This window comes from Bos grunniens, chromosome 19 (genome assembly GCF_055505025.1).
Source record: "Bos grunniens cultivar Pamir isolate PY7600 chromosome 19, Bosgru_T2T1.0, whole genome shotgun sequence".
Lineage (NCBI taxonomy): Eukaryota > Metazoa > Chordata > Mammalia > Artiodactyla > Bovidae > Bos > Bos grunniens.
In genome coordinates, this window is record NC_141183.1 from 49,078,663 (window position 1) to 49,148,444 (window position 69,782).

The 69,782-nt window shown below is 44.4% G+C and overlaps 4 protein-coding genes and 1 long non-coding RNA gene across 6 annotated transcripts; 3 read left to right on the forward strand and 2 right to left on the reverse strand.

The window, feature by feature from the left end:
* Nucleotides 1-1,100: 1,100 nt before the first annotated feature.
* Nucleotides 1,101-12,206, reverse strand: LOC147352587 (C-C motif chemokine 3-like). 2 transcript variants are annotated; one of them, XM_086360343.1, is made up of 4 exons: nt 12,124-12,206; nt 2,805-2,988; nt 1,967-2,081; nt 1,101-1,570 (listed from the first exon to the last, which is right to left on the reverse strand). In XM_086360343.1, exons 2-4 carry the CDS (start codon nt 2,866-2,868, stop codon nt 1,480-1,482), a joined length of 270 nt encoding a protein of 89 aa, XP_086216469.1. In that variant the 5' UTR covers nt 2,869-2,988; nt 12,124-12,206; the 3' UTR covers nt 1,101-1,479. The 2 variants fall into 2 exon arrangements, with proteins under 2 accessions (XP_086216469.1, XP_086216470.1); XM_086360344.1 differs by lacking the exon at nt 12,124-12,206 and adding an exon at nt 3,082-3,164.
* A 611-nt stretch (nt 12,207-12,817) lies between these two features.
* Nucleotides 12,818-14,571, forward strand: LOC147352588 (C-C motif chemokine 3-like). Its single transcript, XM_086360342.1, has 3 exons — nt 12,818-13,119; nt 13,574-13,688; nt 14,090-14,571. Exons 1-3 carry the CDS (start codon nt 13,044-13,046, stop codon nt 14,178-14,180), a joined length of 282 nt encoding a protein of 93 aa, XP_086216468.1. The 5' UTR covers nt 12,818-13,043; the 3' UTR covers nt 14,181-14,571.
* Nucleotides 14,572-28,981: 14,410 nt separating this feature from the next.
* Nucleotides 28,982-40,880, forward strand: LOC147352589 (uncharacterized). The gene is made up of 2 exons (XR_015146946.1): nt 28,982-29,153; nt 40,552-40,880. It is a non-coding gene; the product is annotated as an uncharacterized LOC147352589 (long non-coding RNA).
* Nucleotides 40,609-47,867, reverse strand: LOC147352590 (C-C motif chemokine 3). The gene is made up of 4 exons (XM_086355618.1): nt 47,729-47,867; nt 42,408-42,627; nt 41,438-41,552; nt 40,609-41,135 (listed from the first exon to the last, which is right to left on the reverse strand). Exons 2-4 carry the CDS (start codon nt 42,577-42,579, stop codon nt 41,045-41,047), a joined length of 378 nt encoding a protein of 125 aa, XP_086211744.1. The 5' UTR covers nt 42,580-42,627; nt 47,729-47,867; the 3' UTR covers nt 40,609-41,044.
* Nucleotides 47,868-58,659: 10,792 nt separating this feature from the next.
* LOC147352591 (C-C motif chemokine 4) lies at nt 58,660-60,415 on the forward strand. Its single transcript, XM_086360345.1, has 3 exons — nt 58,660-58,997; nt 59,499-59,613; nt 60,012-60,415. The coding sequence occupies exons 1-3, from the start codon at nt 58,922-58,924 to the stop codon at nt 60,097-60,099; spliced, it is 279 nt and encodes a 92-aa protein (XP_086216471.1). The 5' UTR covers nt 58,660-58,921; the 3' UTR covers nt 60,100-60,415.
* The last annotated feature ends 9,367 nt before the right edge of the window (nt 60,416-69,782 follow it).

Genomic DNA, 69,782 nt, shown 5'->3' on the forward strand with positions numbered 1-69,782 from the left:
TGTCTTCTATTGATTTTAACCTGTTCTGAGGTTTTATTTCAGTTTTTGCATTTTTTCGGTTATGGAATTTATTTTACTCTTACAAATCTGCAAGGATACTCATGATAACCTCCAGTTCCTCACCAAAAAGCTCAAGCTTCCTTGTCAGGCATTTGTGGCATCAGCATCTGGGATCGTATTTAAAAATACTCAATGAGTTTGAGATTTTCTAAACTCCCCAAATGATGGGAGCTGGCCTCCTCTTGTTCAAGGGATGGTTTCCTTCTCATTTATTTTTCCTTCTAAGGCATCAGCCCAGACAAAGGATGGTTTCTTGTTGTCCCTTCATTTGGGCAGCCCTGGACTTTGTTCTCCACCAGTCCAGCAAGGCTGAGAAAGGTTCAGCTCACCTTCTTAGCCACCTCTTCTGAATTGCCAATATCCTCAGTCTAGAAGAGGTCTCAGTGCCAGGCTATCTCTGGATTTCTATCCTTTCTTTAACCAGCAACTCACTTCTGGCTCACTGAGGTAGTCTGTCTCTTGGCAGGGAATTGTGCATTCCTGGTAAATCTGCTTCAAGTGATTTACACACTAAGAGACAATGTCTTAGTGTTAAGTTGAGAGTGTGGGTCTTGCTCTCATCTGCAGGTTTGACCATGGCGTTACTAGCTGTATGACCTTGGATAAGCTCACTGAAACTGTTTTCTCATTTGTCAAAGGGAGATACTCAGAGTACACACAGCACAGTGATTTTGAAGAACAGACTATGCATGTAAATCCCTTAGTATAGACCGTGGTTCATAGTAAGTCCTCAAAAGCTGTTAGTCCTTATTCTTAAGAAAGCTTAAATACACATGATCAAATGCTTTGCTTTGGTGTTATTTAAGTGATGAATTTCCTTGCTGCACATTAGTTTACATTTGTTTTCAATCCTTTGCTTTTTTTCTGAACTACAAGAAGTATTTCTCTGGTATAAAGCTGGTGTGGTTGAAATGACACTTATCCTCATTCTCTTGACTTCCCTTTCTGCTCAGATGCCTCTATGCATTCTTTCTTATTCTTTCCAACCAATGAAACTGATTTGTCAAGGGGGAAAAAAAAGTGAAGCCATAAGTCTAAAATATATTTAAGAAATAAAAATAATCTTTATTATTCTGACATTTTTAACAGAGGAAAAGTCTCAGAAAAACTCAATAAGCATCTGTTGATGGATGTGTAGCCAGAGACAGAGTATAAATCATTACTCATCAGCCTCCGCGTGATTGACTGGGAAGGGGCTTGGGAATGAGAGGGCATCATAGGATGTCTCAGAGAAAGCATCAAATGAATAAAACAATTTACATTTCAGTAGTTTAACTAAAGTAAAGAAAGTTTCCAGAATGTGGTGAGTGGAGGGGAGAGGGACTCATGGGAGAGGAAACTTCCGGGCTTGCAGTCCCCTTGCTCAGGTCCCTGAGGCCCAGTCTCTGCCCACATTTCAATAGGTTCCTTCTGGACCACTCAGGGGCTCTTCTCCAGGTCCCTGATGTATTCCTGGACCCAGCTATCAGCAGGATCGACACAGACAGATAGGCCCCTTCTGGTGAGGAAGCTGTGGAGAGGGCAGACGTATAGTACAGAGAATGAGTAGGGATGGTTTTGACCACCTGTGGCCTCTGCATCTTCATCCCTATGGGATTTATGGAGATAACCTCAGGCCACCTCCTTTCTGCTGCCACCTTCCTTTCCTCTTTTCCCTCCACTTCTGGCCACATCCTCCCTGGCTCCCTGCAAGCCTCGTCCCATGTCAGGAGACAGCCCATTGACCTCTCCCTGTGTCCAGTATGGACAAAAGGCCCAAGAGTGCTGAGCACCTTCCCAGGATGACCCTTTACCATGAACTGGTGCTCTTGAGATCTACTCCCTGCTCTGACCCCTATGGATACCCCTCACCCTTGCCTCCATGTCCTGAGTCTCCCCAGGGTTGAACAGGAGGACTGACACTTACATGATACCAGATTTGGGGCAGTTGCTGCTGGTCTTAAAATAGTTAACCACATTTCCACGGGGGATTTTCCCAGAGGTGTAGGTGAAGCAGCAAGTGGGTGGGGTGTGAACCCTTTCTGTACAGGAATAAGAATAACAGTTACGCAGGAGCAAAGTCAGGAACACATGGTGGGCAAAGGAAACTGGAAATCATTTGATTCTTTCATTTGCTAGTTTCTCATTAATATCCCTAGTCTTGTCTTTGGATTTGTCTCTTCATTTGATCTCTATCTTTCTCTACAGGGAACTAAACCCTAGAACATCTACTCCCTACTCCCAGCTTCCTTTGTGGAAATGTTTTCCTGATCAATTAAAGCATTAAGTGCATGCTAAGTCACTTCTGTCATGTCTGACTCTTTGTGACCCCATGGACTGTAGCCCAGCAGGATCCTTTGTCTGTGGGATTCTCCAGGCAAAACTAATGAAGTGGATTGCTATGCCCTCCTCCAGGGGATCTTTCCAACCCAGGGATCAAACCAGCATCTCAAGCATCTCCTGTATTGCAGTCAAGATTCTTTACCACGGAGCCACCGAGGAAGCCCCCTCTACCTCATGCTAACAAGCAAACATGTTAGACTTCAAGTTTCTCACCTAAAAAGTAGGATAAAACTTCTCCTAACTCCAACCTGCAGCCCAAATCAATGCACTCCTTTTGAAGCTTCTTGAAAAAAGCAACCATGTCATTTTTGAAACCCCATTCAATGTTCTTTAATTTCACACAAGGGTTCTTAAGCCACAGCACTCGGGCTGGACTTTGGACTACAGTATGAGTAGCAACTGACAATGGATAGCAGACTTACCTCGTGCACAGGAGCAGAGGGCCACAGTGCAGAGGACAAAGACAGCAGCCACGAGGACCTTCATGATGCTGGACAGGCAGGCAGAAGAGTGTGGGCAGAGCTGAGAAGGGGCTTGGGAACTCACTTCTGCTTGTCTCCTTCTTGGATGTGAGCTGTCTTCTCTTCTTTTTCTGGATGCCCTGGGCTGTGGGAATATAAAAGTCAGAGGTGTCTATGGTGGAATTTTAAGTGTAGTCATGTCCTGTGAGTTGCACCACGCAGGGCTGCCTTTGATTACCAGAGGAGCTCAGGGAGCACATAACACATAGTTCAGTTACTAATTTGCTTGGTGCTTATGAGAAAGTTGTTTCTCCAGATGGTGGACTAGAAGTTGGCACCGCCCAGGGATCAGCCTTAGCTGTTTCCTTTCCATGTGACAGATTTCTCTCTGAAGTGAGTGATCACAGCCTTCTTTCATAGAGCAGGGTGCCTTGATGCTGCTGCTGCTGCTGCTAAGTCGCTTCAGTCGTGTCCGACTCTGTGCGACCCCATAGACAGCAGCCCACCAGGCTCCCCTGTCCCCGGGATTCTCCAGGCAAGAATACTGGAGTGAGTTGCCATTTCCTTCTCCAATGCATGAAAGTGAAAAAATAAAGTGAAGTCGCTCAGTCGTGTCCGACTCCTAGCGACCCCATGGACTGCAGCCTACCAGGCTCCTGCATCCATGGGATTTTCCAGGCAAGAGTACTGGAGTGGGGTGCCATCACCTTCTCCGAGGGTGCCTTGATAGACTCCCATAATTGTCCTAAGTGTCTAAATGTGACGTGTAAAAACTCCACTGAACCTCAAGAAGGATACGCTGAGCTTAACCACTTCCTAGATGGAAAGAACAGAATTGGAAAGCCTGGAGGTGCAAGGGTGGTGAAAGTCAGGATTAGCTTTCCAGTAACTGGACTATTTGCCAAATAATCATTGCAGCCCTACAATAAAGTCTGGATTTAATGCTGGATGAGGGTCAGCAGATGTAAAAATGTCTATACTCTGAACCAGAAATTCTATTTTTCAGAATCTATTTTATGGAAATGCACTCATAAATGGGGAAAATTTTAAAGACAGTGTTATTTGGGGTAGCTAATCTATGATAAAATAATTGACACTAAACTACATACTCTACAATGTTGGAATAATAGAATAAATCCACTGATAGACATAAAGGCTAATGTATAGGATCCTAAAGCCAGCCTCTTAAACAAATAGAATGACAAGAACAGACTTAATTTTTTTAGCATTAATTTTTATGGGAGATCAATCCTGGGTGTTCATTGGAAGGACTGATGCTGAAGCTGAAACTCCAATACTTTGGCCACCTCATGCGAAGAGTTAACTCATTGGAAAAGACCCTGATGCTCAGAGGGATTGGAGGCAGGAGGAGAAGGGGACGACAGAGGATGAGATGGCTGGATGGCATCACTGACTCGATGGACATGAGTTTGAGTGAACTCCAGGAGTTGGTGATGGACAGGGAAGCCTGGTGTGCTGTGATTCATGGGGTTGTAAAGGGTTGGACACGACTGAGAGACTGAACTGAACTGATAGTTTCTTTACAATGTTGTGTTAGCTTCTGCTGTATAGCAAAGTGAATCTCCTATGTGTTTACATATGTCCCCTCTATTTTAATTTCCTTCCCATTTAGGTCACCACAGAGCATCAAGTAGATTTCCCTGTGCTATAGTAGATATGCAATAGTTATCTATTTTATACATAGTAGTGTACATATGTCCATCCCAATCTCCCAATTCATCCCATTCCCCTTTCCTCTATGGTACCATATGTTTGTTCCCTATGCCCATGACAGACTTGATTTTTAATATTAAATATTAAAAAGCAAGATGCAGAAAACATCCTGGGAAGAGGAAAAAACAGAAAGAAATAAATCTACTATCTGTGCTTATCTGCTTTTCATCCCATGTCCCATGGGTTGTCTTCCTCCACAAGCCTTGCCTGTCTCTAGGAAGCAGGAATGATCCTGATATGATACCAGGGTAGGAGCACGGGCTGGGGGTACTACCATGATCATCAACAAAGTTGTGGTGAGTCTGGATAGAAATAAGAGAAACAGCAGGCACTGAGGTGTCTGCCCTAACCATGAGGAAGTGGCAATCAAGAGCCACTTCAAAAGAGCTACAATCAAAAGCCAGGTCAATTTCTTCCCCCGTTGGAGGGCGGCCGGCCAGAAGTTGGTGGAGATGTTAATGCTCAGGGCCTGCAGAGTAGGGCACAAAAAGAACCAAGTAAATTAAGCATTTCTTCTTGACCGTGAATTACTGTTTTGAATCTCTTCCTGTCTTGTTCTCAGTCTCTGGCTCCCTCTTCAGGGAATATAGCTATTGGAGCAGGGAGCCCCTGTTTGTCTCTTTCGGGGGAACTTCATCTGGTCCATAGAGACATTTGCTAGCAAGATGCCACCTTCTGTACATCACCCGAAGAGTGGAGCTCCTTGGGAGAGTTGAGGGGCTCTGTCATTTGGCTCATCCTAGGAACCAATCAAACCTGGCATTTGCATCTTGTTAATGAATGCTGAAACTCCAATATTTTGGCCACCTGATGCAAAGAACTGACTCCTTGGAAAAGACCCTGATGCTGGGAAAGATTGAAGGCAGAAGAAGGGGACGACAGAGGTTGAGATGGTTGGATAGCATCATCAACTCAATGGACATGAGTTTGAGCAAGCTTTGGGAGTTAGTGATGGACAGGGAAGCCTGGCGTGCTGCAGTCCATGGAGTCACAAAGAGTCAGACATGCCTGAGTGACTGCACTCAACTGAATGAATGCATTAGACCTCAATTTTCCCCACTAAAAGTGGGTCCTAGTCCTCTTCTGCCTATCTAAGAGAGCTACAAGTTTTGGGGAAGTTTGGGAAACAGCTTGGAGCATTTTGAAAGCTTCTGTGAAGTTTTTTGCTTTCATGTGGGGAATCTCAACCCATAGGCTTAAGTGATGTGGTTTAGACATCTGTCCAGAGCAGTGAGAAGCAATTTTAAAAGGAAGAAAGGGTGAGAGTTGAGTCTTGTGATACAGACAAGACTCGTGAACTGAGGCTTGTGGTGAGGAGATGGTTGACTAGGGCAGCATGGGGACTTGCGTGGGGAAATCATTGATGATGGGCAGGAAGAGGGCAAAGTCAAGATAGAATGGGGCAAGTGCTGCTGCCTCCATCCTTCGGGAGTCCATCCTGTATCCTTGTCCCTTTATAGGCAACTCTAGAGCATGAGAAGCTGGAGGCTGGGCGTGATCAGAGGGGAAGTTGCTGCATGGTGTCTTGTTATGAGTTGCACATGTTGGGGTCCCTGGGGTCACACAGAGGTTCAGAGCATCCAAGAAGAGCCCAGTTGCTCATTTTTGGGGGCTGATTGGCTGGAAAGTTTTTTGCCAGTGACAGGAGGTGAGATGATGCTAGTGTCAGAGCCGTAAGGACATGGAAAGATCTACAGATTAATAGTTCCTCCCACAGAGCAGATCTGATGCTCTGCTGCAGCTGTTCTGATCATAGAGGGTGACACCTACGGGTAATGTCACAGCACCCTGAGCACACAAGTCCCACTGGAAACCGCATCCTGGGTGAAAAGGACCATGACATCATGTTGCTCGGACCGCTTCAGAGGAAATGATTCACAAACAAGGAGGTGGGGGAGCCAGGAGTTGCCGTCATTAAGGGACCAAGCTTAGCTGGTCTTCTACCACGAACAGAGCTTTATGGATCATACCATTCCCTTTTGCTTTTCTCAGAGCAGACATTTCTAATGTTCTTCAAGGTGTTTTGACTATGACATATCTACTGATGCCATCGAGTCTTCAGTAGCCTGAGCCGTGTTTGATCCAGACTCAGATGGACAGAATGGAATTGGGGAAGTCTGGGCTACAGACACGACCATGGTAGATGAAGTCAGCTTTTAAATCCACTTTTCCCATTCATCAAACGTTCACCAGTCCCCACAATATGCCGTCATCTTGTTTAACAGTTGGGTATAGAAATGAACACACATTAGACATAGGGTGTCTCTATAGATCAGGAGCCCTAAATGTCTTTATTTTCTGGCCCAGAAAGTCTACAACTAGAAAAATATCCTATGGGAAAACACGTCATTTGTCGAAAAGTTTTATGCATATAGATATTTGGTGCAGTGTATTTATAGCAAATAAAAATCAAAAACAGTCCAAATGAGCTACAGTAGCACATGATAATATTAATGCACTATGTTGATGGATGAGTAAATTAAGCAGCTCTTAAAAATACTGGAATGATTTGGGAAAGTCTTGTAATGTTAAGTATAAATAAGAAAACTACAAATTGCATCTGTTAGGTAGGTAGAATAGGGAAAAGGAGTCCAAAATGGCAGTGGCTAAAAGACAAGAAAGGGAAAAGCCGGTGAAAATAGACAAAGGAAGGTCAGAGGACCCGAGTGAGGACCTCAGGTAAAACAAACACCACTCCTGGCTGACCCAATTTACATAGGACAGGCCCAGGGAGGGAAACATATAAAAAGAGGAGCCAAAGCTAGCTCTCTCTCTCTCTCTCTCTCTTTCTCCCCCGCACGCTGGGGCGCTCTTCTCTTCATGTCTTTGGGTCGATGTGCCCTCACACCTCGAAGATGGATTTTCCTGCTATCTTCTAAATAAAATAGAGCGGTAACACTGATTTGTCTAAGAGCTATAACACGGTCCGCTCAAGACCTGAGAGCTATAATACCATCTGTCCAAGACCCAAGAGCTATGACACGCCGAGGGGGGCCTTAATGTCCGTCACTCCAAATCTTTGTTGTGACGAGACAAAAACCGAGGAACATACACTCCCTTGACACATCCATATCATGACTACAGTTATGTCCCTTCCCCTGGTAAAAAGTAAGTAACTGAAATATCAAAAGCCTAGGGAAAACTGCACTTGAAAGAAATAAACCAAGTTAATAGTGGTTAAGTTTGGGTAATAGAACTTTCCCTACCTTTAAGCAAAGACATTGTATTTAGATGAGCCTCAGAATTCATTTAGGCCACAATAAGACAGGAAGAATGTAGATGAAAACTCCTCACATTCTTACTTACAATTGCCATGCTGCCTACCCAACTTTCAGAAATTAAACAATATTTTTCTATTTTCTATATACTTAAAATCAATTTTTACTACTTTTGAGGGTAATCTATAGTTAGCATCACAAATTATGTTAAAAAATTAAATTAAAAGCAGTAGTAACACTGCTTTTTCTCTGCCTCTCTGAGACTCCCTCCTATACCTGTGGATGAGGCTTTTTGTGAAGACCTGATGCCTGAGCAACACAAGAGAAGACTCTGCACATGGACACCACCAGATGGTCAACACTGAAATCAGACTGGTTATATTCTTTGCAGCCAAAGATGGAGAAGCTCTATACAGTCAGCAGAAACAAGACTGGAAGCTGACTGTGTGGCTCAGATCATGATCTCCTTATTGCCAAATTCAGACTTAAATTGAAGAAAGTAGGGAAAACCACTAGACCACTGAGGTATGACCTAAATCAAATCCCTTACAATTATATACTGAAAGTGAGAAATAGATTCAAGGGCTTAGATCTGATAGACAAAGTGCCTGATGAACTACGGACAGAGGTTCATGACATTGAACAGGAGGCAGGAATCAAGAACATCCTCAAGAAAAAGCAATGCGAAAAGACAAAATGGTTGTCTGATGAGGCCTTACAAATAGCTGAGAAAAGAAGAGAAGTGAAAGGCAAAGGAGAAAAGGAAAGATACACCCATGTAAATACAGAGTTCCAAAGAATAGCAAGGAGAGATAAGAAAGCCTTCCTCAGGAATCAGTGCAAAGAAATAGAGGAAAACAACAGAATGGGAAAGACTAAAGATCTCTTCAAAAGAATTAGAGATACCAAGGGAACATTTCATGCAAAGATGGGCATAATAAAGAACAGAAATGGTATGGACCTAACAGAAGCAGAAGATATTAAGAAGAGGTGGCAAGAATACACAGAAGAACTATACAAAACAGATCTTAACGACCTCCAAAAAAGATAATCACGATGGTATGATCACTCAGAGCCAGCCATCCTGGAATGTGAACTCAAGTGGGCCATAGGAAGCATCACTACGAACAAAGCTAATGGAGGTGATGGAATTCCAGTTGAGTTATTTCAAATTTTAAAAGATGATGCTGTAAAAGTGCTGCACTCAATATGCCAGCAAATTTGAAAAACTCAGCAGTGGCCACAGGACTGGAAAAGGTCAGTTTTCATTCTATTCCCCAAAAAAGGGAATACCAAAGAATGCTCAAAGTACCCCACAGTTGCGCTCATCTCACACGCTAGTAAAGTAATGCTCAAAATTCTCCAAGCCAGGTTTCAACAGTATGTGAACTGTGAACTTCAGATGTTCAAGCTGGATTTAGAAAAGGCAGAGGAACTTGAGATCAAATTGGCAACATCTGTTGGATCATCGAAAAAGCAAGAGAGTTCAAGAAAAACATCTACTTCTGCTTTATTGACTATGCCAAAGCCTTTGGCTATGTCAGTTCAATTCAGTTCAGTCGCTCAGTCGTGTCCAACTCTTGGCGACCCCATGAATCGCAGCACGCCAGGCCCCCCTGTCCATCACCAACTCCCGGAGTTTACCCAAACTCATGTCCATTGAATCGGTGATGCCATCCAACCATCTCATCCTCTGTCGTCCCCTTCTCCTCCTGCCTTCAGTCTTTCCCAACATCAGGGTCTTTTCAGATGAGTCAGCTCTTTGCATCAGGTAGCCAAAATATTGCAGTTTCAGCTTCAACATCAGTCCTTCCAATGAACATCCAGGACTGATCTCCTTTAGGATGGACTGGTTGGATCTCCCTGTAGTCCAAGGGACTCTCAAGAGTCTTCTCCAACACCACAGTTCAAAAGCATCAATTCTTCTGCACTCAGCTTTCTTTATAGTCCAACTCTCACATCCATACATGACTACTGGAAAAACCATAGCCTTGAGTAGACAGACCTTTGTTGACAAAGTAATGTCTCTGCTTTTTAATATGCTGTCTAGGGTGGTCATAATTTTCCTTTCAAGGAGTAAGCGTCTTTTAATTTCATGGCTGCAGTCACATCTGCAGTGATTTTGGAGCCCCCAAAATAAAGCCAAATACTGTTTCCACTGCTTCCCCATCTATTTGCCCTGAAGTGATGGGACCACATGCCATGATCTTTGTTTTCTGAATGTTGAGCTTTAAGCCAACTTTTCACTCTCTTCTTTCACTTTCATCAAGAGGCTTTTTAGTGCTTGTTCCTTTTCTGCCATAAGGGTGGTGTCATCTGCATATCTGAGGTTATTGATATTTCTCCCAGCAATCTTGATTCCAGCTTGTGCTTCTTCCAGCCCAGTGTTTCTCATGATGTACTCTGCACATAAGTTAAATAAGCAGGGTGACAATATACAGCCTTGACGTACTCCTTTTCCTATTTGGAACCAGTCTGTTGTTCCATGTCCAGTTTCAACTGTATGGATCAGAACAAAGTCTGGAAAATTTAAGAGATAGGAATACCAGACCACCTGACCTGCCTCTTGAGAAATCTGTATGCAGGTCAGCAAGCAGCAGTTATAACTGGACATGGAACAACAGACTGGTTCCAAATAGGAAAAGGAATACATCAAGGCTATATATTGTCACCCTGCTTATTTAACTTATATGCAGAGTACATCGTGAGAAATGCTGGGCTGGATGAAGCACAAGCTGGAATCAAGATTGCCGGGAGAAATATCAACCTCAGATATGCAGATGACACCACCCTTATGGCAGAAAGTGAAGAAGCACTAAAGAGCCTCTTGATGAAGTGAAAGAGGAGAGTGAAAAAGTTGGCTTAAAACTCAGCATTCAAATAACTAAGATCATGGCATCTGGTCACATCACTTCAGGGCAAATAGATGGGGAAGCAGTGGAAACAGTGACTTTATTTTTTTGGGGTCCAAAATCACTGCAGATGGTGACTGCAGCCATGATATAAAAAGATGCTTACTCCTTGGAAGAAAAGTTATGACCAACCTAGACAGCATTATTAAAAAGCAGAGATATTACTTTGTCAACAAAGGTCCATCTAGTCAGAGCTATGGTTTTTCCAGTAGTCATATATGGATGTGAGAGTTGGACTATAAAGAAAGTTGAGAACCAAAGAATTGATGCTTTCGAACTGTGGTGTTTGAGAAGACTCTTGAGAGTCCGTTGGACTTCAAGGAGATCCAACCAGTCCATCCTAAAGGAAATCAGTCCTGAATATTCATTGGAAGCACTGATGCTGAAGCTGAAACTCTAATACTTTGGCCACCTGATGCAAAGAACTGACTCCTTGGAAAAGATTCCGATGCTGGGAAAGATTGAAGGCAAGGGGAGAAGGGGATGACAGAGGATGAGGTGGTTGGATGGCATCACCGACATGATGGACATGAGTTTGAGCAAGCTTTGGGAGTTGATGACAGACAGGGAAGCCTGGCATGTTGTAGTTCATGGGGTCGCAAACAGTCAGACACAACTGAGCAACTGAACTGAACTGAACTGATGCCTGAACAGCAGCAGCCATGAGATGAAAGCCCAAAGAAGAAAAGCCAACAAAATGATGTGGGAAGGGGAGATGTTAAAGAGTTTTTAATGATGCCACTGAGCTACCAGACAAACCCTGGAGTTTTCTCCTTGATTTTACAATAAGGAAATAGGAAATGTCATTGTTACTTAAAGAAAGTAAAATTTCTTTACTTTCACAGTTTCTAATGGTGAATTATTATTACAAGAGGTGAATATACCTCATGTAATTGTAGGCCACTTTTAACTATTATAAATAAGCTGTAACAAACACTATTATGCATACAATCTCATCATTGTGTTTATGTTCATAGGATAGGTCCCTGGCAGCTGCTGCTGAGTCACTTCAGTCGTGTCTGACTCTGTGCGACCCCATAGATGGCAGCCCACCAGGCTCCCCTGTCCCTGGGATTCTCCAGGCAAGAACACTGGAGTGGGTTGCCATTTCCTTCTCCAATGCATGGCAGAGACCTTTGCTATCCAAAGAGTAACAACATTTTAAAGCTCCTCATATTAGCTCCCAGTTAGTCCAGCTAACCCAGAGACCAGCGGTCTTGTGTCAGCCTCAGTCTGTTGATGGTGATGCCTGCAGGCACTCACCTGGGCTATATTTTTTGTGGGAGCCCCACTGACATTTCCCAACTGGAGCCAAAGTTGAAGCTGCATCAGCCATTGTGGTTCTTACTGTGATTGCAACACACACCTCAGCAACAACCATCGGGGGAGTTTGAAAAGACAAGGTTTGTTACTCACCGTCCTGGAGGGTACCTGGAACTGCTGAGGCCACACAGCAAGGTCTCACAGAGGGAGAGAGCTCAGACCTGGGCTCTGCTTTTATTGGGGTGAGGGTGGGGTGCCCAGGGTATTGCATGTTCACTCTTTATTGGTGAATTTAAAAGATAAGACAGAAAGTGTGGAAGGGAAAAGGGAAGCCACTCAAATGGTCAGTTATCTAGGTCATCCAGAACTTTCTAAAAGGGGAACTCCATGGGTAGGGCAGCCTGGCCCATCATCTAGTTCTGTAACGGGGGATGTGCTTATTCAAGATGGATATCTTTGAAATGGATGCCTCGCAATCAAAAGCTTAAGGTAGAATGTTTGAGGAATGAGCCAAAGTCTGAAAGGCCAGCCTCACTCCGGCCCCTTCTGCAGCTGAGTATTCCCCAGATCTGTCCCCACCCAGGGTGTGCTTTTAGCTTGGGTTGGGGGGCTTCTCAAGACTCCGTGGTATTATCGTCTAGGTCAGAGCTGTGTTGTCGGGACAGCTGGGGGTGGGTCCCAGAAGGTTCAGCTCTGTGGGGAGATGCTTGGTGTATAGACCTGCCCTTGTGAGAAAGCACCACATAACCTTGTCACAGGGTCACACCAGCCTCTCACCTCCTCTCACTGGGGAAACCATTTCCCCATCAAGTAAGCAACACGAGCGTTCCTGCAAATACGCTGAGCCCTTGTGGTGACCCGAAGCTTTGCTGGCTTCTGCCACTCACAGCATGATACCAACGCTGCGACAAAAAACACACCCCCCGCCTTGGTCTCCACAAGTTTCCGTCCTCTAGTGTCCCAAGGCTGCCTATAAAGAGAGGACACAGCCCAGACCCCAGCAGGAGGCTGCAGCTTCAAGTCTCGAGTCCAGCTCCACTGGGCCCACCTGACTCTCTCACCCACCCAGCATCATGGAGGTCCCCGTGGCCGCCCTGGCTGTCTTGCTGCTCACCGCGGCCCTCTCTGCCCACACCTGCTCTGCCAGCCGTGAGTCCGCCTTCCCTTCCTTCTGGCCTGTCCCCAACACTTGGCTGGGGCTTGGGCCACAGTGCCGAAGTCTTTCACCTGAGCCCTTAAGTAGAGAGCTTTAGAGAGACTTCAGACACTATTTCCTGAGCAGAATTTTCCTTCCCAAGGGGGATTTTAGCAGTTCTATTCTCTGGCTCTGAGAGAGTGGTGGGGAGGCCCATTTTATGGATTCCTGGGAAAATGAGGCCCAGGTGGGATTCTGACAAAAGCTGGAATCTGTGTCCAGTGGGCTCCCAGTGTAGCCTTTGGTCTCCTCTGGAATCCAGTTGAAATAACACCACTTCCTCCTGGATTCCCCCGCCCCCACCCCCACCCCCCGCACTGCGTCCTGCAGGTCTCCTGACCCTCGAGGGGCTGCTGGCTGCCTTTCCCCATGAACAAGGACTTACCACGGTCTGTCCCTCTCTCACAGTTGGTGCCAACACCCCGACCGCCTGCTGCTTCTCCTTCGTCTCCCGGCAGATCCCGCGCAAATTCGTGGACGACTATTATGAGACCAGCAGCCAGTGCTCCAAGCCCGGCATCATGTAAGGGCCAGCCTTCCTGCCCCCCCTGGGGAAGAAGCCTGGGGGTCTGAGGCACCTCCTCGGAGCTCAGGACACCAGGGGGGCCCCTGCCATCTTTTCTCACCTGGTTTGGGGCCTGCAGAGGGTCCTGAGGGTCTGCCCCTGGGCAGAGGAAGGAGAGGGAAGGGGTGACAGCAGGAAGCTGTCCTCTCTCATTTGCCAAACAACGATGCTGGCTTTCCGAGGGGATCCCCATAGGAGACCCAGGAAGGTCTGTGAACCCCAGAGTTAAGGGGACATGATTTGAGCATGTGGACAGGCCCTGAGATGTCCGGGGCAGAAGGAGGGAGAGGTCCCTGGGGGCTCAGGATCCCCCCAATGCTGCACTCACCAGTGTGTAACCCTTCTGCTGCTCTCCACAGCTTCAAGACCAAAAGAGGCCGGCAGGTCTGTGCCGACCCCAGTGAGGACTGGGTCCAGGAATACATCACCGACCTGGAGCTGAATCCCTGAGTTGCCTGGGAGCTGCAGGGAAGATGTTCCCTCTATGGACAGTCGGGGAAGCAGGGCGATGACCCTGGGACTCCAAAAGGCACCTCTTCTGTGGGTCACACCCCATCCCCAGCCACTCACTGGGGCCCTCCTTCACTTTAATGTCTCCTATTTAACTTTTGTCATTTATTTCCGCCGTCGAAGTGTGTGATGTCATGAATATCTGCTCTGACCCCCTCTTCCCCTTCCTCCGTAACTGTCCTCACTCTCAGTACTTGGATCAATCAGTGTGATTGGCGCTCTCCTGGCACCACTCGTATCATACATGCCAAACAACAAATGCTGGTTGAGTGGTTTTGCCCAGGACTGTGACTCAAAATATTGAAGGCTCTTCCATAAAAGGTAAACCAGGCTTTTCCTTGTGGTGACTCTTGATTTTGTCTTCCCAGCAGCCAGAATCACAGATTGAGACTAATATTGGGGGGAAAGTAGGGGAATATGAAAAGAGGCAGAAACCACGAGAAAGAAAAAGCATCCTAGAACAAGAACACCAGACATTCCCCTGGAGATGCTGTCCTGGAAAGTTGAAACTGACACTTTTTTTTAATTAAAAAATAATTTTAAGTAAAAAGATTTTCATTTATCTATATTAAAAATTGTTTATATTTTTAACTGTGTTGGGTCTTAGTTACAGCACAAGGGCTCTTTAGTTGAGGTACCAGGGCTTAGTTAACCCCTGGCAGGTGCCATCTTAGTCCCCTGACTAGGGAAGGAACTCGAGGCCCCTGCATTGGAAGGCAGATTGTTAACTACTGAACCACCAGGGAAGCCCTAACACATTATTTTACAACCAAATCATAATTGATACAGTCTAGGAAGTTTTCCTACTTAAATGAATACCAAGGTGATGTGTATTTGTACACACAAATGTGTTTTCATGAATGATTTCCTCAAAATGATGGCTAACTCTTATTGAGGGTTTACTGGGTGCTGGGTTTGATGCTAAGTGCTTACAGTAGTGCTGTGCTGAGTGTTTGCCTTGGTGACAGTCTAGCCAACCCTGCCTGCAGTCTAGCAAGGATCTCCTACCCGCCAGTTGACTGAGAGCTTTGCTCACCTTCTCCATTGTTCTGCACTCTGCTTTGTGGGGGAATGTCCTTCAAGCCACATCTGAGCTGAGGTTTGGGAGCTAGAGTGGTCAGTTACATATAATTATAGGGGGAAGAATTCTTTAATATAAGCATGTCCCATGCAATTGCTGAGACATGCTTATACAAAAATTATTTGTTGTGTATCTGAAATTCAGTTTTAACTGGCATTCCTGTCTTTCACCTGGTAACACTACTCGGGGTGCACATCTCTCATAAAGGCTGCCTATTTCCTGTTAGAGTTGAGTAACCCAGGGTTGGTTTGAAGGCAGAGTAGTGCTTTTCAACCTCGAATTCACATTAGAATCATTTGGGGGAGCTTTATACTTTTTAATTAATTAATTTTAGCTGCACTGGGTCTTTGTTGCAGTGCACAGGCTTCTCACCGAGGTGCCTGCCTCCTGCTAAGTCACTTCAGTCGCGTCCGACTCTTTGCAACCCCATGGACTGTAGCCCACCGGGCTCCTCTGTCCATGGGATTCTCCAGGCAAGAATACTGGAGTGGGTTGCCACGCCCTCCTCCAGGGGATCTTCCTGACCCAGGGATTGAACCCTCGTCTCTTATGTGTCCTGCATTGGCAGGAGGGTTCTTTACCACTAGCGCCACTGGGAAGCTCCTCTCACTGAGGTGGTTCCTCTCACTTTCGTGCACGGGCTTCACTAGCTGTGGCATGTAGACTCTAGACCTTGTGCTCAATAGTTGTGGCAAACGGGCTTAGTTGCTCCTTAGCAAGTGGACTCTTTCTGAACCAGGGATCAAGCCTGTGTTCCCTGCATTGGTAGGTGGATTCTAAACCACCGGACTACCAGACAAGTCCACGGGGAGCTTTCTAAAAACTTCATTGCCAGGAGCTCGCCTCCAAAGTTAAGGATTTAGTGAGGTCTAGGTGAAACCTGGGCGTCAGTAATTTTAAAATGTTAATGTACAGCTAGTTTGAGAGCCGATGTTGGAGTGTAGTCATAACCTGTTTTTGGCTGGTCTTGGGGTTTCAGAGGAAATACAACTCCCTTCCAGTTTTTCAAGGCTTCTGATCTGTTTTTTTGGTCAAGTCCGTTGGATGGTTAATTAGCAGAAAATCTGTCAGCTACTGTTACTTTTAGAACAGGGATTTAAGACTCCTCCTCTCTCACAGTGCTGGGAGCTCTGGGCCTCCGTTTTCGCCACCACAGCCCCCATGTAACTGGCTCTGGGCTCCACACTGCCCTCTGCTGATGAAACGATGCCACAGGCGGGGAGGTTGCCCTGATAAGCTCCCTGCCTGCAAACGCATCCCACAAGCCCACCTCCTCACAGGGAACACGAGGGTTGGTTTTGTTCACAGGATGAATTTCTTAGAGGAGGGGTCTGAGAACAGGATGAACCGGGCTGTTTATGGATTCCACTTTTTGTCCTTTCTAGTCTCCCATCCTGTCATTTCTGCTCATATTAACCTTAGCTTGGAGGGGAGAATTCTGCTTTTCCAGATGACTGATTTCTCAACCAGCAAGCAGAAAGGGTTTCTCTTAAGCAAACTAATTTTTTTTTCCTTCTCTGCTATCGGAGGAGGGGCCAGTTTCAAGGTGAATTAGTCTCTTTCTTAGAGGGCTTTGCTGATGTAACATGAAGCAATCAGTCTTCAACATTCTGCATTTTCCTTTTTGATGCAAACTTGGTAGGCAGATTCTCATCTTGACCAGCTGTCGTGCTGGTTAGAGATGTCCTCCCTGACTTTGACCTCAGCTACTGCCCTCAGCCAAGGTCACTTTTGCGATCTGCTGCTTGCAGCACTGCCGTCTATGTCATGTATACCTGTGGCGGATTCATTTTGATATTTGGCAAAACTAATACAATTATGTAAAGTTTAAAAATAAAATAAAATTAAAAAATAAAAATAAAAAACAAAAAACAAACAAAAAAAACACCTCATAAATATGTCAGCTCGGGATGACAGAGGATGAGATGGTTGGGTTGCATCACCAACTCAACGGGTTGGTGCAAGTTTGAGCAAGCTCCGGGAGATAATGAAGGACAGGGAAGTCTGGGGTGCTGCAGTCCATGGGTTTGCAAAAAGTCGAACATGACTGAGGGACTGAACAACAGCAAATCAGAAAAGCTGGCTCCATCTGACTTAACTGATGATACTCGAAACTTGTTATTAATAGTTTGCATAACTAAAGTTACAAGAAGTAGATTACCTTCAGGCAAAACTTGATCCAGAAAAAAAAAAAAAAAAGGAAAAAAAGCCAACTTGATCCAGTGGTCCTTAAAGTATCACCACAAACCATGTTCCTTTCTGAACTTCTGATCTCCCTTCAATTTGAGAGCTTCCTCCTAGGACATCAACTGTAGCCAGCTTGCTTGCAGTCCCCACCAGCCCGCCTTGAAACGCCTTCGTGTGGTTTCAAGGAAAGAGGTAACGATCTCTCCTCACAAAGGGTGGAACCCAGCAGGTGGGCCACTCTTGCTTCTTCCTGTGGATGCAGAATGAACTTGTCCCCTTCCTGAGCCAGACTGAGTGGGAGAAAAGAAACTGACATAAGAGACAGGGCAGAGAAAGGAGTGTGGGGGCAGCCATGCTCCCATCACATGGAGTGAATTTCCTCTTTGTCAAACCAACTTGTGGAAGGTTCTGGAGCTTTTTTTTTCCCCTCAAAAAAAGCTTTGAATTTTGTATCGGGCTATATATTGGGCTATAGCTGATTAAAAGTGTTGTGATGGTTTCAGGTGGACAGCAAAAGGATTCAGCCATACATATATTACATGTATCCATTCTGCCCCAAACCACCCTCCCATCTTGCCTGCCATATAACATTGAGCAGAATTCCCTGTGCCATGCAGTAGGTCCTTGTTGGTTATCTGTTTTAAATATGGCAGTGCGTATGGAAGGTTCTGGAGCTTGAGCATTCTTCTCATTGACACTACACAGATTGGGGAATTATATATCCCACCTCATCTGAAGAAGACCCCATTTTTGCTGGTTATGCTAGAATATTACTAACAGTATCCTCTTTGTCTCTCAAAATCGTCATCCTAACAATAGTAGGTCTACGGCTTGAAGGGTCTCCAGTGACATGTGCCGGTGAGATGGTCTCAGAGTTGATATCCATAAAGGTCCCTGACTGTGTGGGCAACGGATGCTGAAATCCAGTCTGCATGCCGCCTAGACAGTCTTACATCCAACACAGGGCCAGGTGTGCTCCAAGAGGGAGCCTTTTTTTAATGTCCTTAGGCTAGCAACGGCCCGGGTGTGCTGCCAATGGTGTGGGTGGAGGGAGAGGTGAAGGATGCAGGCAAAAGTGGGGTGCTGACATCAGGGAACTAGGCAAAGAAAGGACCCACAGAACCCCCTCCATGCAAAGAAATGCATGTGCTGCCCAAGAGAGCATCAGTGGCTTGTTGGCATTAAAAAGAGAGGCAGAGAAGACAAGCAGAAGGGAACAGGGACTACATCTGTGTACATTTACAAGAACTTCTCTTTACTCCATTATCACCCCACATAGACGCCTTCTCCCCAACACACCAGAAGAATTAGGCCTTTAAAAGAGAGGAGGGGAAGGGGTCCAGGACCACCTAAAGCCTCATCTTGCTCCAAAAACCTCTAAGCCTGATTTGCACCAGTGGGAGGAGTGGAGGGGGTGAGAAGTGGAAATGAGATCAAATTTGAATTGGAGCTTTAAACTAAAAGAATTTTAATTACTGAATGTGGCCAGAAGGTTATGGAATCTGCCCAAATGATGTTAAGGTTGCTGGAAGAAAAGTTCAGCATTTTATGTTTATTTTCTGTAACCGTTAGGATCAGTTCAGTTCCGTTCAGTTCAGTCGCTCAGTCATGTCCAACTCTTTGTGACCCCATGAACCGCAGCACGCCAGGCCTCCCTGTCCATCACCAACTCCCAAAGACTGCTCAAACTCATATCAATCAGGTTGGTGATGCCATCCAGCCATCTCATCCTCTGTCATCCCCTTCTCCTCCTGCCTTTAATCTTTCCCAACACCAGGGTCTTTTCCAATGAGTCAGTTCTTTGCATCAGGTGGCCAAAGTATAGGATAAGGCAGTTAGGATAGGACAGGCTATAGCTGACTAACAACCCCTCAATGGATTAACAAAATAAAAGTTTCTCACTAGCACCAGATCTGACGTAGGTCAGGTTGCTGGTTCTCAAAACTGAGTGTGCGCCAGAGCCACCTGGAAGGCCTGTCTAAGCACAGAGTCCTGGTCCCCACGTGAGAGACTCTGATGCTGCATGTCTGGGGTCCGGCTCAGCTCTGCTTTTCTCATGGGCTTTCCGGTGATGCTGATGGTGCTGGTGCATGAACCACACTTGGAGTAGTACTGACCCCAGAGCAGCTTGCCTCTAGGTGGTGACACAGGAATCCAGGCTGCTACCATCCTGTAGCTATCGATTCTGGAATGAGGAAGGAGACAGAAAAGCCATACTGCTTTTAACTGTCCTGGCCCAGAAGGGACGCACATCACCTCTGCTTATAGTCCATTGACCAGAAATAGTCACAAGAGACCAATTCGTCTGCAATGCAGGGAAACACATAGGCTATTAATGTTTAGGGAGTGCTAACGTCTCTGCCAGTTACTCTCAACAAGAGGTTAACCAATGAAAGGGGGCCTTCCAAGGTGAATTTTTTCTGGATACACCAGGTGGCTAGTGGGATCTTAGTTCCCCAGAGACTGAACCTATGTTCTTGGCAGTAAGAGCCGAGTCCTAACCACTGGGCCACCAAGGAACTCCTGACCAGTGTGAACTTGCAGTCTACGCAGGTACTTACAGCTGCCCAAATGAAAGGTATATTCCATATTCAGAGTTTTAAATTAATACCATTGATATCTTTTCATCTCAGCACATTCATAGCAATACTTCTTCCTTTTCAAGGGTTTCATATGTATTATGTGGGTGTACTATGGTATTTTTAACATTTAGAACGCTTGTGCACTGGTTTTTTGTTAGTTTGTTTTTGGCTGCGCTGGGTCTTTGTTGCTGAGAGCAGGCTTTCTCTAGTTGGAGCCGTCGGGGGCTTCTCTTCATCGTGGTGCACAGGCTTCTCACTGCCGTGGTTTCTCTGGTTGTGGAGCGTGGGCTCTAGGCTTATGGGTGAAGCGTATGGGCTTCAGTAGGTGCAGCACACAGGCTCTCAGGAGTTGTGGCTCGCAGGCTTAGTCGCTCCTTGGCATGTGGGGTCCTCCCAGACCAGGATCGAACCCTTGTCCCCTGCATTGGCAGTCAGATTCTTAGCCACTGTGCCACTAGGGAAGTCCATGTACTATGATGTTTTAGACTATTGTCTCTCTCTCTTTTTTTTGATGAATTTGTTTCTCTTTCATTGCTTTCACTAACAGGTCTGCAAAGAACTGTGTGCCGACACCTTTATATCTTTACGTGGTGTTTCTTGAAATAGATTTCTCGAAATAAGATAGATTGAAGGGTTTGTACATTTTAAAATCTGCTAGAAACTGTCATTATGCTTCAAAAACCCTGACCATCAAAATTCCACTTTTTAATACTAAAAAAATAAAGTGCTAGTGTTAAGTTGCTTCAGTCGTGTCTGACTCTGTGACCCTGAGGACTGTAGCCTCAGGCTTGTCTGTCCACGAGATTCTCCAGGCAAGAATACTGGAGTGGGTTTGCCACGCCCTCCTCCAGAGGATCTTCCTGACCCAGGAACTGAACCCTCGTCTCTTGTGTCTCCTGCATTGGCAGGTGGGTTTTTTTTTTTTTAAACCACTCATGCCACCTGGGAAAACAGAGATTTTAAAACAAAACAAAGTGAGTAGGGCTTAACAAAAAGTAATATACATTTGTATTTCTCATAAGCATGTAGAATTTCTCCCTCTTGAATTTTACAACAGAGACTCTGATTTAGTCTAACTTTCTTATTCTTAAAAACATAATCTAGGCCAGGACTCAGGAAAGTTTTCCATGAAGGGTCAGATAGTAAATGTTTTGGGCTTTGCAGGCATACAGTCTCAGTGGCAATTATTCCGCTCTGCCATAGTAGTGGGAAAGCACCCACAGACTCTATGGAATGGAATGGATATGGTTGTGTTCCTCTGAAATGTTATTTGTTAAGACAGATATCGTGTTGGATTTCTTTTTTTTGGCCATGACACATGGCATATAGGGATCTTGGTTCCCCAACCAGGGATCAAGCTGGTGGCCTCTGCAGTGGAAGCTTGGAGTCTTAACCACTGGACCACCAGAGAAATGGCTTTGTGCTGGATTTGTTCTGAGGACTGTAGTCTGCTAAACCTGATCTTGGAGAAGGCAATGGCGCCCCACTCCAGTACTCTTGCCTGGAAAATCCCATGGATGGAGGAGCCTGGTAGGCTGCAGTCCTTGGGGTCGCTAAGAGTCGGACACGACTGAGCGACTTCACTTTCACTTTTCACTTTCATGCCTTGGAGAAGGAAATGGCAACCCACTCCAGTGTTCTTGCCTGGAGAATCCCAGGGACGGGGGAGCCTGGTGGGCTGCCGTCTATGGGGTCGCACAGAGTCCGACACGACTGAAGCAACTTAACAGCAGCAGCAGCAAACCTGATCTAGATAATTGATCTAATAAATCATTTGTCTGGAAGTCTTGTTGCCTATATCAGCTGATTATTTTTTTCTTCTCTGATGTTAGCCATTGATTTTGTGGCTCCATGGATTCTAAGAAAATCATATTCAGGTAACATGTCTATTGCCACATGCATCTTATTAAGAAGAGTGGTAAATTCTATTGACTAATTCTGTGGTTTTTGGTTTTTTGGCTTCATGTAAATCACTTGGGAATTTGGGGGAAAAAATCTAGATTCCTTGGTCCAAATTCAAGAAATTCTGATTGTGACTATTTTAAACAATCTTGCCAGATGGTTCTGAGCTGCTTGGAGAAATGCTGATATTGGTTTGTATTTCAGTTATACTATTTATTAGCTACATGACAGTGGGTGAATTGTTTCAATTCTCTGATCCAACAACATGTTTACTTCTATCAAACGGGGATACTTAGCTCTTGGTGGAATTGTTAGGATTTAAAGAACGATATATAATTCTTGGGCTTCCCTGGTGACTCAGATGGTAAAGAATCTGCCTGCAATGCAGGAGACCTGGGTTTGATCCCTGGGTCAGGAAGATCCCCTGGAGAAGGGAATGGCAATCCACTCCAGTATCCTTGCCTGGAGAATCCCGTGGACAGAGGAGCCTGGTGGGCTACCGACCACAGGGTCACAGAGAGTCAGACTCGACTGAGCGACTAAGCACAGCACACAGCACAGACTTCAGTGCATGAATATATAACAAGAATGAATTTACCTGAATCATATAGATGATGCACTAAGTGCTAGCATTTTATAAAAGAATCATTATTTTGCAAAATCGTCTTCCAGTTTTAACTTTCAGGGGTATGTTGCCTCTAGATGTGTTTCAAACCTAAAGCCCGGCCCTCAGGCTGGGGCACGAGGGGACGCCAACAGGCCTGTTTCACAGAGAGGCTGCTCTGTTTCAGCGTGCTGTTCATGCCGTGCCCTGAGGCTGGTAGCCTGTTTTCCCTGATTGTTACAGTCCGGAGGGACCCAGGAATGCAAGCCCCTGTGGCAACTGGAGTCAGGCGTTCACTGGGCATCCCCCGGAAGCAGCTGCAAAGCCCAGACACCAGATGGAAAAACTTGGGCCTCATCTTGCTCCTTCAGGTGTGTGTAAAAGCCCTTCTCTGAGGGACGCACATGTCCTGGAGTGTGGCGGGGATGAACACAAAGACAGTGCCCACTGCTTGGAGGATAAAGATGTCATGGGCGGAGGAAAAAACAAAACCATCACCACCACCACAAAAAACCCAGTGCTGACGACTGGCTTTGGTAGAGAGCAGGAAAAGAGCAAAATGGTTCTACCATGCCCATTCCTGGAGACTATCCCAGCGGCCGGCCCCTCAGGCCGCTGCTTTACGATGAGTGAATGTGAGTCTTTGTCATCAAGCCTGGCGCTTCTGTGCTGGTTCCTGGGGCGAGTGAGCTTGCCTCAGGAGCCCCTTAAGAGGCATTTCTCAGTTTGCTACAGCCCTTTGGGTCTCGTGGACACATGCCCCATTGGTTTTCGAAGCCAGATGTTTAGAGAGCTCATTTCTCAAGGGCTGTTCTTAAAAGTCGGGCAAAGAACTTTTCAGGTAAAAGTTCTCAGTTGTTGGGTTGCAAGTCCTTTGCTTCCTGGGGAGAAGCTCCTGGTTTGTGTGTTCCCTCCTGACTGTGGGTGGTCACGCTGAGGTTGAGGTTAACGGCCAGACCACATTTCAGACTCTCCTATCCCCCTCTCATGAGGCACTTTGGAAAAAAAAAAAAAAATTGAGATTTTTTTTTTACAATACTGCATTAGTTTCAGATGAGCAACGTGGTGATTCAAAATTGGTATAAATTATACTCCATTTATAGCTATTATGGGGCTTCCCAGGCTGTGCTAGTGGTAAAGAATCTGCCTGCCAATGCAGGAAATATAAGAGACGCAGATTTGATCCCAGGGTTGGGAAGATCCCCTGGAGGAGGAATTGGCAACCCACTCCAGTATTCTCGCCTGGAGAGGCAAGAGGAGCCTGGCGGGCTACAGTCCATAGGGTTGCACAGAGTCGGACACGACTGAAGCGACCTAGCAAGCATGTAGCTACTGTAACATATCGGTTGCATTCTCTATGCTGTGTATACCTGCAGCTTATTTATTTCACATATAGTTGCATCTCATTACATGTAGCTTGCATCTCTTCATCGTCTCCCTCATCTTGCTCCTCCTCTGCTCCCACTCCCCACTGGTGACTAATAGTTCTTTATATCTGTGAGTCTGTTTCCTTTCCTTACTATTTACTGATTTATTTGTTATATCCCATACGTAAGTAATAACACACAGTATCTGTTTTTCTTTGTCTGACTTATTTTACTAAGCATCATGCCTTCCAAGTTCATCCATGTTATTGCAATTGGCAAAATTTCATTCTTTTTTAATGGTTGAGTAACATTTCCTTGTATGTATATAACCACCTACTCTTATCCATTCATCTATTTAAAGACTGAGGGCAGTTGGGTTGTTTTCATGCCTTGGCAATTGTAAATAAAGCTGCTATGAACACTGGGTTGCATGTATCTTTTCAGATTAGTGTTTTCTCTTTTTCCTGATGTATATCCAGGAGTGGAATTGTTGGATGGTATGGTAGTTCTAGTTTTGTTTTTTGAGGAACCCCCATACTATTTTCCACAGTGACTGCATCAATTTTCAATCCCACCAACAGTGTTCAAGGGTCTCCTTTTCTCCATATCCTCACCAAAATTTGTTACTTGTGGTCTATTTGAACATAGCCATTCTGACCAGTTTGAGGTGATAATTCATTGTGGTTTTGATTTACATTCCTGACAATTAGCAATGTTGAATGTCTTTTTATGTTCCTGTAGGCCATCTGATGTCTTCCTGGAAAAATGCCTATTAGTATTTTCTGCTCATTTTTTAATTGGGTTGTTTGTTTATTGCTGAGTTTCATGGGCTGTTTATATGTTTTGAGTATTAACTCTTTACCAGTCATATCACTTGCAAATACTTTCTTCCATTTTGTAGGTTATCCTTTCATTCTGCTGAGAGTTTCCTTTGCTGTGCAAAAACTTCTAAGTTTAATCAAGTCCCATTTGTTTATTTTTGGCTTTGTTTCCTTTGCTGAAGGAGACAGATCCCAAAAAATATTGCTATGGTTTATGTCAAAGAGTGCTCTGCCTCTGTTCTCTTCTTGTAGGGAAACAGAGCAGGGCCCTGTGGTCTTTGACCTTCCCCTCCCCCGCCACCCTGCCTGTAGTCTGTGGAAAATTTTAGGCAAAGAATAAGTTTAATCAGAGAAGTGAGAAATGCAGAAACAAAGGAAAACAGCCAAAGGAGACCAAAAATTAATAACGTAGTCATCGAGCATAGTCGAGGACCTTTTGTTCCTTCTCAAGGGCTGTAGATAATCTTCTGAGCCATATCCTGGAAGCTGTCCTATAGATACCAAAGAAGTTAACTAGATAATGACCAGACTGTATCTATGACATAAGCTGCCACAACTCCGAGAGCTGGCCTCGAAGAAATGGGAAAAAGCAGACCCTGGAACAGAAGGTTAACTGTACCTGAAACAACCAAGATGATGCTGGCAGACCCCTGATGAGCAATTTGAAGATGACTGTTAGAGCTGACGGAGCTGCTTTGCAGCCCTCTCCTGTCTACGAGAGCTCTTGCCCCGATGGTTGCCAGTGAGGGGAGAGCTGGCCTTTGGACAGATGCTCACCTTCACTTCCCACGCCCCTACTTTATTCTGAAATAAAGCAAACTTTCCTTTCCACCAACCTGGCCTGTTTATTGACTTTTGAGCAGCAAGCAGCCAGACCCCACACATTCTTTCAGAAAGGGTAGTTTTATGGTTTCCAGTCTTATATTTAGGTCTCTAATCCATTTTGAGTTTATTTTTGTATATGGTGTGAGAAAATGTTCTAATTTCCTTCTTTTACATGTAGTCGTCCAGTTTCCCTAGTACCACTTACTGAAGAGACAATCTTTTCTCCATTCTTGCCTCCTTTGTCATAGATTAAATTGAATATAAGTGTATTCATTTATTTCTGAGCTCCCAGTTCTGTTTCATGGATCTTTGTGTCTGCTTTTGACCAGGATCATATTACTTCGACTATTGTAGTGATGTAGTATAGTCTGAAGACAGGGAGTGTGATTCCTTCAGCTCTGTTCTTTCTCAAGATTCCTTTGGCTATTCCGAGACTTAATTTTTTCTATGTAATTTTAAAAATATTTGTTCTAGTTCTGTCAAAATTGCCATTGGTATTTTCATAGGGATTGCCTTGAATCTGCATAATGCCTTGGGTAACATGGTCATTTTAACAATATTAATTTTTCCAATTAATCACTAATAACATGGTATCTTTTCATCTGTTTGTGTTGTCTTCAATGTCTTTCATCAGCATCTTACAGTTTTCCAAATGCAGATCTTCTACTTTCTTAGGTAGGTTTATTCCTAGGGATCGTATTCTTTCTGATGCAATTGTAAGTGGAATTGCTTCCTTAATTTCTTTCTAATAGTCCATTATTAGTGTATAGAAATGCAACAGATTTCTGTATATTAATTTTGTATCCTGCAACTTTACTGAATTCAATGATGAGGTCTAGTAGTTTGTGTGTGTGTGTTTGTGTGTGTGTGTGTGTGTATTATAGATTTTGTGGTTACTCTGAGGTTTATAAATAGCAATCTATATATATATATATTGTAGGTTGCTGATCTCTTAGTTTCAAGCACATTTTAGCAACCCTCCATTTTTATTCTCTTCCCCTTATGATTACTGATCTTGATATCATATTTTACATCTAATTGTTTTGTTTATGCCTTAAACTGCTTATTGTGGATATGGATGATTTTACTACTTCTGTCTTTTAACCTTCCTACTAGCTTAGTAGAGGCTTCCCTGGTGGCTTGGTGGTAAAGAATCCACCTGCCAATGCAAGAGACATGGGTTCAGTCCCTGGGTTGGGAAGATCCCTTGGAGAAGGAAATGGCAGCCCACTCCAGTATTCTTGCCTGGGAAATCCCATAGACAGAGGAGCCTGGTGGGCTACAATCTATGGCACTGCAAAAGAGTCAGACACAGTTTAGCGACTAAACAACAATAACTAGCTTTGTGCATGGTTAATTTACTGATAAGCCTTTTCCTTTCACGGTTTTCATGCTTCCAGTTATGGCCTTTTCACTTACAGATGTCCCTTTAACATTTCTTGTAAAGCTGGTTTGGTGGCATTAAACTCTTTTAGCTTTTGCTTGTCTGTAAAACTTGATCTCTGCATCAAATCCAAATGAAAGACTGTCAGGTAGAGTGATTCTTGGTTGTAGATTTTCCCCTTTCATCATTTTAAATGTATTATTCCACTCCTTTCTGGCCCGTGGAGTTTCTGCTGAGAAGTCCTCTGAAAGCCTATGGGAGTTCCCTTGTGATTAACTTTTTGCTTTGTCAATGCTGCTTTTAATATTCTCTTTAATTTTTGCCATTTCAATTACAATGTGTTATGATGTGGTTCTCTTTGGGCTGATCCTGTTTGAGACTCTGTGATTCCTGGACTCGGGTGTCCATTTCCTTTCCCAGGTTAGGGAAGTTTTCAGCTATTATGTCTTCAGATATGTTATCTGCGGTACTTCCTGGGTGGCGCTAGTGGTAACAAACCCACCTGCCAATGCAAGAGACACAGGTTCAATCCCTGGTTCAGGAAGTTCCCCTGGAGAAGGAAATGGCAACACACTCCAGTATTCTTGCTTGGAGAATCCCATGGACAGAAGAGACTGGCAGGCTATAGTCCTTGGGGTCACAAAGAGTCAGACACGACCGAGCCACTGAACACACATGTTCTCTGCCCTTTTCTTTCTCTGTCTCCTTCTGGGACGCGTATAATGCACATGTGATTATGCTTGATGTTGCTCCAGAGGTCTCTTAAACTCTTCTCTTTATTCTTTTTTTCTGTTCATCCTCAGTGATTTCCACCACTCTCTTCCGGATGGCTGATTCATTCCTGTGTATCATTTAGTCTATTGCTGCTTCCTTTTAGTGTAGTTTTCATTTCAGCTATTGTATTCTTTATCTCTGGTTGTTCTTTACATTTTCTCTTTGGTAAAACTTCTAACTTCTCCCTCTGTTTGTCCCTTCTTCTCCTAAGCTCTTTGATCATCTTTACAATCATGACCTTGAACTATTTCTTGAGTAGATCAGCTATCTCCACTTCACTTTCTTCTTCTGAAATTGTATCTTGTTCCTTCATTTGGAATATGTTCCATTTTCACCTCATTTTGTCTACCTTGCTAATCTTATTTCCACGTATCTGGTAAGTTGGTTATGTTTCCTGACCTTGAAGAAGTGGCCTTTTGTAGATGTCCCAGGAGTCCCCATAGCACACCCGCTGTCGTCACTAGAGCTATGTTCTATAGGGATTTCCCCTATATGGGCTGCTTGGATCCTCCTGTTGTGGTGGGCTACCAGTCAGTAGCGGTGGTAGTCTAGCAGGCTTAGTTGGCTCCTGGTCTGTTGATTGCTAGGCCCTGCCTTGTGTAGAGGTTGACAGTCAGTTCTTGGTGGGGCCCAGTCATAGGGCACAGCCAAGTGTCAGGCTGGCTGGGGGACCCTGGTGTTAATGCTGGCTCACTCGTGGGAAAAGTTGGGGTGCAGGAGGTCCCCAGGCTGGTGCCCACCCACCAGTGGGTGAATTCAGATCCTAGGGCTAGTGGTTGCCCACAAGTGGACAGAGTTGGGTCCTCGGGTCTGGCTGCAGGTCCAAGAGTTCCAGAACTGGAGTCTGAGTGCTGGTGGGTGCAACTGAATTCTGACACAGCTGGCTGTGGGGTCTAGGGTATCCTGAGGCTCGTGTGGCCATGCTGGGGGCAGGGCCTGAGGCTGGTCAGTCCCCAGGCTGATGTTGGCCCACTGGTGGGTGAGGCTGGTGCTGAGTTTAGGGCCGGCTCTCTGGTGGGCGGGGCCAGGGCCCAGCTGGTCTGAGGTCTGGTGCTGGCCTGCTGGTGAGTGGGCTGGACCCACAGGCCCAGGGCTGAACCCACAGGCCCAGGGCTGAGGTTTTCCGGGGGCTTGTGTTAACCCATTGGTGGGTGAGACAGGTCTAGAACAGGCTTACTGGAGGGAGGGGCTGGGGATTCTGAGGCTATTGCCTGCCCACTGTGGGGTGGAGCTGGGTTCCGGGGTCTCTGGCTATAGGACTCTGGGGGTCCCAGACTTGGCGCCTGCTCACTGGTGTGTAGGGCTGGGTCCTGGGCCCTCTGGTGGGCAGGGCCATGTTCAGAGACGGCCATGTGCTCAGGCAGTCTTAAGGCAGCCTATCTGATGGTAAGTGGGACTGCATCCTTGCCCAGTTAGTAGCTTGGCCTGAGATGTCCCAGTACTGATGCCTATGGGCTGGTGGGTATGGATGGGGCTGGATCCTAAGGCTAATAGGCTGGAGGGAAGATTCCAAAATGTTACTTACCAGCAGCAGTCCAGGTAGAATGGACTCCCCCAAATGGCTGCTGCCAGCGTCTGTGTCCCCAGGGTGAGCTGCAGTTGCCTCCTGCGTCTCTGGGAGACTCTCCAAGATAAGCAGGTAGGTCTGCCTCAGGCTACTGTCAAAGGACTGCTTCTGCTCTGATCCTGAAACAGGTGAGACTTTTGTGTGCCAAAAAGAGTCTCCTTTAAAAGTGGAGACTCTATTTCCCACAGCTCTCTGGGACTCCCAAAAGTAAGCCCATGGGCCTTCAAAGACAAACATTCTGGGGTCTCATCTTCCCGGCCCAGGACCGCTGGCCAAGGAGCCTGAGGTGGGGCTCAGACCCTTCCCTCCTTGGGGAGAACCTCTGTAACTGTAATTCTCCTCCTGTTTGTGGGTTGTCCACCTGGGTGCCCATCTTGACTGTACCGTGACTCCTCCCTTCCTGTCTTGTCGTGGTTCCTTCTTTATATATATAGTTGTAGAAGATCTTTTTTGGTAAGTTCCAGTCTTTTTCATTGATAGGCGTTCTGTAAATAGTTGTAATTTTGGTGTTCCTGTGAGAGGAGGTGGGCACAAGGTCTTTTTAGTCCTCATCTTGCTGTGCTGTTCACTGTGGCTCTTTTCCTGTTTGCTGATGTGAAGTAGCTGCTCAGCTAGTTTTCAGGTCTTTTTGCAGAGGAAATTGTTCAATATGTACCTATAGATTCAGTGTGTCTGAGGGAAGCGGTACATTCAGGATCTCCCTAAGTCACCATCTTGGAATCTTAGGTTTGGTCTCTATCTCCCTCTGCAGGGAAGACAGCTAACTGAATGGCCTGCCTCTTGTTTCAGTTCTGTTTGGGGCTTCCTTGGTGGCTCAGATGGTAAAGAATCTTCCTGCAATGCAGGAGGTCTGAGTTCGATCCCTGGGTCAGGAAGATCCCCTGGAGAAGGGAGTGGCAACCCACTCCAGTATGCTTGACTGGAGAATCCCATGGACAGAGGAGCCTGGTGAGCTATAGTCCATGGGGTCCCAAAGAGTTGGACACGACTGAGTGATTACCACTTTCACTTTCAATCTGATATAAGAAGAGATTTTTCCTGGTCTAAGAAAAGATTTTTCCAGTGAGAGGCTAACTCTGTAAATCACCTATACAGTAGCAATGAGGTGACTTTACTACTCAGCTGATGACTGGGAAGCAACTGAGCCTGGATTCCGCCTCCTGTTGAAAACCCACTCAATTTTCCCAGTCCCACAATAGGACAAGCCCCCACCCCATCTTCTGGGTGTATAGAATTGTATAGAATAGAAATCTACAGCTCCTCCAGAAAGAAAAGCCCCTCTAAACAGATAGCCCAAGGCATTTTGAAAATCCACTGGGACGTCCTGTATTTCATTTGGTACCTCTGTACGTAGGGCTTTGGTGATGTGGTCTGACCTGAGCCAGGACCTGGAGGTCAACAGCAAAGGGCAGCAGGAGGACACCCACAAGAGGAGGCCTGGGAACAGAGGGCCATGGTGAGGGGGCAGTGAGGGCCAGAACTACTTGCTGTTGCCCCCTTCTGGGGGGCCAAGCGATGTCCCCTACTCTTAAGACCTAAGCCACGGGCTATGGGGAGATAGAAACTGGGGGTGACGAGAGAGGAAGTTATTAAGCACAGTGGTGCTTTGTTGACTTGTATATGCAAGAGGGGTCTTGGGTAACCACAGGGCTCAGGGTATTTGCAAGAATAGTTCAAGTGCTCACTTAATTTGGGCTGTTTACAGGGAAGTGGTTTCCACAGCGAGAGGAGGTGAGAGATGGGTGTCATCCTGGGACCACACTTAGTTGGTTCCTTCTCATTAGAAGCCCTGCAGTCATAGTTTCCCCCAGCAGAAACTTTTGTTATTCCACAGCTGTTCTCACGGCAAAGACGTGGCCTTTGCAGTGACTCCATGAGTCTCGAGCAGCACGCCTCACTTTAAACCACACCCAGGTAGACAGAGTTGCATGATCCCAAATTGGGCTGCAGGAATGATGAGAGGGTGGGACGCCTTTCAGACACTCACTAGTTCAAGAGAGGCTTATCAAGGGCCTCAATACGCACAAAGCAAAAACATGTTACGTATGTATGTATATGTTCAGTCACTCAGTCATGTCCGACTCTCTGTGGCCCCATGGACTGTAGCCTGCCAGGCTCCTCTATCCATGGAACTTTTCAGGCAAGAATACTGAAGTGGGTTGCCATTTCCTACTCCAGGGGATCTTCCTGACCCAGGGATCCAACCGCTTCTCTTGCATCTCCTGCATTGGTAGGTGAATTTCTTTACCACTAGCATCATCTGGGAATGGTGCTAACATACGTGCTGCTGCTGCTGCTGCTAAGTTGCTTCGGTCGTGTCCAACTCTGTGCAACCCCATAGACAGCAGCCCACCAGGCTCCCCCATCCCTGGGGTTCTCCAGGCAAGAACACTGGAATGGGTTGCCATTTCCTTCTCCAATGCATGAAAGTAAAAAGTGAAAGTGAAGTCACTCAGTCGTGTCCGACTCTTAGTGACCCCATGGACTACAGCCTTCCAAGCTCCTCCATCCATGGATTTTCCAGGCAAGAGTACTGGAGTGGGGTGCCATTGCCTTCTCGGGCTAACATACATAAGGAACCTTAAAATGATCTTAACCTTTGACCAAGATAATCCATGTTGAGGAATAAATTTCCTATGTAAACCCATTTAATTTTTTAAATTTACCAAGGCTAGATTTGTACCCCAGCATGTGATCTATGCTAGAGAACATTCCATGTGCACTTGAGAAAAAGGTGAAATCTAATATTTTGGGGTGAAAAGCTCTGTAGATATCAATTAGGTCCAACTGGTCCATTGTATCATGTAAAGCTTGTGTTTCCTTGCTAATTTTTTGTTTGGTTGATCTGTCCATAGGTGTGAGTGGGGTTTTAAAGTCGCCAACAATTATTGTGTTACTGTTAATTTCTCTTTTGATTCATGTTGATGGATGGCAAAAAAAAAAAAAAAATCACAATATTGCAAAGTAAATTATCCTCCAGTTAAAATAAATTAATTAATTTAAAAAATGAAAACATACATTTAAATATGGAAAAAAAGTTTATGCATAAGAATATTTTGTCCCCAGCATATTGAGAACAATTTAAAATTAGACCTAGTCAGAAAGAGAAAAATATCCTACATTAATGCATATATATGGAAGCTAGAAAAATAGTACTGATGAACCTATTTGCAGGGCAGGAATATGGACACAGAGGTAGAGAATGGACTGTGGACACAGCAGAGAAAGGAGAGGGGGGGACGAATTGAGAGAATAGCACTGACATATACGCACTACGGTGTGTGAAATCGCTAACTAGTGAGAAGATGCTGAGTAGCACAGGGAGCTCAGCCTGGTGCTCTGTGACGACCTGAGGGGTGAGACGGGGGCGGGGCAGGAAGGAGGCTGAAGAGGGAGGGGATGTATGTACACTTACGGCTGATTCACATTGTCGTAAGGCAGAAACCACTGCAGCGCTGTAAAGCAACTATCACCAATTAAAAATAAATTTTAAAAAAAGTTTGAAAGGAGAAAAAGAAAAATAGACCTAATTTAAATTGTTTACAATATGAAAATGGTAAAGAAAATTATGGTATCTTCACTTGGTTTGCTATTAGGCAACCTTTTCAAACAATATGATGACATGGGAAATACTTACATTCTAATGATGAGCTTAAAAAAAAAAATCCAAGATGAAGATTGACCCATTTTGGGACTGGGGAGGTGGTCAGCTCCATTTAGTATTTTTTGTGGATACTGTTCCCAGGAAAAAGGGAGAATAGAAGGAGCAAGGATAGTGTGTCTCCCGTCATCTACCCTTGGTCGATTTAATAATAAAGGGTTCTCCTCTCTTCCTCAATATGGGCAGTTTCAGTAATGATGACTCACTATTCTGAGAGTTCTCTTGATTGCCACCTTCCCCCATCTTCTGCTTTTACAAAGCAGGGTGGGTAGTGTTTGTGGCGGGACCAGTTCTAACCCTCTTAGCATGTTCTGGAATGAACACTAGGCCTATTTTGGGGTTGTGACTTTGCCACCATGAAGAGCTTAATGTCTCAGATTTGGGTAATAGTCATTTACAGAGCAACAGGAAATACACAAATCAGCATCTTCTTGAAAATTAAGTCATTCTGGAGGGGGAAGACTAACAGTTTATTATCTAGACAGCAAAGGAAAAACATATTTATCACACCTTAAGTGTTAGTGTTGTTATCTCAAGAAAGAGAAAAAAAAAGACAGGAAAAAGACAAAAGACATGTTTTTCCTGACCATCATCTACTCTACGTCCTTCTTGATATCAGAAACCCACAATTCCTTTGGGAAGCCACTCTATCGCAAAGTTCTCAGATTTTAAGTTTATGTGAAATTCATCTAACCACAATCCAGGATATGGTTTTTCCAGTAGTCATGTATGGATATGAGAGTTGGGCCATAAAGAAGGCTGAGCACCAAAGAATTAATGCTTTTGAATTGTGGTCCTGGAGAAGACTCTTGAGAGTCCCTTGGACTGCAAGGAGATTCAACTAGTCAACGCTAAAGGAAATCAGTCCTGAACATTCATTGGAAGGACTGATGTTGAAGCTGAAACTCCAATACTTTGACCACCTAATGTGAAGATCAGACTCATTAAAAAGGACCCTGATGCTGGGAAAGATTGAGGACAGGAGAAGCAGGCAACAGAGGATGAGATGGTTGAATGCCATCATCGACTCAATGGACATGAGTTTAAGCAAACTCCTAGAGATAGTGAAGGACAGGGAAGCCTGGTGTGCTGCAGTCCTTGGGATTGCAGAGTCGGACATGAGTTAGTGACTGAACAATAACAACCTTAATTAGCTTAAGCAGATCAATGAAATGCATCCCCTCAGCCACAGCAACTGGTTAGGAGTTGGACTTCTGACATGTCAGTCAAATCCAAGAGAACCCAGTGACTTTTTTCCAGTGAAGACACAGCCTCTTTCTTCCCTGAAGAAAATGAACTAGAATTCATGTAACATGATGACCTAGAGAGGTGGAATGGGGGAGTGGGTTGGAGGGAGGCTTAAGAGGGAGGGGATATATGTATGTGCTCTGCTGTGCTGTGCTTAGTTGCTCAGTTGTGTCCAACTCTTTGTGACCCCAGGAGCCTGCCAGGCTCCTCAGTCCATGGGGATTCTCCAGGCAAGAATACTGGAGTGGGTTGCCATTTCCTCCTCTAGGGGATCTTTCTGACTCAGGGATCCAACCGTGTCTCTTACGTCTCTTGCTTTGGCAGGCAGGTTGTTTACCTCTAGTGCCAAGTGGGAAGCCCAGAAAGGGCTTTAAAACCCGACAACTGTTGTCAGTAATCTGGAGTCTCAAAGGGCTGTGAATGCAGATATTTATTTCTACTTCAATCTAAAATCAATGTGAATAGACTGTTATATTTAAAGTGGATAATTAACAAGGACGTACTGCGTAGCACAGAGAACTCTGCTCAGTGTTTTGTGGCAGCTTGGATGGGAAAGGAATTTGGGGAGAACGAATACATTAGTCACTCTGCTGACTCTAGTACACCTGAAACTATCACAATATTATTAACAGGCTTTACCCCAATGCAAAATAAGAAGTTTTAAAAAAAGTTAATGTGAATAGAGACAAGGAGATGAGAGACTTAACAGGAGAGCAACCTGGGCTCTGACTGGGTCCTAAGTCCCCCTCCTCACCTCTCCTGTGAAATATTTGCTTATTTGAAGTAGACAATCACCTGCTTGTAAAGGAGCAGGTAAGAGGTAGCTTTGGGCATCAAATATTCATCACTTCTGCATGTTGCCCCATCTCTGCAGGGGCCAAGATAGAAGCAGAGGTCTCCCAGCCCATGGCTAGAGGTAGGGGTGTAAGGGGTGACTGTGGTTTTGAAGGCCGTGCTAGGAGACACACGTTCTCAACCCTAGATAAACTGCAAGATATATGACTAGACAAGCTCTGTCTTTTGGGTTATCAAGCTCATGGAATTGATCGGAAGCAAAGAGATCAGAAGCCTGCTGTTACTAGAAGGGTGTTACTTGCCAGAGAAACTACAAGATCACTCCAAAATAGCTGTAAGCTGCTCAACACCTAGGACAAACTCTAGGCTCCTAACTCACATGGTCAAGAAGTTGGCTGCCCCCCGGGAAAGGGCTTCTCCTCAGCACGCGTGTGTGTCCAAGGAGGACAGTCCCCAGGGAGGTCAACCAGAAAGACCGACCAAGGACCTCAGTCAAGCCTTGGACTCTGAAATGCCCTATACGTTAGTTAGCAGTGCAGTTCCCATGCTCTCCGTTCTCCTTGCTCTCACACTCTTTGTTCACAACACTTGTATTGAGGGGGTAGTGGGCACAATTGTGCTTCTGTTTGCCTTTGGGCTTCCAGACCGTGAGAAGCAGTTCAGCATAAATGAGCAGATTTTGTTTGTCCTAAGATGCTGGAAACCAACAGAAAAGAAATGGTGACACCTCCACTGCTTCTTTGGGGACAAAGCTCTTCCTCCCATTCTCCTGATAGAATCTTCACACTTGTCATGGGTTGACCGGTGCGGTTTTAGGGGAACGGGGCATTTCTTAAAGGAAGGGGATTGTAAAACGCTTTTGGGAAGAAGCTCCATGTGTGTGTACATGTATGTGTGTGTGTGTGTGTGTGTGTGTGATAGGAAAGCCTTGGGTGAAAGGACTTGTTCCTTGCTTTGTTCTCATTTGATGAAAGCCATTATGAGGACTTCCCTGGTGATACAGTGGATAAGAATCCACTTGTCAAAATAAGGGACATAGGTTTGATCCCTGGTCCAGGAAGATTTCACACGCCACAGAGCAACTGAGCCCATGGGCCACAACTCCTGAAGCCTGTGCGCCTAGACCTGTGCTCTGCAACTGCAATGAGAAGCCTGTGCACGGCAACGAAGAGTAGCCCCCACTTGCTGCACCTAGGGAAAAGCCGGCAGGCAGCAATGAAGACCCAGTGCAACCCAAATAAATAAATAAATACATTAATTGAAGAGACGCGTGTACCCCAATGTTCATCGCAGCACTGTTTATAATAGCCAGGACAGGGAAGCAACCTAGATGTCCATCAGCAGATGAATGGGTAAGAAAGCTGTGGTACATATACACAATGGAATATTACTCAGCCATTAAAAAGAATACATTTGAATCAGTTCTAATGAGGTGGATGAAACTGGAGCCTATTATACAGAGTGAAGTAAGCCAGAAAGAAAAACGCCAATACAGTATACTAACGAATATATATGGAATTTAGAAAGATGGTAACGATAACCCTGTATGCGAGACAGCAAAAGAGACACAGATGTATAGAACAGTCTTTTGGACTCTGTGGGAGAGGGAGAGGGTGGGATGATTTGGGAGAATGGCATTGAAACATGTATAATATCATATAAGAAACGAATTGCCAGTCCAGGTTTGATGCATGATACTGGATGCTTGGGGCTGGTGCACTGGACGACCCAGAGGGATGGTACGGGAAGGGAGGTGGGAGGGGGGTGAGGATGGGGAACACGTGTACACCCGTGGTGGATTCATGTTGATGTATGGCAAAACCAATACAATATTGTAAAGTAATTAACCTCCCATTAAAATAAATAAATTTATATTAAAAAAATAAATACATTAATTAATTAAAAAAAAAGACTTTATGACATCAAGACTGTGAGCTCAGCTGAGCTCTGTTTTCTTCATGCCAACTTAGAGCCCCAGCCAGAAAGTAGTTTTGATAGATGGAATATCATCCATCAAAGGGTAGCTTTGATGATCTCAACTTTGATGATCAAAGTTGAGAATGGAAAGGTGAGCAATACATGTTTATCAAAAAGTAAACCAAATTTAAAATGACAGACTTGTGGTCCAGTGGTTAAGACTTTGCCTTTAGTACAGGAGTGTGGGTTCATTCGATCCCTGGTCAAGAAGTTGAGATCCCCCATGTCTCATAGCCATAAAACCAAAACATAAAACAGAAGCAATTTGTAACAAATGAAATAAAAACTTTAAAATAAAAATTTCTACATTAAAAAAGTACAGAAAATAGTCTCTATTCCTTTAAAGAAAAAAGAATAAAAATTCCATTTCCTCTAAGAAACCACCATAGTTAGCTATTTGATATGTATCTTTCCAAATATGCCTTTGCAAATATGTGTTTATAGTTGTTGAAAGTAAAAATAATATTGCTGTATATGTGTAGTTCTGTAGAACATGTGTAGAGTATCCTTGCATTTACTAGAGGTAAACAGATATCTTTTGCACCTAATATTATGGACAATTTCCACAGATATAGATGTGTGTTATCTTTTTTACCAACCACTGAATATTGCATTGGTGGACACCTCATTTCTCTACTGATTTTATCTTCTGATTGTTTAAGTGCTTGTTTCCATTTGTTTGATGTTTGTAAACCATGCTGCAAAGAATATCGTTGTGTCTATATATTCCTGACCTCTGGTTGTGTTGCTTCAAAACAGATTCTTAGAAATGGAATCAGCGCAAACAATATTTTGGTCCAACAGGATAGGCATCTTAATGTTTGCATATTGAAAAGCAGAGACATTACTTTGCCAACAAAGGTCCGTCTAGTCAAGGCTATGGTTTTTCCAGTGGTCATGTATGGATGTGAGAGTTGGACTGTGAAGAAGGCTGAGCGCCGAAGAATTGATACTTTTGAACTGTGGTGTTGGAGAAGACTCTTGAGAGTCCCTTGGACTGCAAGGAGATCCAACCAGTCCATTCTGAAGGAGAGCAGCCCTGGGATTTCTTTGGAGGGAATGATGCTGAAGCTGAAACTCCAGTACTTTGGCCACCTCATGTGAAGAGTTGACTCATTGGAAAAGACTCTGATTCTGGGAGGGATTGGGGGCAGGAGGAGAAGGGGACGACAGAGGATGAGATGGCTGGATGGCATCACTGACTCGATGGACGTGAGTCTGGGTGAACTCTGGGGGTTGGTGATGGACAGGGAGGCCTGGCGTGCTGCAATTCACGGGGTCGCAAAAGAATCGGACACGACTGAGCGACTGAACTGAATTGAATGTTGAATTGTACTCTAAAGAGTTTGATCACTACAAATCTAAACTAATTTGGGTATGAAAATTAGATTATTTTCAACAAAATGAAATAATTGTGGTTCATAAAAGTTAATATCTGTTTGATTTTCGTACAAGTCTTCTGAATTTCTCTTTCTTCTACAAACAGGACTCTAACTATAAAACAGGCAATCTATTAAATAACCGAGCTTTCACAGTAAACCTATAAACAGAATCCTGTTCCACATGTAGGCTGGTTGTCTTTTCCTTCTCTAACATTAATCATTTATTTTGTGGAGCACGGATTCTAGGAAAAGAATGTACACTATATCTGTTACCTTATGCAGATATACAGCACATTTGGAAAAGAGAGGTGAATTCTAGTGACTATTTCAGTGGTTCTCAGCTGTTAACATTCATGTGGAATGGTTGATAAGCTTGGTAGAATATCAACTCTCAGGGACATACCTGGAAAATTCTGATGTAAGGGGCTTAAACAATCATTGCTTGCGACTTGAATACAGGTGAATTGCATTTGGGGAAATAACCTGGTTGGTGATGAAGAGCAAAGTCTCTCGTTATGTCAGAATCTAGCTTCAGAACTCAATGGTGCTGTTTGTTCACTTGCTGTGTGATCTTGTCCAAGTTGCTTAACCTCTCTGACCCCACAGCCTCAGTTTACTGTTCCATCAAATGATAATTTAATAGCATTTAGACTATATTATTTCACTGTGAGGATCAAATGAACACAGCAGAAAAAGCCCTCAGCCTGGAGTAAATCTCATGTTAGCTGTTGTTATTAAGAAAGTTTGATTTATCATAAATATATACTACAGATACTCTTCTTAATGGTATCCATTATGATTTGATACATAAAATACTCACAATTTCAGTGTTCTGGAAATGTGAGACACACATTCCAGTGTGTTAACTGAAAAAAAATGGACAGTCTAAAAGTTGAGAGTTAAGATTTATTGGTGGGCAAAACTGAGCACTTAAGCCCAGGACGCAGTATCTCAGATAACTTGGAGAGACTGCTCTGTAGAGGCAAGGTGAGGAGCCAGGATAGACATAAAGGAGTTTTTGCAAAGAAGACCAGGTAGCTGGGACATCCAAAGATTCCTGCTAATTAAAGAAAACCAGATATCTCAAGTTAAGGAATTTAGCCCTTTTGTACATATGGGGAGAGGCAAGAGGGTGGGGTCACTGAAATATTCCTGTGATGTACACCTCTGCTGTCTGAGTGTCTTCAAGGTGAACTGTTGGGGTGACTGTAGTGGTTGACGGCTAGATGCTGGGCATCCTGTTTCTATCCTGAGTTCCCTCAGGGCTCACTGTCAGGGCAGCTGTAAAGTGATGGCTTGATGTTTGCAGCATCCTTCCTTTATCCATATGGCAGTCACCATTGTTCAATCACAACTGTCAAACGGAGTAGCTGTATGGCATGTAGCCCCCTCTTCATCTTTCTCAAGTTCCCTCCATTTCCCATCTTCCTATTCTTTAACTTACTATGTCTTTCAACCAGTGATTCTTTTTTTAAAACTTATTTTTAATTGGAGTATAGTTGATTTACCATGCTGTGTTAGTTTCTGCTGTACAGCAAAGTGAAATAGCCACACATATACACATATCCAGGCTTCCCAGGGGGTGCTAGCCATAAAGAATCTGCCTGCAATGCAGGAGCCACAGAAGATGCGGGTTCGATCCCTGGGTCAGGAAGATTCCCCTGGAGGAGGGCACAGCAACCTACTCCAGTATTCTTGCCTGGAAAATCCCATGTACAGAGGAGCCTGATGGGTCCATAGGTTCTAAAGAGCCAGATACAGGTCATTACAGAGCACAAAATAAAAGTTCTCTGTGCTATACAGTAGGATCTTACTAGTTATCTTTTATATATAGTAGTATGTATTTCAGAGAAGGCAATGGCAACCCACTCCAGTACTCTTGCCGAGAGAATCCCAGGGTCGGTGGAGCCTGATGGGTTGCCATCTATGGGATCGCACAGAGTCGGACACAACTGAAGAGACTTAGCAGCAGCAGCAGCAGCCGTATGTATTTATCAATACCAATCTCCCAGTTTATCCCCTACCCCTTTTCCCCTTGGTAATCATGTTTGTTTTCTGTATCTGTGACTCAGTTCATGTTTTGTAATTGGTTCATGTGTACCATATTTTTTAGATTCCGTATATAAATGATATCATATGATGTTTGTCTTTCAGAGAAAGTCAACCAGTCATTCGGATTTGCCAGATAAACAAAACCAAACTCGAAGCTAGTTTACTTTCCGAAGGAGCATCTTTATTATTTCGCTGGGCTGAACACAACACTGAACAGAAACCTCCAGTACACAGTGTCGGTCTTGCGGCATTGGCGCCATCTCCTCCTCTAACAAGCTGGCGACAGTCGCTCAACTGTCTCCACAGTGCAAGTGAAGGTGGGGCGGGAAGGCTGGTGAAAAGGTATCTCGGGACCTCTTGGAGCAAACAGTCCCAGACCCCAGTGGGGCATTGAAATTAAATTACAAATATTAAATAGTATATATAAATAAGTTGCAATTTCAGTTAGGGACGAGTCCCAGAGTGTGGCTGTTTGACAACAACCAGCGCACAGGAGAGGTAGCTATGGAGGCGACAGGGGTGCTCCCAAGGCTCAGACCCCCGCTGCTCAGTCAGGCCCCTGAGGTCACTTCGTTCCTCAAAGCTTCCAGGCCACTCAGGGATTCAGCTCCAGGTCGGTGATGTATTCCTGGACCCAGTCCTCAGTGGGGTTGGCACAGACCTGCCGGCCTTTTTTGGTCTGGAAGCTGTGGAGAGGAGTGGAAGGATTACACACTGCGGAATGCAGTAGGGGGAGGCGATCCTGGGGGCCCGCTCACCCCCAACTCTCTGTTCTGAGCAGCTCAGCCCTCCCAGACTCTGTAAGCCTGGCCAGGTCAGGTCACTCCTCAGAGACACAGGTCCTATATATTTGATAAGCCCTGGAGGGCTGGGCCTTCCACGATGGCTCCCTTGACCTGTCTGTGCCTTTGGGTGCTGACCCCCACCCCTACTCCCCACCCCCAAATCCCCCATCTCCCCAGAGGCGGGCAGGAAGACTGGCACTTACATGACGCCAGGCTTGGAGCACTGGCTGCTGGTCTCAAAATAGTCAGCTACGATTTTGCGAGAAAGCTGCCGGGCGACATAGGAGAAGCAGCAGGCCGTTGGGGTGTCAGCGCCAACTGTGGAGGAAGGGACAGATTGAGCCTGAGTCATAGTTCAGATGAAAAGGCAAGACCCGTGATCTGTGAGAGTGTGAAGAAGACTCACAGGAAGAGAAACAGCCCCACTCAGGGTGCAGACTGGGAGACCAGTCATTGGGAGGTGCTGGGGATTTTTGCCTAGAAATTTCCCTGTCTCTGTCCTTTATTTCTGTCTGAACACTTCTTCCTTTTTGACTCTTCACTGTGGGCTCTCTCTTATCACATCTCCCTTCAGGAATTTGTGTCTGGGTCAGAAAATCATTAGCCTTTGGCTCAGTGGTAAAGAACCCGCCTGCCAATGTAGGAAACACAAGAGATGCGAGTTCAATCCCTGGGTCGGGAAGATCCTCTGGAAAAGGAAATGGCACCCCACTTTGGTATTTTTTGCCTGGGAAATGCCAGGACAGAGGAGCCTGGTGGGCTACAGTCTACAGGGTCACAAAAAAATCAGACACCACTTAATGACTAAATAAGAAGTCACATCCCAGCAAAAGAAAAAAGCTTGGCTGTCTCTCATAAGACATCCAAAGGACAAATTCTTGCGGAGACCTAGGAAGGGTTAGTGGAAAACTAACACCACTGGGCAGTAACCAGATTTGGACTCTGCCTTTTACAAACTCATTTGTTTAGGTCTCAGTTTTGCCATCTGTAAAATGGGACTATAACTCCCTCACCCTGGCTCTAGATCTGAGGTTCCCTTTAAAAAGATTAAAAATCTTGAAGAGAACAGCCAAGATGTTTTGCAACCCTTAAAGAGGTTCTCTGTTTTCTCTTGGGGGCTCTCAAGGCCACAAGATTGGCATGGGGCCCCCCTCAGCTACTACCCAGACTCACATGGTGCCGAGAAGACCTGGCTGCAGAGGGCCATGGCGCAGAGGAGAATGGCGAGAGCAGCCACGGGCGCCTTCATGATGCTGCGAGACGGAGTGTGGGCTTGAGCGTCAGTGGAGCCGAGGTGGGACTCGGTGCTTGCTGCTGCCTCTGTCCTTCTGCAGTGGGAGACCATCTCCCTGGCTCTTTATAAAGGCAGCCCTGGCAGATGGGGAAGTGGAATCTGGGGGTGAGGAGGGAAAATTTTAAGCATAGCGGTGCTTTCACGCGGAGTGTTGCACAACTCAGGGTCCCCGACAACCACAGGGCTTCAGGATATCCAAGAATAGCTTCTCTCTGCTATAAGTGTCAGCCCGCAACACATGACTTATTCTGGTTTCATGTGAGGAAATGGTTTCCCCTGTGAGCGTCTGGAGAGGGGTATATGTCCACCCAGGGCTATTCCTGTCTGGTCCCTGCCTCTAACACATTCTGTATCCCAGACTTTTCCACAGAACTGAGAGTGCTGTGCTTCTTCAGTTGCTCTAACCACACGAATAGGGCAGGCGCGATGTTGCCCGGGACGGTGGCCCAAGCCTCCTTTGGATGGAAGGAACTGAATTAAGGAATTCCCGCCAGAGGACCAGGAAGCCTGAGGTCATGTTTCTGTCATTTGCCCATTCATCAAACAGTCACCAAGTGACCAGGGCCACTGGGTTAAATGCTAGTTGAAAATCATAAAGAGAAATTAGATGTGGGTGTTGTTAATATGTCAGGAGCCTAAAAATATTTATGCCCACTAATCTAGAGACCACATTTCTAAGAAAGAGTTCTGAAGAAACAAGCCCAAATACGGAGGTGTCTTCAGAGAGGAAGGTGCTGACCCCAGCGTCACAACTTGAAATAAAGAAATATAAATTTTTCCCTATCAGGGGATGATAAAGTAAGTTAGGCTATACCCACTGTAATGTTTCTTATTAAACCATTAAACTAAATGAAGTAGCAAAAATATAATCAAAACCTCAGTTGTCAAAAAGTAAGATTAAAAAATGTACTAATTGTATTAAATGTACTAATTGTACATTAGTACTAAATGTACTAATTATATACAGAATCATACAAATATATATGTGTACATACACATACTGGTATTAGTATATGTGTATTATACATATTAATTGTAATACACATTAATTGTATTAATATACTAATTGTACATTAGTATTAAATGTACTAATTGTATACAGAATTACTTCCCTGGTGGCTCAGACGGTAAAGCATCTGTCTACAATGCGGAGACCTGGGTTCGATCCCTGGGTTGGGAAGATCCCCTGGAGAAGGAAATGGAAATCCACTCCAGGACTATTGCCTGGAAAATCCCATGGACAGAGGAGCCTGGTAGGCTACAGTCCATGGGGTCGCAAAGAATTGGACATGACTGAGGAACTTCACTGTTCACTATATATGCGTACATACACATATATGGTAAATAGTGTAACCAAATATGTGTGTGTGCAAATACACACATAAATATGATCTAGGAATGGAAAAAATAAAAAGCATTAGAAATAAATGCTCAAAGCATCAATAGTACTTATAGTTGTGTGACAGATGAATGGATGATTAATTTTGTTTTCCTCTTTTTCTGGAATTTTCTCATTGTTTTGTACTAAAAATGTATTACCTTCCTGGCCAGCCCACACATTTATGGACACATTCTGTCTTAAAGCATTTACAATACAACCAGTTGGAAAGCAGATTGTTGTCAGTGGTTCAACTTAAAAGAATTTTTGGATGAATACACTAAGGTTTCTTCCGAATACCTTTGCTGAAATGAAGTCTTGATTTCCATTTCTCTGAATTATTTTGAGGAACATCGTGCTCATGCTAAGTCGCTTCAGCCTTGTCCGTCTCTTTGAAGGGGGTTTCTTTACTACTAGCACCACTTGGGAAGCCCTTCAGGAACATAAGTCTGAATTTGGCATTACTTGAGGAACATAAGTAATGCCCAATTCAGGGCAGTTTTCCTTTCCTATTCTTTTCAACTCATAATTTCAATGGTGTGAAAGGGCCTACTTTCTCAGCCAGACATATATTTTCTTTTCTGTCTTTTATTATTTTATTATTATCAGTGGGCATAGGCCACCTCTGGTGGTTCAGATGGTAAAGAATCTGTCTGCAACACAGGAGATGCAGGAGACACAGGTTCGATTCCTGGGTCGGGAAGATTCCCCTGGAGCGGAGATGACTGAAACAGCTGAGCACACACGCATACACATAAAATGGATAACTAGTGGGTACTTACTGTATAAATCACATTTTTACATTGAAAAATAGATTTAGTTCTTTCCAATGATCTTTTGAAAAACGTTACTGATATAATTGCTTTACAATGTTGTGTTAATTTCTGCTGTATGGCAAAGTGACTCGGTTATACATACGCTGTTCTTTAGCTGCTAAGTTCTGCTCGACTCTTTTGTGATCTCACGGACTGTAAGCCCGCCAGGCTCATCTGTCCATGGAAATTCCCAGGCAAGAATACTGGAGTGGGTTGCCATTTTCTTTTCCAGGGGATCTTTCCGACCCAAGGATCAGACCCACATCTCCTGCTTGGTAGGCAGATTCTTTACCACTGAGCCACCTGGTAAGCTCCACTGATACAGACGTGTATATTGTTGTTGTTTAGTCACTCAGTTATTATGTCCAACTCTTTGCATAGACTGTAGCATAGTCTTCCCTGTCCTTCACCATCTCCCAGAACTTGCTCAGACTCGTGTCCATTGAGTTGGTGATGCCATCCAACCATCTTGTCCCCTGTCATCCCCTTCTCCTGCCTTCAATCATTCCCAGCATCAGGGTCTTTTCTGATGAGTCAGTTCTTCACATCAGGTAGCCAAACTATTGGAGCTTCAGCCTCAGCATCAGTCCCTCCAATGACTATTAAGGATTGATTTCCTTTAGAATTGACTAGTTTGATCTCCTTGCTGTCCAAGGGACTCTCAAAAGTCTTCTCCAACACCACAGTTGAAAAGCATCAATTCTTCAGCGCTCAGCCTTATTTATGGCCCAACTCTCACATCCATATATGACTACTGGAAAAAAAATAGCTTTGACTATACAGACCTTTGACAGCAAAGTAATGTTTCTGCTTTTTAATATGCTGTCTAAGTTTGTGATAGCTTTTCTTCCAAGGAGCAAGCATCTTTTACTTTCATAGCTGTAGTCACCATCTGAAGTGATTTTAGAGCCCCCCAAAATAAAGTCTGTCACTGTTTCCATTGTTTCCCCATCTATTTGTCATGAAGTGATGGGACTGGATGCCATGATGTTAGTTTTTTGAATGCTGAGTTTTAAGCCAGATTTTTACTCTCCTCTTCCACTTTCATTAAGGGGCTCTTTAGTTCTTCTTCACTTTCTGCCATAATGGTGGTGTCATCTGCATATCTGAGGTTATTGATATTTCTCCCAGCAATCTTGATTCCAGCTTGTGCTTCATCCAGCACAGCATTTCGCATGATGTACTTTGCATCTAAGTTAAATAAGCAGGGTGACAATATACAGACTTGACATACTCCTTTCTCAATTTGGAACCAGTCCATTGTTCCATGTCTTGTTCTAATTGTTGCTTCTTGACCTGCATACAGGTTTCTCAGGAGGCCAGTAAGGTGGTCTGCTATTCCCATCTCTTTAAGAATTTTCCAGTTTGCTGTGATCCACACAGTCAAAGGCTTTAGCATAGTCAATGAAGCAGAAGTAGTTTTTCTGGAATTCTCTTGCTTTTTCTATGATCCAACAGATGTTGACAATTTGATCTCTGGTTCCTCTGCCTTTTCTAAATCCAGCTTGAACATCTGGAAGTTCACAGTTCACGTATTGCTGAAGCCTGGCTTGGAGGATTTTAAGCATTACTTTACTAATGTATGAGATGTGTGCAACTGTGCAATAATTTGAACATTCTTTGGTGTTGCCTTTCTTTGGGATTGGAATGAAAACTGACCTTTTCCAGTCCTGTGTCCACTGCTGAGGTTTCCAAATTTGCCAACATATTGAGTGTGGCACTTTAACAGCATCATCTTTTGGGATTTGAAATAGCTCAGCTGGAATTCCATCACCTCCACTAGCTTTATTCATAGTGATACTTCCTAAGGCCCACTTGACTTCCCATTCCAGGACAGCTGGCTCTAGGTGAATGATCACACCATCGTGGTTATCTGGCTCATGAAGATCTTTTTTGTACAGTTCTTCTGTGTATTCTTGCCACCTCTTCTTAATATCTTCTGCTTCTGTTAAGTCCATGCCATTTCTGTCCTATATAGTGCCCATCTTTGCATTGGTATCTCTAATTTTCCTGAAGAGATTTCTAGTTTTTCCCATTCTATTTCTCTCCTCTATTTCTTTGCACTGATCACTGAGGAAGGCTTTCTTATCTCTCCTTGCTATTCTTTGTAACTCTCCATTCAGATTGGGTGTATCTTTTCTTTTCTCCTTTGCCTTTCACTTTTCTTCTTTTCTCAACTATTTTTAAGGCCTCCTCTGACAACCATTTTGCCTTTTTGCATTTCTTTTTCTTGGTGATGTTTTTGATCACCAACTCCTATAGAATGTTATGAACCCCCATCCATAGCTCTTCAGGCACTCTATCAAATCTAATCCCTTGTATCTATTTGTTACTTCCACTGTAAAATCATAAGGAATTTGATTTAGGTCATACCTGAATGGCCTAGTGGTTTTCCCTACTTTCTTGAATTTAAGTCTGAATTTTGCAATAACAAGTTCATGATCTGAGCAATAGTCAGCTCCTGATCTTGTTTTTGCTGACTATATATACAAATATATATGTGCATATATAGCATACATACTATATATATATATGTTCTTTTAAATTATGGTTTATATTTTCTAACAATCTTTATCCTCTAGATGCCCCCAGTCCAATAGGAGCAGGTAGAGTATAAACAGGCAACCATAGCACTTAGCAGAAAGCACTAAAATTCTTAGGAGATAAATAGAAGAAAGCTCAGAACAAGAGGAGGAGGCAGTCATAGGCTTCCTTGAGAGGACAGGGAAAGGTGTCCCAGAAGGGATAGAACTATTGGTCTTGAAAGTGACACAGGATTTCAACATACAGACAGTGTGGCAATAGATGACTTGACCAGCTGATACAGAGTCACAGGTGTGAGATTGCTGCATCAGAGAGAGAAGTGGGTTGTTCTGATTCAGCTGCAGGATGGAGGAGCAAATAAGAGCGAAGAAGTTAAATTTGGGCCAGTCCAAGAGGGCTTTGAATTGTCCCAAAGGAGCTAGAATAATGGAGGAAATAAGACATAAGCCAAGTGAGACCACACCTTAGGAATTCTGTCCTTCCTTTGTCTGTACAGTTACTTCTCTTAAAACACATGAGCCGTGTTTCCATCCATCTCTATGATTCTTGATGCTGGTCCTGAGGGAGGTGAAGCAAAGGCAAGATTTGGGGCAATAGCAGATTTCACTGGGGCTGTAGCATTCAGCTGTCTTTCTTGGTTACTGTCAATTAAAAACAAATGGAGTCTATCACCTGCTTCATTGGAAACCTACTCATAGCCAATGCCTCCTCCTCACACCCACCCCGCTCTGCTCCAGTCCTCAATCAATTCCTCGAATTGCATTCCCTTCTTTACTCTTCAGGGAACCCCCTTCACACTCGTGATTCAGTTTCTGCAAGTGGATGAATTTGAGTTGAGGAGGGTGAGAAGGAGGAAATGGAAACTGCTGAATCAATCACATTTCTGATAACAGACCTTATTATCTACCTCTACCATTACTGTACTTTCCACGTTGGGCAATAATTAGTTACCTAGGTAGCTGTCTCTTCACAAACTTAGAAGATGTTCTGTTGATTTTACTGATTTTTTATTTTAAAACAAATTTATTTTTAAAAAATTTTTATTATCATTTTTTTTAACTTTACAATATTGTATTGGTTTTTGCCATTCATTGACATGAATCCACCATGGGTGTACATGTGTTCCCCATCCTGAACCTCCCTCCCACCTCCCTCCCCATCTCATCCTGCTGGGTCATCCCAGTGCACCAGCCCCGAGCACCCTGTCTCATGCATCAAACCTGGACTGGCGATTCATTTCACATGTGTTAATTTACATGTTTCAATGCCATTCTCCCATATCATCCCGCCCTCACCCTCTCCCACAGAGTCCAAAAGACTGTTTTATACATCTGTATCTCTTTTGCTGTCTCACATACAGGGTTATCGTTACCATCTTTCTAAATTCCATATATATGCATTAGTATATTGTATTGGTGTTTTTCTTTCTGGCTTACTTCATCTGTATAATTGACTCCAGTTTCATCCACCTCATTAGAACTGATTCAAATGTATTCTTTTTAATGGCTGAGTAATACCCCATTGTGTATATGTACCACAGCTTTCTTATCCTTTTGTCTGCTGATGGACATCTAGGTTGCTTCCATGTCCTGGCTATTACAAACAGTGCTGCGATGAACATTGGGGTACACGTGTCTCTTTCAATTCTGGTTTCCTCAGTGTGTATGCCCAGCAGTGGGATTGCTGGATCATATGGCAGTTCTATTTCCAGTTTTTTAAGGAATCTCCACACTGTTCTCCATAGTGGCTGTACTAGTTTGCATTCCCACCAGCAGTGTAAGAGGGTTCCCTTTTCTCCACACCCTCTCCAGCATTTATTGCTTGTAGACTTTTGGATCGCAGCCATTCTGACTGGTGTGAAATGGTACCTCATTGTGGTTTTGATTTGCATTTCTTTGATAGTGAGTGATGTTGAGCATCTTTTCATGTGTTTGTTAGCCATCTGTATGTCTTCTTTGGAGAAATTTAAAATTAAAAAATTTTTTTTACTGAAGTATAGTTGATTTACAATGTTGCATTCATTTCTGATGTACAGCAAAGAGATTCAGTTATTTATATTCTTTCATATTCTTTTCCATTAAGGTTCACTCCAAGATATTGCATATAATTTCCTGTGCTATAAGTAGGTCCTGTTGTTTATCTATTTTATATAGAGTAGTTTGTTTCTGCTAAGCCCAAACTCTTAATTTGTCCCTCTTCCTGTTCCCTTTGGTAATCATAAATTTGTTTTCTATGTCTGTGAGTCTGTTTCTGTTTTATAAACAAGTTCAATTGTACCATATTTAGATTCCACATATATGTAATATCATATGATATTTGTCTTTCTCTGACTTACTTGACTTAGTGTGACAGTCTCTAGGTCCATCCATGTTTCTGCAAATGGCCTTATTTCTTTATCCATTCATCTGTCAATGGACATTTAGGTTGCTCTCCTGTCCTGGTTGTTGTAAATAGTGCTGCTTAAACACTGGGGTTCACATATCTTTTCAAATTAGAGTTTTCATCTTTTCCTGATATATGTCCAGGAATGGGATGGCTGGATCATGCAGTAACTCTATTTTTCATTATCTAAGGAAACTCCATATTGTTTTCCATAGTTTTGCACCAATTTATATCCACCAGCAGTATAGGAGGGTTCCCTTTTCTCCATACTCCCTCCAGCATTTATTATTTGTAGACATTTTAATTATCACCATTCTGATCAGTGTGAGGTGATACCTCATTGTGGTTTTGATTTGCATTTCTCTAAAAATAAGTGATGTTGAGAATCTTTTCATGCGCCTATTGCATGTCCTGTTGATTTTAAACCAAATTCATGCCATGTCTTTGTGGATCTAAATAAAATTCTAGCACATGGTGATTATAAAATGGTTAATTTTCTGACATAACCTCTAATTCTTATAATTTTGTTCTTTTTAATTCAGTTCAGTTCAAAGGTGATTTATTGAATATAAAATTCTCTCTTAGTGATTATATGTTTGTAAGATTTTTCATACAATCCTAAAACCATAGTTCTTGGTCATATATGTTTTTATTTGAATCAGAAAAAAATATACCTGTATACAAAGTATGTGCTTCATATGTACATATTGAATGAATAATGTAAGGAAGCTGTAGGAAGATTGAGCTGGAAGGGTCTCAGAAATTTCCTAATTGGTAAATTGATGTTCCCAGGTGAAAAAACTTGTCCAGGATCACAGAGTTAGAATTAGTCAGCTTTATATTTCAGCTGTTTTTATTGTTTAGTTGCTAAATCATGTCCAACTCTTCTGCAACCCCATGGACTGTAGCCCTCTAGGCTCCGCTGTCCATTGGGTTTTCCAGGCAAGAATACTGGAGTGAGTTGCCATTTCCTTCTCTAGGGGATCTTCCTGTCCTAGGGATCAAACACATGTCTTCTGCACTCCCAGGCAGATTCTTTACCAATGAGCCACCAGTAAGCCCTTACATTTCAGTATCTGCATTATTTAACAGTGCATTTCCAGCAGTAACCTTAATACGTATTTGGTGAACAAATGATTCATTGATTTGACTGACAGCATGTATTATGCCCAAAGTCTCACTATGGAATTGAAATACTGATATTATATAAAGGCTCAGAAAGGCCGTGGTGTCAAGGTCTTGATTTTTGGGGGCTACCCAAGATCTCATAGGTGGTGAAGTCAGAAAGTAGCCAACAATCAAACTGGTGGATCTTTCAGCATGGAGGGGTTTGATTTGAGTGCGAGGTTTCTAGCTCATTCCAGCCTCTTTGAGGCCCCACTTCAGCCTAGCAGAGCATCCCCAGCCAAGAGTACAGGGAATTCTGGCTGAATAATCCAGGTTCTGCAACACCTCTGCCTCATCCTTCTCTGCTCACCTCCTCAGTGTTTCCCGTGCCCTGGCCCCGACGGATTGGTTTCCTTCTGGTTTCCAGCCCCACAGCTCTACATCCCCAGATATCAATCTCAGCTCTTTCCCTCCAGCGGCAGTGGCTCCATGGAGGGGCTCACTGATAATGACACCCGTGTTTCGCCCAGCCTTGGTCTGCTTTTTTCAGCTGTGGTCCATACAGTCAGGTTGCAGCAGGCTTGGCCCTGCCTTTCACGTGGGCAGAGACAGTATCCTGAGGGCCCCTTTCTAGCATCCTAGAGAGACAGTATCTTATCGATGCAGTCCCTTCTTTCTGCAGCCAGACCCTATCCTATCTTGAGTTCTTCTTGTCATTTTCCTCTGGCCATCGTGTGTGTGTGTGTGTGTGTGTGTGTGTGTGTGTGTGTGTGTAAGCGGGGTACACATCTTGGTACTGGATTAGATACTTCCACCTGTCTGCCTGCTCCTCCCTCTGTAACTCAGTAAAAAGCATGCCCTCTTACCAAGCTTCCAAACCAGAAACCTGGAAGTCACCCTTGACTCCTCCCTTCTCATCTCCTCCATCCATTCAGCCACAGACTCTGCTGTATACTTGAAACTGAGTGTATCTACGTCTCACCTTTCCCATTGCCTCTGCTGTTAGGCAGGCCCTCATCACGTCTTGCCATGACAGCTGTAAGAGTGTCCTGTCAATTGTTTTTTTCCCTCCAGTTTTTGCCTCTGTTCAATCTGTCCATCACAAGGCATTTAAGTCTCTGTTGAAAACCCTTCAAAGAGTCTACACTGTTTCCAGCATGAAATGGAAGCTTCCCCTCTTTGACCTGACTTCTATTTCCCCTTTGGCCTCATCTCTTGCCACCTTCAGACTTCCTGGAAACAAAGACTCAGTTCTCTGAACCGCATGCGATTCCTTAAAAGTGCAGGTCTCTGCTCTGCTTTTTATGAATGAAGTGTCACTTGGTAAAGCACAATTTCCCCTTCTGGTAGATCACAGGGCAGAGTGAAATACTATATGTTCGATTATATCCCATGACAGCTGCAGAGCTTAGTATTTAGAACAAATAAAGGAAACCACTATTTAACTCCCTTAATTTTCTATGGAAAAGAGAGAAATCCATGACTCGCACTGTTTAAAGACATGCAAAAGGCAAAACTGAAAGACATTTTACATCATAATAACACAACTCCGGCAGTTAAGCTTTTGACACACGTTTGTAATAAGCACTCGTTTTCTGGTTTATTTATGCTCTGGAGTCATACTTTCTCGGTGTCATTTCCAAATTTATCTTGTGTGAGCTGTGTGTTCTTCCCTGGGTTACTTACCTCTCTGTGCTTCAGTTTTCTCATGTGTGAAAGGGGATAATAACAGTACCTACTTCAGAGAACTACTGTGAGGATGAAATACACCCAGTTCAATTGCTCAGTCGTGTCCGACTCTTTGCGACCCCATGCACTGCAGCACTCCAGGCTTCCCTGTCCATCACCAACCCCCAGACCTTGCTCAAACTCATGTCCATTGAGTGGTGATGCCATTCAACCATCCCATCCTCTGTCGTCCCCTTCTCCTCCTGCCTTCAATCTTTCCCAGCATCAGGGTCTTTTCCAATGAGTCAGTTCTTCAGATCAGGTGGCAAAGTATTGGAGTTACAGCTCTCATATGAGTCCTACCAATGAATATTCAGGACTGATTTCTTTTAGGATTTACTAGTGGGCTGCAGTCCATGGGGTCGCACAGAGTCGGACACGACTAAGCCACTTCACTTTCCCTTTTCACTTTCATGCATTGGAGAAGGAAATGGTAACCCACTCCAGTGTTCTTGCCTGGAGAATCCCAGGGACCGGGAAGCCTGGTGGGCTGCCACCTATGGGGTCGCACAGAGTCGGACATGACTGAAGCGACTTAGCAGCAGCAGCAGCAGTGAAATATGTTAGTGTGTATAAAGGCTTGGAACATCACTGGCTCATAGTAAGTGCTATGTGTTCGTTACTATTATCATTATAACTAAAATATTTCAAGTAATCTATTTTATATATTTTTAAAAGTACAAGTCTCTTGTTCTTTTCCTGAATGACCCCACTCTCACACTCTTTTCCTGATTAATCATCCTTCAAGTCTCAGCTAAATTTAGAATAAAGTTAGAATAACCTGAGGGGGCTAAGTAACAGAATGGTTAAATATAAATTTTGGTATAAAAGTTTGATATACTCACACAATGAAACATCATGAATGCTAATTTTGAATAACTTTTTAATAACACAGAAGAATATATAGTAACAACAATGAGATATACTGGTTCCATAAAGGATATTAAGTAACAATAATAAAATACAAAACCATGTACAGAATGCTGGATAATTTTTGTTTTCTTATTTATGCCTTCCAATATTTTCTAAATTTTGTACAGTAACCATGTATATTCCCTGAAAAAGAAAAGCAAACTGACATGAATTTTTGAAAAATCAAGCATCATCTTTTTTGAAAGCCTTTAACATGTATACCCAATGTCTGTCACATAGTAGGTCCCCAACAAAGTTTTACTAAATCATTTTATTCTGTTTCTGGATGTGCCCCGTGACCAGCCTGGAAAGAACTTGAAACAGATGTAGAAGTGTCGTCTGAAGGAAGAAAGATGCTTCAGGACGAATACTGAAAGTTTTCTTCACGAACCCACCAAATAAACTCCTCTTCGGAAGTTGACATCCCCTGAAGTCACTGCCATCCACCTCTGATGGCTAAAAAGCAGGCTGCGGATGGCTGTGAAGGCACTTTTCCACTTTAAGAAGAGGCACTGATGGGCAGCTTCAACCAGCTCACTATTCTGTGGACTCCACCCTGAACCGTGTGTCCCTAAACTTTTTCAATCTACAATCCCTTTTCTGCTCCCATTCCCACCAAGGAGTTGGGCTACCGTGTTGGCCAGACCAAAGGATTCACCTCTTATTGGTTTATGATCTTGGCGGAACGACCATATATCTTAGCTCAGGATGGCTTTGCAGTCTCAACATCCACTCACATGGAATTCTCTAGTTCTGGGCACTCTGCGTCCTAGCGGCTAGTGCTCTTGGTCTTCACACCCAGTGGTCTCCCCTACACTTGCATCTTGGCCTTCCCTTTTAACAAAAGCAGAGAATGTCGGGATTGACCACCTCTCCTTCTGGTTACTCAGCAGGAAGGAGCTTTTGAAATCTCTCCTGAGAGTCTGGTACCTACAGAGACTTGCCACGTGTGATCTCAGAAGGTCACGCCTGTCAAAGAAATTTGGTCATCTCTGGACCAGGAGTTATAAGAAATAAAGTCTTGACATATATCCTATGTAACCTTAATCAAGTTGTTTTTTTTTTTTACTTCTCTAGGTCTTGCTTCCTAATCTGAGGCAAGGAAAAACAGATTGGACTCAGATAAAATCACAGACATGGATGTGCTGAGGGAAATCAAAAGTGTTGAGGGAAATCAACACAAAAAGTACTAGGACTTTTGAAAGGTCATGTGATGGCTGGGGTCAGCGGTCTTGCTTTCAGCCTCCGGAAGCTGGAGGACAAAATGACAAAACAGATGTGAAAGTTCCCAGGATGGAGTTTCGAGCACAGTGGCAGTGGAGGGAAGCAGTGGGGGGTGTGGGAGGGGAAACTGCTTATCAGCACAAGTGAGGGGGAAGTGGAAAGTTTCCCTGCTCAGGAGTGAGGGGGCGGCTCACAGTATGCACATGGGGTCCCCCGGAACCGTGGTTGACTCTCACTGTCACTTCTGACATGCCTGAACTGGGAAGGGCTGAGTCCTGGAGTAGTATCTTTCACCATAAAACCACTGGGCATGTGGGTTGAAGGAGGGGAAGCAGGAGAGTTACTATTCCATCAAAACATTCTAAATAGGGGTTGCCCTGGTGGCTGAGTGGTAAAGAATCCACCTGCCAATGCAGGAAACACGGGTTTGATCCCTGATCCTGGAGGATCCCACGTGCCGCGGAGCATCTGAGCCTGCACACCCCAACTACTGAGCCTGTGCTCTAGAGCTGGGAACTGCAACTGAAGCCTGTGAGCCCTAGAGCCTGTGCTCTGCAACAAGAGAAACCACCACAGTGAGAAGCCCACGCGCCTCAACTACAAGTAAAAAGCCCTTCCAGCAGTGAAGACCCAGCACAGCCAAAAATAAATAAATAAATAAAATTAGAAAACAAAACAAAAAAACCCAGAAACATTCTGGATAAAGTGTAAAACGTCCAGTTCATTAGTACGTCATTTGGCTACTTTGAATTCACATCCTGAGTTCATGTTACCCATCAGTTCAGTTCAGTTCAGTCGCTCAGTCGTGTCCGACTCTTTGTGACCCCGTGAATCACAGCACGCCAGGCCTCCCTGTCCATCACCAACTCCCGGAGTTCACTCAAACTCATGTCCATCGAGTCACTGATGCCATCCAGCCATCTCATCCTGTCATCCCCTTCTCCTCCTGCCCCCAGTCCCTCCCAGCATCAGAGTCTTTTTCCAATGAGTCAACTCTTCGCATGAGGTGGCCAAAGTAGTGGAGTTTCAGCTTTAGCATCAGACCTTCCAAAGAACACCCAGGAACACCCCCTCAAATTAAAACAGCTTGGGCTGCCTTTGGGCACTTAACCAAGTATTTATTGAACATATACTGTATACACAGAGAAAAGCAGAACACAACTTCTGCCTCAAGGAGCTCCCTTTCTAGCCGAGGAGACAATCGAGTAGACAGACATATTATAGGTGATGCAATGGAGGTCCCCAAAGGGAGATACAGAATTCAGTTGCAAGAGAGGTCAGGGAAGGTTCTCTAGAGGAGAAGAGTAATTTTTTGGTTGTGCATACCAAAGGCATTTGTTATCATTCTCTATTGATTATTGGGCTTCCCTTGTGGCTCAGCTGGTAAAGAATCTGCCTGCAGTGTTGGAGACCTGGGTTCGATCCCTGGGTTGGGAAGATCCCCTGGAAAAGAGAAAGGCTACCCACTCCAGTATTCTGGCCTGGAGAATTCCATGGACTGTATAGTCGATTACTGCTTAGAAAAGACCTCAGTGTATAAATCTTGGAGGCCATTAATTTAGCTAAACATGTTGACACAAGCCTTTGTTTTCTCTCTGTGAAGCTTCACTGGTGTGAACGAAGTATTATTGTTAAGACCTTAATGAATAAAAACATTTTTTACCTGCATTAGCCAAAGATCAAATCAAGGCTAGGAGGCAAAAATCAACAGTCAAATTCATTGTGTGGCTAATCACCTATTCTTATCATTCTTATGCATCTGCATGGCTTAAAGACTAGCACTCCCCACTCATTTACACTGAGGTCTCCACATCAAGGGCTCTTTCGTAGTGCACAGTGGATTTAGTCTTGACCAGCAATGATTCATTTACACCTAAGGGATAGTCTTCTCCACATTTTGGGCTCTCTGACATTTTGTTTCTACCTCTGACATGAGATGTACCATATTCTATCTTAAGAGATAGTTATTTCCATCACTGTCATCACCTCTTGACTAAGAACTCTTTGAGGGCAGGGGTGGGGCTTCATTCAGCTCTGTCTGCCCTGACAGAGAGCAGGTGGCTTGGGGTGAATGGAAATGCCACGGATAACAAAGTCTGTGTAGATTCCAGGTGCTATAAGACACATCTGCCTGCTCTTGAAGCAAAAAAGATGTGTGAAGATGAAACTCCATCAACCAGGGAGAGACCTTGAGAGATACTTGCAATAGATACCAGGGATCATAGACTGTTAGAGCTGGGGATGGGGGTCTTGGTGAAGATCAGAACATTTGAAGCAAGACTCACAGAAAGAAAGGGGTGAGGAGAGAAAGGTTAAAGGAAAGAAGTACAGGCTGGGTGCCTGTGTAGGTGGTGGGGACAGGGAGCAGGGACAGTGATGAAGTAGGCTGACACTGAACTGTATTTAGTGATCCTGAGATTCTCCAAGATGCTCTGACTCCTTCTCTCCCATATTGCTACAGTTCCCAGGAGGCCTGGCTCCCTCTTTTCACTCTTCCTTGTTTTTCAAAGCAGGGGGAGTCAGGTGGCAATGTGGAAGAGGGGGTGAGCAGGGGGTCAGAGGTGATTGAGCTAGAGGTGGGTAGTGGTCTTGATCCCATGACTCTAACTTTCCCAATTCATGCACTACTGTATTCCTGGCCTTCGGAAACTTCACATAGTCACCTTCAGGCCCACAGCAGCTGCCGCACCAGGCAGGGCTTTACATAAATACAAGGAATTGGATGACTGTGGAACACCCACACGATTAGATTATATACTTTATCTGTAACATAGATGAATTCATTGCCAAGTATATCCAGTTCCTTTTTTATAATGTAGGAATATTCTTTTAAAAACTTTTTATGTATTTAAAAAATATTTATTTATTTATTCGGCTGCACCAGGCCTTAGTTGTAGCGTGTGGGATCTGGTTTCCTGACCAGGAATTGAACCCAGGCCCCCTGCATTGGGAGCGTGGTGTCTTAGCCAGTTGGACCACGAGGGAAGTCCCAATAATGGAGGGACTTCCTTTATCTGAGTATCCTCCTAAATTCTTGGTTCCTCCTAAATTCTTTCTCCTTTTCTGTTCTTGGCTCAAGGGAGCACAAGGAAGGCTTGGTTTCTTTCGCATTCCATTCTTGTTCCAGGACAGATGACCCACACTTCTTTCCTGCATTCAACCCCGAGTCTTTGCGTGTGGCATGGCTGCAAGGTGGCTAGCAGTTTCTGTCTCTCTGTGGTCACCTTCGAGATGTGTCCTGGAGGTGGCAGGGTGGAAAGAAAATAGATTTTAGGGTCAGATGAATCTCAGTCCAAATCGTGGCACTGCCACTGAATAGCTGTGTGGCCTTGAGATTATCAGCGGTTTCTGTTCAGCTTTCTGACCTTCATTGCCTGGGGAATCATCACACCCCTGCTCCGGGTTATGGTGGATGTTATATGGTTAACATCCATATAAGGATGTTATATGTAAGGAGAAGGAAATGGCAATCCACTCCAGTACTATTGCCTGGAAAATCCCACGGACAGAGGAGCCTGGTAGGCTACAGTCTATGGGGTCGCAAAGAGTCTGACACGACTGAGCGACTTCACTCACTTCACTATATGGTTAAAGATGTCTTGTGTGTAAAGGGCAGCTTGCCCAGTGCCTGGCACATAGTAAATGTTCGCTGTGCGGAAGCTATACTTCTGTTGCAGCCTTCTGCACATTCAATGCTGGACTCTTTCTTTATGCCCAAGGAAATATACAGGGGGCTAAAGTCACTCAGCCCAGCCGAAAGAGGCCCTGCAACGGGACGTGGAATCTTGGCTTCCTCTTCCTTCTTGGGGCCAGGTCTGCGATCGCCCTGGAAGAACTGACATGAAGTCTGTAGCTTCTGGAGGTGCTAACCACTGAGAGCAGGATGGTTCTCATCTACAAGCCCCGGCTAGCAGGTGTGAAGCTTCCATCTTTCCTCGTGGGCTTGCAATTCTCCCCCCAGGCCTCAGTCACTGTCTCTGGTGTACCACTTCCCTCTAGGGTTCAACCCACTTCTTCTCTCCCCCACCTCCCTCCGCTTTCCTCCGTGATGACACCACTGAGGAAGAGAAAGCTGTGCAGAGCTCCTCCCTGTCAGCTAGCTTTAGTTTCCCTCTCAGCACCATGACATCATCTATACCCTGGAAATTCCACTCGCCCGCCAATGCCCTCACCTCTGTCCCAGGCCTCAGAGTTCCTATAAAGAGGGGTTCCCAGCTCAGGATCAGCACAGGGCACAGAAGGGTTCTGAAGCTCCTGGGTGCTGCAGTCCAAGCTCCGGGTGAATCTCTCCTCTGCCAAGATCATGAAGCTCTGCGTGACTGTCCTGTCCCTCCTCGTGCTCATGGCTGCCTTCTGTTCTCCAGCGCTCTCAGCACCAAGTAAGTCCACCCTTCCCGCAGCCCCTGAGTCAGGATGTAGAGAGAACTGACTTTTCTAGTTGGTGCTGGTCCAACAGTAGCATTCAGGGATGGGGCAAAAAGGAGCCAGGGAGATCTCTAAGTAGCCTGCTGTTAAATGCAGAGCCTAGTAAACACGCAGTAATATTCAAGTTCCTGTTTTCATAAGAAAGACCAACTCATAGGCTGGCTTAAGCAAGTCCCTGTCTCTCTGAGTGCCTTAGTTTCTCCATCTGTAAAATGAAAGGAGTTAAACACATGTGATCTGAGACCCAATCCAGCCTCAACCTTGTAGAATTCTTTCATCTCTAGGATCCTCTCTTCAGAATAAGACTCCTACTCCAAGTGGGCGGGCTTGAATATAAGGGACTGCACTGGGGAATCTGGTAGATGTACAGGAATGTCCCTTGAATATCTACAACTAGAAGCTAAAACGAAGAGCTCCTTGTAGAACTTTGGTCTTACCTTGGCCTTTCTTTCCAGTGGGCTCAGACCCTCCCACGGCCTGCTGCTTCTCTTACACTCTGCGGAAGATTCCTCGCAACTTTGTGAATGACTACTTTGAGACCAGTAGCCTCTGCTCCCAGCCAGCTGTGGTGTGAGTATCAAACCTGGGCTTTTCAGGGAGGCAAGGGTAAGGGCAGGATTAAAGAAGGGGATCTATTTGGGGTTGGGGGGGTGATTAAGCAGTAAAATAAAAAAGGTGATAGGAGATACGGGCTGTTTCCTTAAAGCATGCTTAGAAAACATGTGGAAAAGTCATTGATGGGGACAGCAGGAAATGAATGGGAAGATTACATCCGCATTGATTGCAAAACTCATGGGTTCCTAATCTGGGCAACCCAAGAGGCCAGAGCTAAACCCCAGGGAGGAAGTTACAAGGAATCAGGTTCCAGCAGCCCCCGACTAGGCTGTGCAACATGAGCTAAGGATGGGGAACACCCAACACAGGCAAGGCCCCAAGGGATTCTGACCTGGCCACTCTTGGTTCCACAGATTCCAGACCAAAAAGGGCAGGCAGGTCTGCGCCAACCCCAGTGAGCCCTGGGTCCAGGAGTACGTGGATGACCTTGAATTGAACTGAGCTGCTCCGAGCTCCGGGGCAGGTGTTCTGCAGGAAAGATCACCTGAACCCGACGCTTCTCACCGAGATGCACCCTCTCCATGCTCACGACTCCCCTCAGCAGATCCTGTTCCTTCTCTTAATTTAATTTTTTTATTCTGTGCTGTGCTATTACTGTATTTGGTATTGTTCCCCATTATTTATGTTTGTTTTACCAGAGGACCCATGTCCCCCATGGGGATGGTCTGCCATCACTGTCCCTCTGCTACTGTGAATACATGGATAATGCAACTGATTTCAAGTGTTTTTGTAATAAAATGGTTTTTTTTTAAACATAGACCGTTTCTTTGTGCTTTAATTTGATTTGTAGTAAAGGGAATTGCCTGGTATTATGAAGAGGGACAAACTCCAATTTCCAAACACAATAAGAATGAACAATTCCTGAGGATGGAATATGGGGTAAAATGTCTAAAGATATAAACCTCACTTAATACTTGGAGCAAGGAGGGTTTTAACACCCTTATGAAGTAGGGACTATTATTCTCAATTTTACTGATGAGGGCATAAAGGCTCAAAGGTGAGGTGACTTGTTCAGGCTTGCACATCTGCTTGGGGAGCACCGTGAAAGGATGACTCAAAAAGATCTCTGTGCTGCGCGGAACATCTTGCAGGGAAGTTGTAAATAGAAAGATGAAGTAGTTCGGAGTCAGAAAAATGGGCCTCCGTTCCTCACTAGGATTAAGAAAGTCATCTTGTTGAAGCAGAAATTGCTAGACAGGATAGGACTCTGAGACCTCGGTTCCTTTTATTTTCTAATTTCAATTTTTTTTTCTTCTAAAGTAAACATCTCACTTCTTTAACATAAAGCTAAACTCTTTGTACCAGTTTCTAGTCATTCAGGGGAAGGCCTCCCTGGTCTGGAGGGTTATAAAACATTCAGACCCAGGACAAGACAATCATTAACTGCTTATCCAGTTTATCAAGGGAAAAAACCTCCAGGTGGATCATTAATTCTTAAACATACTTCTGGCCCCTAAATAATGGTCTGGGGTCTTGGAAAAGGGTCGAGGGATGGCAATGTGTGGGAAGACTGAGAAAGTGGGGCCCAAAAGAAAGCCATAAAAATGACAACCTGGACATTCCAACTTTCAAACTGATTGGTCAGAAATTACATACATCTGGCCCCAAGCCAACCAAAAATGAACAGATCAATTCTAATAAAATATAAACAGCTATTATTCCCACTTATGGGGAGCTCTTCACACCCCATCTCAGTGTCTATGCTGAGAGTTTTGTATTTCTATCCTCTAAAATTTTGCCTTGTGTGAGTGTTTGTGAATTTGTGAAGTTCAATTTTCAGCCCTGCAAACAAGAACTCAGTTTCCTGTTTCATTGTCTTCTTGGACCTCAGTTTTCACACCTGTAAAATGGGAGTGATATTATTCACTTTGAAGGGCTGTTGTGAGGTGATGTGCAAAGGGCGCATTAGGGGCCCTGGTACCTGGAAGATTCTCTCTTTCCCTCTCTGAGTCTCAGATTTTTCACTTAAAAAGGGCCATGATCATCAGGGCCAGGGTCATCAGGCAGATTAAATTAGTGAACCTAGAGCCAAAGCAAATGCAAACTGTTGTCACGAGGACAAAAGAATAAATGTCAGATTTGGTTTTGCAGTGTGGTGGGTATAATCCAAGGCCATTTCTCCTTGACAGTCCTTCAATCAAGCATTCCCATGAATGAGTCAGAGAGATCATGGGCTGAAATAGAATTATATGCACAATTAAGTCTTGATCCATCAGCTGGGAGGAAACTCTCAGACCATCTGGTCCAGCCCTATCATATTATGGAAACTGAGGAACAGGAAATGAGAAGTGATTTGTCAAGGCCACTCAGAAAGTGTCAAGGCCAGTGCCAATCCCAGGTTAGTTCCCTTTTCTGAGCTCTGTCATATGCCACTGTGGTCCCCAAAAGGACAACTCATTGTATAAGTAGGGTAAAGAGGGGGCTACCTCAAAATTGCTTGTATTCTTTCTTACTGAACTATGGTTGATTCATAGTATTGTGTTTCAGGTGTACAGCAAAGTGATTCAGATTATACATATATATGCATATATGTATATATATAATTTGTTATATCAGTTCAGGTCAGTTTAGTTTAGTCGCTCAGGCGTGTCCGACTCTTTTTGACCTCGTGAATCACAGCACGATAGATATACATTTATACATTTATACATATATATATATATATATAATTTCTCTTTTCCATTATCGGTTATTACAAGATAATGAATATAATTTCTTGTCTTATACAGTAAATCCTTGTTGTTAAGCTATTTCATATATAGTAGTATATGTTACTTCCATACTCCTAATTTATCCCTCCTCTCTCTTCCCTTGCCTTTTGGTAACCATAAGTTTGTTTTCTATGTCTGTGAGTCTGTTTCTGTTTTACAAATAAGTTCATTTGTATTATTATTTATTTTTTAGATTCCACATATATGTGATCACATGGAGTATTTGTCTTTCTCTATCTGACTCCACTTAGTGTGATAATCTCTAGGTCTATCCACGTTGTTGCAAATGGCAATATTTCATTCTTTTCATGGCTGAATAGTATTCTATTGTATTTATGTACCACATCTTCTTTTTCCCTTCAACTGTTGATGGACATTTAGGTTGCTCCCATGTCTTGGCTATTGTAAATAGCCATGGTAGGCTGAATAATGTCCCCCAAGATGTTCACATCCTAATCTACAGAACCTGTAAATAGTGTTGCTGTGAACCCTGGGGTGCATGTATCTTTTCAGATTAAGCTTTTTGTCTTTTCCAGACATACACCCAGGAGTGAGATTGCTAGGTCATATGGCAATTCTATTTTTAGTTTTTTGAGAAACCTCCGTACTGTATTCCATAGTGTCTGCACTGATTTACATCCCCAATAACAGTGTAAGAGGGTCCGCTTTTCTCCACATCCTCTCCAGCATTTATGATTTGTAGACTGCATGATGATAGTCATTCTGACCAGTGTGAGGGAATACCTCATTGTGGTTTTGATTTGCATTTCTTGTTTAAGTGTTCTTAGTGCGATGGAAAAGCAGAACTGAGACTGTGTGTCTCTCTGGGGCCAACAGACACAAATCCCTGCCTTGCCTGCCCTCAGTCACTCCCATCATCCCAGAGTTCCTGTAGAAACCTCCTTCGGATTCTGCAGGGACTGAGAGAAGGATATTGGGGGCTGAATTGATCTGGTCTTCCCTTCTACTTTTGATCTTCCTACATCTGAGCTGTCCGGTATGTAACCACGAGCTGCAAGTGACTATTTAAATGTCAATTAAATGTAATTTCAATTAAAAGAAAACTAAAGTTCTGGACTTTCCTATAGTGGAGTGGATGGGAATACGCCTGCCAATGCAGAAGGCATGGTTTGAGCTCTGGTCCAGGAGGATTCCCCATGCCATGGAGCAACTAGGCCAGAGAGCCGCAGCTACTGAAGTCTGCATGCATAGAGCCCATGCTCTGCCACAGAAAAGCCACTGCAGTGAGAAGCCTGCACATCACAACTAGAGAGCAGCCCCTGCTCGTTGAAACTAGAGAAAGCCCTCGCTCGGCAATGACAACCCAGCACAACCAAAAATAAAAATAACGAATAAAGTTCAGTGCCTCAGTTACAGCTGTCACATTTTTAAACATTAATTACTTTATTTAGTTTTTGGCTGTTCTGGGTCTTCACTGCTGGGGTAGACGTTCTCTAGTTGCGGTGAGTGGGGGTTACTCTGCAGTGGTGGGATGAGGGCTTCTCATTGTGGCGGCTTCTCTTGCTGTGGGCCTTGGGTTCTAAGGAGTGCAGCCTCAGCGGTTGTGGCTCGTGAGGCCAGCTGCTGCACAGCATGTGAAACCCTCTCGGACTAGGAATCGAACCCGTGTCCCCTGCATTGACAGGTGAATTCTTAACCACTGGACCACCAGGAAAGTCCACACTAGTCACATCTCAAGTGCTCGCCAGCACCTGAGCCGTGTGCCTTATGGCTGCCATGTCGAGTGGTAGAGATACAGAACATTTCCTTCATCGTAGAAATTTCCATTGGACAGATATTCTCAGGGCCTAAAGAGAATGAAAGGAGAAGTTGGGGTGGCCTGGAAGGAAAGGACATGGTCTTTGGCAAAAGACACACAACACTAGTCTGAGGGAAGGGGTTGGGAGAGAGAATCCATGATCCCCAAGCCCAAGACAAGGTCTAGATCACCATGGTAGACGGAATAATGGTCCCCAAGCTGTTCACATCCTAATTCCAGAAGCTGTGAATATTGCCTCACATGGCAAAATGGACTTTGTAGATATGATCAAGTTAAAAATTTTGAGATGAGGAGATTATCCTGGGTTATTTGTCTGGACTTTAAATCTAGTCTTATGTGTCCTTATAAAAGGGACAGATGATCTAACCACAGAAGAGAAGGCAATATAAAAACAAAAGCAAGATACCATGCTGCTGACTTTGAAGATGGACAAAGAGACCATGAGCCAAAGACTACAAAAAGGATACAATTCTAGAAGGTGGAAAAGGGAAGAAAAAGGTTTTTCTCCTAAAACTTCCAAAAGGAGCACAGCCCCCTTGGTTTCAGCTCAGTGAATCAGATTGTGAACTTCTGACTTCCAGAAGCTTAAGGGAATAACTGTGTGTTGTTTTAGGACACTAAATGTGTGTGATTTGTTACAGCAGCAGTAGGAAGCTAATACAATCACCAATATCAGAGTCATTCACAATGACCCCCCACCCCCCACCCCAGCTCAGTGTGGAAGGGAATGAAACATTCTAGAAAGAACCAATGGTTTTCCTAGTAGTCATGTACGGATGTGAGAGTTGGAGCATAAAGAAGACAGAACGCCAAAGAATTGATGCTTTCGAACTGTGGTGCTGGAGAAGACTCTTGAGAGTCCCTTGGACTGCAAGGAGATCAAACCAGTCTATCCTAAAGAAAATCAGCCCTGAATATTCATTGGAACGACTGATGCTGAAGTTGAAGCCCCAATACTTTGGTCACCTGATATGAAGAGCCATCTCACTGGAAAAGACCCTGATACTGGGAATGATTGAGGGCAAGAGGAGAAGGGGACAGCAGAGGATGAGATGGTAGGATGGCATCATTGAATCATGAGTCTGAGCAAACTCTGGGAGATAGTGAGGACAGGGAAGCCTGGTGTGCTACAGCCCATGGGGTTGCAATGAGTCAGACACAACAGAGCGACTGAACAACAAACTTCAAGTTTGTTTCAAGTTTGAAGACTGAAAGTGAGACAAACTTCCCCAGAGGAGAAACCCAGGGTCAAGTGGAAACATTCTAGGGTGAAGAACTATAATGAGGTGAGGCATCTAACACAGAAGTGCTGCTTCAGCAGCTGAGTATGAGGGCCAAAGCTTCACCAGTGACTCCACACCCATCACATTAAGAGGAGTCTTGATTCTTCTCCAGACTCCGGGGGGCCTCTGGGTGTCTTGCATTCCTAACTGGGAGGAATCCACCCTCTCCTTTGTCTAATAAAGCCCAGAGCAGAGCCATGGCTCTTCATGGTTCATTATTAGAGAGAAGGCAGGGTTAGGGCCAGGATCCGGATTTCCTCCCTCCCCTTGGAGCCCTTTCCCCGCACCTCCCTGCCCCTGAGCAAGTTGGAAGGGAGGAGACTCCACTCCACTGAGGCCGGATCAGCAGGGAAGACGGCAGGAAGCCTGAACACCCTCGTGAAGAAATGCTTTACCAGGGAATTACAGATGAGAGCACAGACTCCTCATGCTGGGGCAACGTGGGGCTTCACCTGTTGTGCAATATCAGACTTGTGTTTTCCCCCCTCTTTTTATACAACTTCCTTTTCTCATCCAGAGGCCAGGGAGTTTGTATCAGCTTTCAAGACTGTCTGGTGGAGGTTTCTCTGGGTTTCTGGGTAGGGGCCAGAACAGATGAGGCAGGATGGGGGTGGGGAGCCACTGGATGCCTAGCCTGTGCTTTCTGCTTTCCTGCAGTCCCTGTCCCCTCTCACCCCCGTCTCCCTCTCTAGACGGCAGGAAGGCAGTCACCTCCTGTTCTTATTTAGGCAAATTTTGTGTCCCCTCACTACCTCACCCCAGTCCCCAGAATCTTCGATAATCTTCTATGTTCTCATGACACAGGCGTTTTCCTCCTAGGAGGCCAGGAGCTGAGCTCACAGGAGCCAAGGATGTGACTGGAACTGCAGAGGGTGAAAGAAACCACAGCTCTTCCTGACGACAGGGCCAGCGGCCACAGGGCTGTCCTGAGTTTGCATAGTCACTTTTTGCATAGTCACCCTTCACAGACCCAGGAGTCCCGTCACAGCGTTCCGGGTCCGGTCCGGTCTAGGTCTCTGCCCCATTTGACGCAGCCTAAGCTCCTCTGAGCCCAGCAGTCTTCTTGGAAAGGCTGGCAGCCTTCCTGGGTTGTTCCTTCGCCCTGCCAACTCTATCTACAGTCCACCCTCTTCCCATGCAGGGATGAGACCCTATTGAGGCTATTCTCAGATGTCTCACTTTTCAGCTCACATCTTTCCTTTATCCTCTCACTAGTGTACATCTTATTTTTCTCTCCCAATATGTGGGAGGAAAGCTAGCTCTTAAATCATGAATTTAAAAAACATTTATGTTATCAACCCTATGTCTGGTTTCTTTCAGGGCTTGGCCTTATTCCCATCCTCCCACCTCCACCCAAATCCTATTCTCCCACCCAAGCCCAGATCTTGAAATAGGAAACCTGTGCTTTCAGAACTAGTGAGTCTGAAGGAAAATCGCCTGAGGAATTCAGCTGACTTGCTTCTCTAAGCTGTGTCCACCCTCCCCGAAAGGCCAGGGAGTCTAGTTTATAATTGACTGCTTGCAAGACAGAGAAATGGGTGTGAGAATAAGGAAGTAGGGGAGGGTGGGAAGGCACCTTGCAAATTCCTCCAAATATGATCTGTTCCACACTTAAAGTTATCCAGAAAGGCAGCAGGCCCACAGGTGTTGAGAAGATGTCTTTGGCCAGATCTGTGCCATCTGACTTTTTAAATTTCATCATCTCTGACTTAACAAGGTCTCGTGCTCTGTTACACAATGCCTTGGTGTTCTTTCTTCTTTCTTGGCTCTTCATGAAACAGGATAAAGATGACAAAGATATAACATGAACAAGATCTGGGGCTGGGGGGCTGAGTGTGCAGTTGGGTGTTTAAAGGATTTGGCAGCATTGGGAAATGACTCTCTGGAATATGAAATTGCAGGAAAAATAGAATTCCAGGAAATTCAGGAGACTGAACAAAGAAGCTGCTGCAGTCTCAAGGTCTCTCGTGTCATCCTGAAAAAAAAAGAAAAATGAAATACAACTTTGATAGCTTCAAGTACAACAGGTAGATTTGTTGCCGGAAAGGCAGACCCCTTTCAGGGCCTGACATTGGGCTCTTGTCTAACACTCAGAAATGAACTACCTAAGGAGACACCTGCTGACAAAGTGAGAGATTTTTTTGGGCAGAGAGCAGCAGGGTAAGGGACCCAGGAGAATTTCTCTGCCACATGGCTCGAAGTCTCAGGTTTTATGGTAATTGCGTTAATTTCTGGGTTGTCGCTGGCCAATCACTCTGACTCAAGGTCCTTAGTGGCACGCATATCACTCAGCCAAGAAGATTCCAGTGAGAAGGATTCTGGGAAGTTGGCAGGACATTTGGACTGACATCTCCTCCCTTCCTTTACTGTTCTTAAATGTTTCTGTTTGGTGGTAACTTGTTAGTTCCACATTCCTCATCAAGATCTGTTTAAAATGACTCACGCAGAATGGATACAAGTATATGACTGGCTGAGTCCCTTTGCTGTTCACCTGAAACTATCACAGCACTGTTAATCGGCTATAGCCCAATACAAAATAAAAAGTTAAAAAAAAAAAACCCACTTATGTAAGTGGTTACTGTAGTGCCTGGCCAGGGCAGTGGTTTTGGTCAGTGGTTCCCCAAACATGTTTTACAGACTGAGAGTAAGTGAACCAAAACTTGGGTGGCTCCCTTGCATGTAGTAAAGCGAATCTACAGACACCAGGTTACAGGGAAGGGAAAGTGCAGTGTTTAATGTGAGGTGCCATACAAGGACAGAACAACAAGTGCTCAAAAAGTCTGAACTCCCCGATGGGTATCAGCAAAGCCTTTTAAAAGGCAAGGTGAGGAGGGGAGTCCCAGGGGTGGAGTTGTGAGCAGCTCGTGCACAATTCATTGGTCAATGGTGAGGGTGTTTCAGAGGTTAATAACAACCCTGAGGCTCCCATAGGCCTGGGGACTATGTGCTCACGGTCATTAAGTAGCTAATTTTTTCCCATTGGTGGTGATTTTAGCATGTGTAAAGCAACTCAGTAAATGTGCGTCAGATACTATTATCTGTGTACTTTGAAGAGGAGATGGGGCTTCCCAGGTGGCGCAGTGGTAAAGAATCTGCCTGCCAATGCAGGAGACACAGGTTTGATCCCTGGGTTGGAGAGATCCTCAGGAGAAGGAAATAGCAACCTTACTCCAGTATTCTTGCCTGGGAAATCCCATGGACAGAGGAGCCTGGTGGCTACAGTCCATGGTGTCGCAAAGAGTCGGACGTGACTAAGCACTCACTTACTTGGAGAGGAGCTAAAGCAGAGGATATGGGGGAAGGGTTTGTCTAGGGAAGCCCCCACGGGGTCCTGGCTCAGACACAGGAGGACATCTAGGAATTCCCAAGGTTTCCACTCAGTCTTCTCCTTTAATTGTTCATTTGTGTCTTATAAAGGCTGCAGACACCTGGTCTTTTCAAATGACAATATGTCATGAGAACTTAGCAAATCCCCAAATTTGTGACTGTCACTTGAGTCCTAGAAATCCACTTTTTATAGGAACATCATTTTGTTTTGTTTTCCACAAAGAAATCAAGATTTTAATCAGGTAGGTAAAATGCTCCTCGTTTTCAGGTTCATGAACAGCATCTGGGGAGGTTTTCTGGACCCCGCCCTTGGAGATTCCACAGCAGTGAGTCTGGGGTGGGTTTGAAGTGTTCACAAGGCATCATTTCTTTGAGTTTCATTTCTTCATCTGGGACATGGAGATATTGGTGGAAGCAACCCCACAGGCTTGTGAGCCTTCATTGAGATGATGGGTATAAAGTATAAACTCAGGACCTACCAGACAATCATGTGCTTAACAAAGATCAAGTATTGTTATAATTCTTGGAGAAAGTCCCTCCTTCATAACCTTGCAACACCTGTTATTACGATGAGTAGTCAACAAGACATTATAGACCATGATTATCCTTTGCTTCATACTGGGAACTTGACGTGTTAGAGTAGCAAGCAAATTATATTGTGTTATATAATTTCTGCCAATTAAGTTCTTTTACTGGAGTGAGAATTCTTTGCCTCATATTCCCAATTTGGATATATCCCAAGGGGAGTAAAGGACTACACAGCTTGAGATAGTCCATTAAAAATTTAAGGGAGGAGGGATAAATTAGGAGTTTGATAATTACTATTATATAGAAAATAGATAACAAAGACCTACTGTATAGCACAGGGAACTATGTTCCATATCTTGTAATAACCTATAATGGAAAAGCATTTGAGAAGAACAGATATGTATGTATATGTATAATGGCTTGCCTGATGGCTTAGTGGTAAAGAACCCACCTGCAAATGCAGAAGGCCCAGGTTCAATCCCTGGGTCAGGAAGA

Bases quoted from the DNA above. Each gene is read 5' to 3' on its own strand.
- LOC147352590 (XM_086355618.1), bottom strand. From the start codon at position 42,579: ATGGTCTCCCACTGCAGAAGGACAGAGGCAGCAGCAAGCACCGAGTCC. The intron at 41,553-42,407 runs GTGAGTCTGGGT...CTTCCTCCACAG, and splicing joins CCAGGTCTTCTCGGCACCAT to TTGGCGCTGACACCCCAACG. The intron at 41,136-41,437 runs GTAAGTGCCAGT...TCCTCTCCACAG, and splicing joins TGCTCCAAGCCTGGCGTCAT to CTTCCAGACCAAAAAAGGCC.
- LOC147352591 (XM_086360345.1), top strand. From the start codon at position 58,922: ATGAAGCTCTGCGTGACTGTCCTGTCCCTCCTCGTGCTCATGGCTGCC. The intron at 58,998-59,498 runs GTAAGTCCACCC...CTTTCTTTCCAG, and splicing joins TCCAGCGCTCTCAGCACCAA to TGGGCTCAGACCCTCCCACG. The intron at 59,614-60,011 runs GTGAGTATCAAA...TTGGTTCCACAG, and splicing joins TGCTCCCAGCCAGCTGTGGT to ATTCCAGACCAAAAAGGGCA.
- LOC147352587 (XM_086360343.1), bottom strand. From the start codon at position 2,868: ATGAAGGTCCTCGTGGCTGCTGTCTTTGTCCTCTGCACTGTGGCCCTC. The intron at 2,082-2,804 runs GTAAGTCTGCTA...ATTCCTGTACAG, and splicing joins CCTCTGCTCCTGTGCACGAG to AAAGGGTTCACACCCCACCC. The intron at 1,571-1,966 runs GTAAGTGTCAGT...CCCTCTCCACAG, and splicing joins TGCCCCAAATCTGGTATCAT to CTTCCTCACCAGAAGGGGCC.
- LOC147352588 (XM_086360342.1), top strand. From the start codon at position 13,044: ATGGAGGTCCCCGTGGCCGCCCTGGCTGTCTTGCTGCTCACCGCGGCC. The intron at 13,120-13,573 runs GTGAGTCCGCCT...CCTCTCTCACAG, and splicing joins CCACACCTGCTCTGCCAGCC to TTGGTGCCAACACCCCGACC. The intron at 13,689-14,089 runs GTAAGGGCCAGC...TGCTCTCCACAG, and splicing joins TGCTCCAAGCCCGGCATCAT to CTTCAAGACCAAAAGAGGCC.